Source organism: Dinoponera quadriceps, unplaced genomic scaffold (genome assembly GCF_001313825.1).
Source record: "Dinoponera quadriceps isolate SergipeBrazil2010 unplaced genomic scaffold, ASM131382v1 scaffold71, whole genome shotgun sequence".
NCBI lineage: Eukaryota > Metazoa > Arthropoda > Insecta > Hymenoptera > Formicidae > Dinoponera > Dinoponera quadriceps.
Genome location: NW_014554274.1, coordinates 844577 through 915643, shown reverse-complemented (window position 1 = coordinate 915643; position 71067 = coordinate 844577). Strand labels below are relative to the sequence as shown.

General features: G+C 41.0%; 6 protein-coding genes across 13 annotated transcripts in view; 5 read left to right on the top strand and 1 right to left on the bottom strand.

Annotated features, from left to right (window-relative positions):
* Positions 1-15972: 15972 nt before the first annotated feature.
* On the top strand, positions 15973-26158 carry LOC106741036. The gene is made up of 11 exons (XM_014612599.1): positions 15973-16157; positions 16620-16741; positions 18158-18340; positions 18451-18658; positions 19298-19422; positions 19528-19661; positions 19882-20150; positions 20234-20381; positions 20523-24445; positions 24667-25279; positions 25649-26158. Exons 1-11 carry the CDS (start codon positions 15973-15975, stop codon positions 26156-26158), a joined length of 6420 nt encoding a protein of 2139 aa, XP_014468085.1.
* A 969-nt stretch (positions 26159-27127) lies between these two features.
* Positions 27128-33486, top strand: LOC106741027. Its single transcript, XM_014612588.1, has 3 exons — positions 27128-27237; positions 27734-32916; positions 33215-33486. Exons 1-3 carry the CDS (start codon positions 27128-27130, stop codon positions 33484-33486), a joined length of 5565 nt encoding a protein of 1854 aa, XP_014468074.1.
* A 1479-nt stretch (positions 33487-34965) lies between these two features.
* LOC106741452 (charged multivesicular body protein 3) lies at positions 34966-36315 on the top strand. The gene is made up of 4 exons (XM_014613512.1): positions 34966-35211; positions 35271-35331; positions 35428-35822; positions 36030-36315. Exons 1-4 carry the CDS (start codon positions 35167-35169, stop codon positions 36189-36191), a joined length of 663 nt encoding a protein of 220 aa, XP_014468998.1. The 5' UTR covers positions 34966-35166; the 3' UTR covers positions 36192-36315.
* Positions 36316-36623: 308 nt separating this feature from the next.
* LOC106741446 lies at positions 36624-40537 on the bottom strand. The gene is made up of 3 exons (XM_014613498.1): positions 40241-40537; positions 38298-40135; positions 36624-38198 (listed from the first exon to the last, which is right to left on the bottom strand). Exons 2-3 carry the CDS (start codon positions 39723-39725, stop codon positions 37821-37823), a joined length of 1806 nt encoding a protein of 601 aa, XP_014468984.1. The 5' UTR covers positions 39726-40135; positions 40241-40537; the 3' UTR covers positions 36624-37820.
* A 48-nt stretch (positions 40538-40585) lies between these two features.
* LOC106741439 (vacuolar protein sorting-associated protein 51 homolog) lies at positions 40586-44775 on the top strand. The gene is made up of 11 exons (XM_014613485.1): positions 40586-40693; positions 41061-41156; positions 41272-41406; positions 41557-41778; positions 41878-42470; positions 42603-42816; positions 42940-43164; positions 43293-43627; positions 43711-43888; positions 44295-44407; positions 44500-44775. The coding sequence occupies exons 2-11, from the start codon at positions 41076-41078 to the stop codon at positions 44606-44608; spliced, it is 2205 nt and encodes a 734-aa protein (XP_014468971.1). The 5' UTR covers positions 40586-40693; positions 41061-41075; the 3' UTR covers positions 44609-44775.
* A 9758-nt stretch (positions 44776-54533) lies between these two features.
* Positions 54534-71067, top strand: part of LOC106741311 (histone-lysine N-methyltransferase 2C-like) — a 44563-nt gene continuing 28029 nt past the window's right edge. For 6 of the 8 annotated variants that reach the window (XM_014613189.1, XM_014613198.1, XM_014613179.1 and 3 more), the window contains exons 1-17: positions 54534-55209; positions 55836-56010; positions 56157-56334; positions 56714-56884; positions 57069-57311; positions 57396-57639; positions 57932-58049; positions 58272-58465; positions 58560-58798; positions 59756-60305; positions 60865-61144; positions 62072-62513; positions 62995-64094; positions 64359-64520; positions 64793-64919; positions 65262-65601; positions 71035-71067. The exon at positions 71035-71067 is cut by the window's right edge and continues 100 nt beyond it. In XM_014613189.1, coding sequence (XP_014468675.1) covers positions 55866-56010; positions 56157-56334; positions 56714-56884; positions 57069-57311; positions 57396-57639; positions 57932-58049; positions 58272-58465; positions 58560-58798; positions 59756-60305; positions 60865-61144; positions 62072-62513; positions 62995-64094; positions 64359-64520; positions 64793-64919; positions 65262-65601; positions 71035-71067 — 4566 coding nt within the window. In that variant the 5' untranslated portion in view covers positions 54534-55209; positions 55836-55865. The remainder of the gene's footprint in view (positions 55210-55835; positions 56011-56156; positions 56335-56713; positions 56885-57068; positions 57312-57395; positions 57640-57931; positions 58050-58271; positions 58466-58559; positions 58799-59755; positions 60306-60864; positions 61145-62071; positions 62514-62994; positions 64095-64358; positions 64521-64792; positions 64920-65261; positions 65602-71034) is intronic. The other 2 variants (XM_014613148.1, XM_014613161.1) reach the window with 2 other exon arrangements.

Sequence of the window (71067 nt, the reverse complement as noted above, 5' to 3'; positions counted from 1 at the left end):
CGACCAGAGTGTGATTTTTTTATGTAATTGTTGCAGTTAAAAGTGTGAAATGACGTTGTTTTATAGAATAATTAGGTGTTCTGTAGAATGTTTAAGCGTAGTTATAGTTTGTAACGAATCAATTATCCGGTATAGCGGGTGAGGTATCCACGTGGATACCACGTTATTTTCTATTCATAGTTCGTCTAGGTATTCTACAGTTACGGAGAATTTTTGGCGCAATTTGGTGGTTTGAAAACAACAACAACAAAAACAAAAACAAGAGAATAACTATTGATTATCAGGAACTATATATACACACACGCAAGTATACATGACGGTTCGCTGTTTGATTATTATCGGTATTAAAACGCGATTTCTTTATCTAGGTATTTTACCGGATATCTAGTTATTCTATACCCTCCTCAAGAGCAAAAAATCGATATCACTATTGTCGTACGACCAACCTTCTCGGACGTGCTGATTGATTCTCGGATAGAAAGACGGGGAATCTCCACGGATGTGTCCTCCTCCGCGAGTTTCTCTTTCTTTTTTTTCGGAGGATCATCGAGAGAGACTTCGTGAGTCCCGTGTCCGACAACCAATAACGTCCGGCACGAACACATTCGACAAACTGTCGTACAACAAGCGTAATATCGTCTTTAGGATCAGATGTACTTATTGGCTGTCGAATGGGAAACTTCTGAGACAGTTGGGGAAACTTGGGAAACGCGAAACCTCAAAACTTACCTATTAGATAGCCAATTAACAACTCCGACGAACTCGCCGTATGAAAACTGTATTAGCGTTTTAGACAGTCTGGATTAACTAACGGTTAAACTGGTTCAACTGCTGCCCCTTTCTACACAATTACGGGATCGTCTTTGTAACGTCCTTTTTACTTAAGCGGCAAAAACGTCCGCGGCTTTTGACTATAAAACTACGGATTTGCTAGCTGCGCGCTCACCACCCCTTCGTTACTTTTTTCTCTCACGTGAACACGACGCGTCAGTGCGCGCAATAGACATATCAAAGTCGGATAGACTCGTGAATCTCTAGTGCGTTCGAACCTCATAACTGCTTGATTTTTATATAACGAGTGGCTCGAGTCCGGGTGCCTGACTGACTGGCCGACTGACTGATTGATTGATTCGATCAATACGGCGGGGCAGAGATGGGAATAGTTGCACAACACAACGCGATATGTTACCAGCGAGAAAACGGAAGGGAAAAGGAAAGACGACGAAATTCGCATTGTTACATCACGGCTGAAAGCGGCGCGAAAGCCCGACAATTTTCACGCTAGCGGTCGTTATTTTATAGTTAATGGCTGGGTCCTTTTTCGGGAAATCGAGAATTCAATTACGACGCAGCGTCATCTGGTCGCGCAGCATACCGGCTCTCCGCCGCAAACATCGCTTGCAAATTACCACGTGCTCGAAAACGACGCGCAGAGAGCGAAACGCGCTCGAGTTGCCCCTCTCGCTCGTCACGACGATGAATCTTAATATATATATATATATACATATACACTCACGCATAAGTATATATATAGATAAATAATGTAAGAAAAGACGAAAGAAGCAAAAAAAAAAGGGACATATGTTAGCGCTTGAGTTTTTAGGAACGGGGTTTTTCGAATAGTGAACGTAATAAGAGAAGTAAAAGGTAGCTGAGTTATGTAGTTGATAGAAGTTTGTTCGACGGCTGTTTCAATATTAGGGGCAGGGGATAGAGGGCGATGACGAAAGAGGAGGAAGTTTCTTATTATTGTCGTTAATGTCATTATTATTATTATTATTAACGCGGCATGATTATTAACTATTGAAGGGCAAACGGAATCCGAGAGGATGACCATGACGCGTGAGAGATGGTAATTGGTAGTCCTCGCTCTGCCATTCGTCCATCGTTACAATGTGATAAAACGTTCTACTTCTAATTTAAATCGTCATTACAAAGAGATCAATCTCGTTGTCTGTTCGATCGTTTGGACGCGGGGATTGTTATTCCGTGATTATCGCGTCGGTCTTTCACGCCTAGTCATCGGAGCTGTGAATTGCACGTGTTGCATTTGTTTCATACTCGCGAGTTCTACTTCTAGTTCCTCTCAGGACTTCGCGTCCTTCCCTCTTTGTTGCATTAAATGCGAATGCATGGACAATGGGATAAGCTGAGCAGAGCATTGACTGCTAGTTCAAATCAATGTGTGCGACTTAAGCGTATTTATATATATATATATATTCATGTGATATTCACTCATTGAACGAGGAAACTTTCAACTTGACTTGCACCAATCGATTCCGTTGCTACACGGGGTATTTCGCGAGAGATCGGTTTTCTGATTTTCTACGGTAGCATACATATTATGGAAATGGATACGCAAAACTTTTTAACTTTTTAACATTCGCTGATAATTGGATTTTCCTAGCGAAATTCTCACGCAAGTGAGAATCGGTTTTCGTATTTATCAGAGCGCTGTAATTCTGGAAATGCCCTGTGTTTTACCAGCGCATATATTCGGAATACTTGAAGTTTGTACGAGGCAAGTCGCAAAAAATGGGAGCAGACGTAAAAGCGAATGAAAAAGAGAGAAAAAAAAGACATTTAGTATATAAAACCATTTTTGTACGGGAGACGGAGAAGTAAAATGTATTTTTTTATTTTGGACGAGGTATAAATTCCGATGTAGCGTTGTAGCGTTTTCTTAAACCCTCAAACGGCAGGGTAAAGTGTCGAATAATGGATTAGTAGTGCACTCAATTCGTAAACGAGAAATAATAAATTAACGATAAAGCAAATTCGTTTTCATAACCGACCGAGTGACGTGGGGTGATCTAGCGACAGGAGATTATCGAGCACTTTTCTAATTTTTCTACACTGAGCATCTCGACGGGCGATATTTTTGCGGTAAATTTTTATCTTCCTTTTTTTTAGAACACGATATAAATTCGAGCGGAGCGCAAAAGTCTGTTGTATGATTATCCGGACGAGTCTCTTAGCAGATACGTTAGATTTTTATGAAGTTCAAACGATTCAAGCGGGATGCTTGGAAATATTAAGATAATGACAGCGGATCGCTTGAACGTCACTCGATCAAGGTTACGATTAAACAATCGTTAAAAAATCGTTCTAGAAATATGATTATTGAATCTGTCCACTTTTTTCTGCCTTTCTCCTTAAAACACGGACAATTCTCTGTCTCAGTTCTCGTTTCTTCGCTACGCGATCAACGTTTCTCTCTGCAGACTCGATCTTTTCCGAGCACACAGCCTCTCTATATCGCCAGAAAAGAACCCCGAACCTGTGAGATCCCCAGACTTTTCGTTTCACGGATTTCCAAATTCCTGGTCATTTGCACCGCCGAATCGCGTACAAATCTCGCTCAATGCGAAGATTCAGGAATTTAAAAATCGTGTCGATTTCTTTCCCAGCTCCCCTCCCCCCCTTCCCCCTTCTTATCTTTCTCTCTGTCTCTATCCCTTTTCTTCTCTACCCGTTACTTTCCGCTATCTCTCAAGCTCCTTCTCTGTGAGACGCAATCTAACCCCGATTTATTCCCACTTTCATTTCTCGCGTGTACCGCGATACTAATTGCACCGATATCAGTTGAGGATCCTTTTACAGCTCTTTCCGCACAACACATTGCTAGAAGGAGTGTCAGTGATCTTTCCTCTTTCGCAAGCGTATCGCAAACTGTTGCGTGTTCTGCGTAACTCCGTCGACAAATTACGCGCGAGGCACTTTCGCGTTGCACGTACAATCCACGTCCGTCCGTTTCTTTTGTTGTGGTATTGATTCATCACGCGTGACTTACGCGATTATTATGTTTGCGTAATTGTTACGTTCCAAATTCCCCGAATCTGATATTCCGTATTAATTATCGCTGAGCAAACGGCATTATTCCGCAAACGCAAACAGCGGTCGAGAGTGGGTCGCCTCTCTCTCTCTCTTCGCATTTATTCCCTTGTCGTGAAAAACCGCGAACTTTCTCCTGCACAGGAAACCACGGTAAAGCCCGCCGTTCAAGTTCGGCGGCCGAAAGTTTCGCGAAAACCGCTGACAACGCGCTTCTCTTCCCTCTTTCCTGCCTCGCACGCTCTCAATTTTACTTATTTCTTTTCTGTCCTCTTTCTTCCTTCGCTCTTTTTCTCTCTTTTCTCTCTCTCTCTCTCTCTCTCTTTCTCTCTCTCTCTCTCTCTCTTCTCTGCTCATCTCCCATCCTCCGCTCGATCGGGGAAAGATAACGAGATAAATTAATGGCTTTCGACGGATTGAATTCGCAACACTTACGGGCAGTTGAATAATTTTTCCCTCCTTATAATTATTTTTACGGAGTTACGCAGAAGAACAAGAAAATTATCTCGACTGACAAGCCAATCTCCAACAATCCTCGTACGATAATACGCGAGGAGACGGTCGTCCTATATATATATATATATATATATATATATATCCAGGATGCAAAAAGGACGGAATTATTTTTCACAGCGTTAGGCTATCGATGTGTAACGAACGATGTGTAATAATCTCTTTCGCCTTGTCGATGTGCGTTTCTCCGCTTGTCGTGTCTTCTTCTACGTCGATGTTGCTGGCTTACCGGCTGGTCTTCTTCGTCGCAGCTTAATGATCGTGTATAACTGTCTGGCTGACGATCTTCGAAAATTACCCTGTAACGGGTAATTCGTTACGCGTCTAATCCGAAAAAAACGGCATGGGCGGTGTCTTATCAAAGCTTACCGTGACCTCGACTCAAAGAAGCTGAATTCTGTCGCGCGTGTTTTCACCCCAGAGCGCGAAGTATTCCGCGCGACTCTGCCGCGCGCGCGGGCGCCTTTTGTGTTTCGTCCTTTCAAAATTTTACCAAAAGATAATATGCGACACAACTTGAAGTCTGTTATAAAACGTACAAGATGAATGAACATCAATTATAATTTAAAATTCTAATCTATTACATTGACAATATATTATTTAAGTATATACGCTATTATGCGATTATCATAGTGTAGAACTCTAACGTTAGTTTTACTTTTTTTTTCATAATTGTCGTAATAACGTTTATTCGTTGCAGAATTCGTTTGGAACATTTGTGGCCAGCCTCTCTTAGCTTTAAGGTACGAATTAATATATATATAATTAAAAGAAGAAATATATATATACACATACAAAAAAAGATTATATATATATACACGCATAAAAACATACATATACATATATATATATCTAAATATTTTGTTATCAAAGCTGAAAAGAAGACAAATGAACGACGAGGTCATTTTCGAAGATCAGATCTCGGCCAAAATCTATGCTCTTTTCTCCAAATCGTCTTGCATACTCGATCATGCCCTAATTAAGTCTCGTAACTCTGAGAAAGATTTAGAATCTTTTGTTTTATCGCGTTCAGTCGACGAATTGACAACACCACGCATTGCTATGGTGAAGCCTCCTAATTTCGCGAATACCTCAAAGACTCCGAAAAGAGCTCGCTCTATATTTTTCTATGATTAATATTTCACTGTACTTGTTTCCACTGTGTATTTACGCTACGGCTAATTCGCACACGAAGGTGCCACAGTTACGCTCGACGTGATCCACCAAGTGTGAGAAGAAAGATGATGTAATCGCGAAAGATCGTAGTTGCGCGAAATCCCGGAGTTACGAGCTTTCGAATCAGGGTGTCGACCGTGCAACGACGTCGTCGCTGTATTCTTCGAACATCCTCGCGATGTACCGTTCAAATTATCCGAAGCGATGTTATACTCGAAGTCAATTACTCAATTAACTATGTAAATTGATTAACCGAATGTATATGCGTACCTTTCTCTCGTATAATTTTCGATATATGCCGTATTTACCCGCTGTAGATGTATGAACAAAGGTATATCCATGGAATTGATCCAGAATCGTGCCGGCGGAAGCGTTATCGCCGTTGCTCATTATATCAAAGTTTCACAGAGGGACCTGCACAGATCTCGTCGTAGGGCGTGCTAGTCTAGAGAGAGACAGAGAGAGGGAGAGAGAGAGTCGTCATGATTCTGCATTTGTTTATTAACCCTTGCGATTCTATTTTCCATTCTTTTGCGAGCGACGTGTAACGAACGCAAACTTCGTGAATTTTAGGAGATCCGCAGAATTCAGGGACACAGTAGAGAAGTCCTGACATTCTGGGATTCAACAGCAATCTGTGAAAGGTGACGTATCATAATCCCGTAAGGTTATAACGCTTAGAAATCACGAAGGGAAGTGATACGAGAGGCCTGAGTGGCCAGGCGACTCGAAGGACACCCCGGTGTGTCTGTGACTCGAGAATCAAAATATCCTGGATATCGGAAGATCTGTCGAGCGTATGACGCGATTAACGCTTCCGCCCGCACGAAGCAGACGTGGCAACATTTAAAGGACCAGGAATGTTCCCCGGAACACAAATTAACCGATAATTTACAAAGAGGATAGCAATTAAAATCGACGCCCGATAATTTAGCTCCTCCAGATAAGAAGTAGACAAATTCACAAGGACGACCGAGACGTTATCCTGGTCTACTTAATTGTAACGGCCACTTAATTGCAGCAATTAACAGTGACATAAAAGATTTTGCTTAATCGCTCTCTCTCGTCTCACTTATCGCGACTTGCTCTCCTTTAAACGTAATCACCCTGCATTAATCTCCATATTAATCTCCGTTAACTGTTGTTGCTCTAGAAAACTCTCGATGTGTCTCTCTCTACGTAGTTAGCGCTGAAAGATGTGGAAATCCATGTTGGGGGAGACGTGAAAATCCATTTCCACCTGCGACTTATTGACAACTCTCTTTCTGTTGATTCATTATTGACTTCGTGTTTAGCCGTATTGCGTTTATGAATCTTTTAATGTCTGCCTCGAGCACGACGTGATACGATCTTTTTCTTTTAACTTAACTTTACTTATTATTTATTTTAGGAAACATCTCTCGATCGTGACGAGTGTGAAAATTGAGTCAGCCTCGGAGTAGCTGATGTTAATTGAAAGTTGATAGCTTCTCGAATCTAGATTAAACGAGCCCCGCATGCTGATTCCCACATTTTTTAAAACACTGTGTGTGAAATGCATGCGCTCTTCGTCGTAATGATGTCGTTGTTGCTATCTATAGGATGCGGGGGCGGAGCTGGGCGAAATGCATCGTCACGTCGTCGTACTGGCGACGCGCACGTGTTTCGATACAACTCGCGATGCGAATGCAACGAGTTCATACCCATCTCTCTTGATATTCCTTCCTAAATCGCTTTTCGTTCCATAATAATTGCGTTGGAACTTTGTTTCGAGGAAACAATGCCGTGAAGTTCGGCCGACCAACAGCAGCATTACAGCGATATAAAGCACCGGCGAGAAATACGCACCAACAATTAAACGAGGAAACGGCAATTCTCCTTTCACGTTGAACCGATTCGGCGCATTTTCGCGAAATTGTTCGATACATTCGCCAGTTCTTCCTCGAAGCAATATCGGACCAGAGTTGTTTCCACCCTCGAGATACCATTTCGGCTCTTCCACAAAGAAATTACAGAATCAATAATGAAATGTACAAAAGGCAAGAATATATGAATCAACTTTCGCGCGCGCACGTTCACCGACGAAGAAATCGTCGGATAGAAATGAAGAACAGAGACGTCGTGCAGACACGCCGTGAGTTCCCCAAAACCGGCCGTTTGAGAAATGAAATCTCGAAGGCAGGAACAACTCGCCCGTATCGGAATCTTGCTGTTCAAATAGGGAGCCGTGAGCTTTTTCTCGATTTCGCTAGAAGCGAGACGCGTGCATGTATGTGTGTGTAGTGCATTTTCTCTTTGTCGGGATATTTAGCTCTCTCTCTGTAATTTCTTCGTAGCCACTTACAACGTGTAAAATTACCGTGTGACGCGCGCGCGTCGCACGCGCGTGTTACACCCTACTTCTATTCTATACTTAATCTATACTGTAGCAAGGTGAAAATAATGGAGCAGAAGATAATAGCGCGAAGTAGAAGGGCATCGATGCTCGATGTGTTACCGCTGCTGATGTTACTGCTGATTAATGTCGTGTGTGTCGTTGTTGTTTCTTAATAATCAACATTGACCCTAAACAATATAAGACTGCCATTTCCCGACTTTGACGCGGAGAACATTACATATAAGTTATTGAAGTTATGAATCCAGTATATGAATCAGTTTCATTTTGATTAAATTCGATCGATCTTGATTAAACTTTTGCAAATTTGAGCAGCAGAAGAAAACAGAACTAACTTTGTTGCCAAGACGCGTCTCTCAATACGTTTCGAGAGTTCCGTGATCTTTTGTATTTCCAAGTTGGAAATCCGTCCGCTTGCGAGCGTGAGAAAATCATTTATTTTGAAGAAAAAAAAACGATTATCTACAAAATATTTGAACCGCCTGAGATTTTCACTTGACGTACGTACAATTATATTGTTTAGGGATAATCAACGCTCGTCGCCATGTCGCTAATAAGAGAAGCTCGTCGGGAAATTCCTAATTTCACTCGGGGAATTCTTCGTACGACTGCTTGATATGTCGATTTAACAGCAATGAGAGAACTTCTCGCTCGATCCTGACGCATACGATCACGATTATTATCCTTGAATTTCTCCCTTCATTTCACTGCCTCATCCTTGACGACGCTTAACCGGTTTATTACGGAATCGAAAAGTTTATTACGAGTCGTTCACGACGAATCTGAGATCTACAACTACTAGAAAACTAGGAGGACCGCGCTCACGTTAAAAGAAAAGAAAAACTAGCACCTCGATCACTGCGTTGAAAAACTTGCTGAAAATTCTTCTCATTCACGCGGACAATCCAGTCTCTCTCTCTGTTAGCATAAACTCGATTTAAACTTTTCAACCTTTGACTATCGCGACTATTCGAAATTGGAGAGCTTATTTCCGAATCGCCCTGAATTCCTCGTTACTTCCTTTCCTTTCTCCCTTTTTTTCCTCTTTCCCTCCCCTCGAGGAGGATATCGCACGCTTGTGAAACGGTTCGGAGATAAGCTTATCAGTTGCCCTCAGACCTTACTCGAATCTTCATACTTTGCGTTTGTCTCCCGTGCGTGATGTGTATAGCACACATGTCGTACTCGCGAGTAACACACTCGCTCACCCACACGCACACCCACACACACACACACACACACACATCAAACTTTTCCACATTATAACGTCTCTTACACACTTTCGCTCCTTTTTCCCTTCAGCCACCCTAAGCCAACTTCGCGCGGCACGTGGCACGTGATATATATGTGTAAAAAGAAAAAAAGACAAACAAGTTAAGCCCATTGAAAATCGCGCGTTTCATAGACACGAAGAACGAACGAGCGAACGAACGAACGAACGAACGAACGAACGAGCGAGCGAGCGAGCGAACGGGCGGACGAACGAGCGAAACGTTACGTAACGTGCGTTCCCACATGAACTCGTGGGTCTCGTTCCGCACTTTTCCTCGGCGTACCGCGTTTAACTAATAATAAACGATCAATCTAGTGGCCGACGATCTACCGATGAAGCGAGATTAGTTTCTGACGTCGCCCCGCGCTACATCCCCGAAACGCGCGCGTCGCGCGCTCTCGCGCGAGAGGGTAAGCAAACGCACCAATCGGTTATACGACTAATCCGACGTATTCGGTGATACGGACGTCGCTCATTACGTTTTATACGAACGTGTATTAGCGTCTATGCGAGCGGTGTAGATAGACATAGTGTATCCGAGGGAGGCAGACAGGATACACACAACATACACACATACATACACACACACACACACACACACACATACGCACACACAGTCGTGTCTCTCGCGTCAAGTGCTGCCGACGCTGCGTGAGCCGAGCTGAAGCCGACCGTGTATACGAAATGTCCGATAAGTCGCGCTAAAGAGAGGCCGGTCAAGGGGAGGGTAATACCTCGGTGAGAGGGCGAGTATGGTCGTATCCAGTTGTTTTCTCGCGAGCGATCGCATCCCCGTCGCGTCGTTCTCTATCTCGATTTATCGGACACGTAACGTATTTTACGCGATCTCTAAATTATACGGCTTACACGTGACCCGAGTGGTGGGCGGGCGAGCGAACGCGCCCGCGACGGAACTCCACCGCGCTCTCCTCCTGCCGAGAATTCGGAACGTGGTTTTCAACGTGGTCGCTTCCGCGCTCGCTCGTCTCGCTCACTCGCGTCGCGTGCCGGCGGTGATATTTCGAATTTTCTACCCTGTACTTAGGCTAAGCGCGAATCGCGTGTCCGACACTTGGACTCCCGCACGCACGCCGTTGTCGAAGGGGAAAAAAAAATGAAGAAGAAGATGATGATGATGGGGAAAAAGAGAGGGAGGGAGAGAGAGAGAGAGAAGAAAAGCGCCGCCGAAGTCACAAATTAATTCCTCTTCACCGAGCGTAGACCGCGAAATCTCGTCGATCGCTCGCGATCGTTCCCCCCCGAGCAAATTGTTTTTCCGATACGAAACCGCGCGCTCGGGGAACGCTCGGGCAGCGGCGCATAGATCGACGATCGGAGTGGATAAATCTCAAAATGTGATTGGCCCGTCGTAGGGAAATCAAGTAGGAAGGAGGAATGGAACAACGAATATAAGTTTCCAGAGATTTCAGTCGCGTTAAGAGTTAGTAGTCGAGGTTTGTGCCGAAACACAGTAATCTCTAGGTCTTAGAGCTCAAGGATCGCCGGGATCCCCGGGGTTTCCACTCAACATCGCGAACCTTAACGACAGTTAACGATATGCTGACCGACATTAGTCCGATAGTTGATAGTTGATAAACGACAGCGATAGTTACTCCGATAGTGATTCAATGCGACTGACCCCCCCCCCCCTTTCCCCTCGGCCAAGTCAAAATTCTTCACGCGATCGCTCGGGTGCGTTTGAGTCGCGAATAAGGGAGAAGAACTCACGGGCCGTTCCGTTCCTCCGACTTCTTCGTGCGTCTAATTAACGACTATACTTCGATCCTACTTAACTACTTAATAATCGAGAGAAGAAAACCGCTCTATATACGCACGAAAACGGTGTAATAATTCGTAAAAAAAGAAAAAAAAAAAGAGATAAGAAAGAATGAAAACAAATGAAGCGAAAGAATATCTCGTTAGGTCCCAAATAGCGCCGAAAATTTTGAGGATCAACGCGACAGACGTTACGTTTTCTCCATGTACATAAAAAAAAAATCCTTAGGGACATCTCGACCTACATTTTAACGTTATTGTTTTTACGATAGTTTTAAAAATCGTAAAACCGCACCGAGGGAATACGACAAAGGGAAGTTAACAATACGCTCGGGTTTCCCCGCTTCCTCGAGACGGAGGTTCGGTTCTGCCAAAGTTCCTAGGTAAGATCCTTTAAGTCGTAGTCGAGACCCAGGATATAGAGTCCGAGGATCGGTAAATGTTTTAGATGTTACATAGGTCCCAGCGTACTCGGATCCTCGTATCTTTGGACTCTTAAATTATCACGAGTCCCCCGTCACGCCCCGAATATCGGATCGTTAGGTGCGCGAGTTCTTGGATCTGTGGATTCTCACGTCCTCGGAAGTATAGATTGTTGAAGTCTTAGATATTTGCGCCAACTAGGATTTATAGATCCCCGAATTCTTAGGTCCAAGAATTCCGCGACTCTTAGATCTCGTTTATTTAACGAACCTGATAAACTCTCCTTCAGGATGATTTATCCTTACTTTCCTTTTATTCGTCATCCACTTGTTATATAAAGATATTTTCAGGATTTTTTAAATTCGACATATGATTAACCGTTATAAATAACTCACGGAAAGGGACGAAGTAATTTTTAGGGCTAGAACGACCAATCTTTATATTATAGATCCGTCGGCAGAATTTTACTTCCGTACTCGAATTTGATCGTTCGTACGTACATACGTTTCCGGGATTGCCGGCTCTACCGCGTTTATCGGGCTGTGCGGTAATCCCACGTTGGAGAAAATTCGTTCGTTCAAACAAACCCACTCGTTGTTAATGAAGTCTCGAGGGAACGCGCCGGGAAATCCACGAAAACCGACTTGGCTTTTCAGAGACAACGACACAACGCATTATAAAGTAATAATGATAACTTAACGTTAATCGATTATTATTACAATAACTCACATCGCGAGAGGTGATGACGATGATAATGATCATTCTGTACTAGGCTGTCCACGAATTATCGCATTTCCCCTTGAGCACGACTTGCGGAAGGTCAAATGGGAACAATAACGGACGCTCGAGTGTCACGGTAACTCTTGACTTTGACGAACGAATTTAAAAAAAAGTCGATGTACAATATTTCATTATTATTTTTTTTTTATTATTTTATTTTACTATCCAAATCTCTCAGATATACCGAGACCGAACCAACGGTTTTAAGCGTATAACTCGATCGTGAAATTTATCTTTACTTGTACGACATTCTAGATTTGCAATTTGCGGCATTATTCGTGCGATCGTCATTGTTGTCTCGACGCTCGAACGCAAATTATTGTGTTTCCCTTTCGGAATATCGACGAGGGGAGGCGCGGGGACATCCTGCGAGTACATCCGTAGCTAGAATTGTACAAGAAGTTAGGGCGTTAAGAAGGTATATCATTAAGAATGAAGTTAATAAACAAACAATGTGGTTACATAGATAGACTTTTAGCTTTATACATACGACAAAAGAAAAAAGAGAATTGCAAAATATTCATGAAAATTCGAGAGAAAGACGGAGAGAGAGAGAGAGGGAGAGAGTGAGAGAGAGAGAGAGAGAGTGTGAGAGTGAGAGGGAGAGAAAGAGAGAGAGAGAGAGAGAGAAAAAGCTTTGCCGATTGCCTGAGAATCGCGAAAGGAAGAGCGTTAAAAAAAGGACTCCGCATTTTCGACGTTATTCGACAGGACGTCTGTTATTCGACAGGAGCGATTCAAACCAGCATGTCCGAGCGAACTTGTGCGATGTTTGTGGGAACGAGTTTCATTCGTCGCTGTCACCGAATTTCCGTATCGTCACGAAGCGTTACACTTATTATATAATTCGCCTGTGTTACTATACTGAATGTACGTTATAATTTATATATGTTGTCACCTACTAAATCGATATTAAAATGCGTGAAATTATACTAAACGAAGGTTTCGTAACGAAACTGTATGAAAAAAGAAAGAAGAAAAAGGAAAAAAAATGACTCTCGAGAAGAGTACTTTGTAGATCGTAGGAGGATGAAAATACATCACTGATATCCGATATAGGTTAAAGATCAACGTGGGAAAATTTCTCGATGGTTTAGATAGAGTCCTTCTGTCCTATTTGGTGTCGACGTTCGTCATATTTGTTCTTGACGACAGCGTGCGTTCGATATTGTTGCGGACCAGACTCTTCGTGATTTCGTTAAACCGAGAAGCAATACTGTTGATGCCTATAATTACTATTATCGAGCGAAAGCTTAAATAAATGACGATTAAACCAATCCCGGAACCCTAATGCGAAGTCATTGACCCCAACACTAGTCTACACTACACTAGTCTTATAATTGCCAAGCAATTCGGTGTTCCGCTAAAATTAAGAGAACGCGTTATTATTTACGGCTGCGGCTGTAATTTGTTTATTAATAAATATTTCAACGTGATATAGATGGAAACGCGACGGGGTGTCTCGAATTATACTCGTTACCGTGAAGCGTAATTCTCCAGGGTTATTCTCTTAGGGTTCTGGGGTCGACGGTGAGAAATCTGAAAAAAATACTTTTGCGACAGCTTTTCGCAGATATGAAACGTCTCCGCACAAAAGACCAATGTTTCGACAGATGTCGCGATCAAATGATTTGTCGGGGGAATTAATTATGGGAAGTCGGGCGAGTCAAGTTCGGGTTGAAGCGTAACTTCAAGAGCTCGACCTGAGCTTACTTGGACTTTATTGACAAGGTATCTGCGAGGAGGTGTCCTTAAATTAGAGTGATTTAGAGTAAAATACATTCGAGGAACTTAGCAACACGAAGCAGGAGTGAGGAAACGCGTACGAGAATCGCACGAAGCTTGCTCGGAAAATGGATGGAAAGTCGCGGGTTCAATATCGACCTTGAACCTTCGAAAACTGCGCGTGAATTCTTTCGTTCTTAGATATCCTGGGATCGACGGATCCTTGAATCTCCGAGTCGCAGAATCCACAGTCCCTAGGATTCTTAAATCAATGAATCCAGAAACACATCGAGGTCAGCGATAAAGTAATAAAACTGATTCGAAAAAATATAAACATATAAAGGATGCCCTACTTCTAACACATTATTTTATAATAGCAAATTTTTTAGACAATTTAAAAATGATTTTATTCCAACGAAAATGCAGAAGTTAATCACTTTTTTTTTGCAATTCTCGAATTTTCATCATCGTAGTCTTAAATAAGTCTCAAATTAAAATTTCATTCAAGCAAATTCTACTCTGCTTTTAAAATTAGTTAACGTAGCCTTCTATCTCAGACGTTCATGCTTTGAAAATTGTCGATGCGTCGACATTTTTATTAAAAAAACCTCGACCTCAAATTGGTCAAAGAATTTGACATTAAAAAGCAATGTAATAAAAATGGGACATCTGTATATATAAAAGACGCATTCTCCGAAACTTCACTAGGAGCAGTGGAAGGATATTGCCGATATGTGCAATCTCAAGGGACATATTTCGAAAGTAATCGCATTATATATATCCAATCAATGAAAAAAATATATTTCTTTTCTAAAGATCTCATTACTCTAGAATCTTATTACTTTATCACCGTACCTCATATGACTCCTTGGTGTGTTTAGCTACATTGCACTTCGATTTTCGACCTTAAGATCTCGTATATCCGAATCTCCAATATTAAATATCCATTCTTAAATCAAGCAACCGTGAACATATTGAATTCGTACGTATTCCCTTTGCTCTTTGAAAATCCGGGATTTTCGCGTCCTCAAGTCTCGGAGGACCACTTTGTGGCGGATGGAGGAAACGCTAGAGAAAGAAACAGTGGAAGCTCGCGTGAACAAAGAAAGCGTAAACGGGACAGATGGCGGAGGAATAAAACTCTTGTATAAAGTAGCGTGCGTAGAACAATTAACCTAATCGATAAAGGAACACGAACGAGTTTATTGTTGAATATAATAATAATGTATTATGTAACATTAAAACAAAGAATAAAAAAAAAAGAGGAGGACGAGGTGGAGGAGCAGGAGACGGTGAAGTTGAAACGGGCGATGATGCTGATATTATATATATTGTTGTTAGATATATATATATATTATATATATATTATATATAAAAAATAACCTAGGTATATATTAAGCGATCACCTAATCACCGACACAAGTATACACTCTCGCAGGATATACAGGGTGTCTCGAAGAAAAATGTATTCCAGTAGGAGACGCTTACTGCTCGAGTAATTTGCGTTCGTTTTTTTTCTAGCGACGACTTAATCTGAGATATTTGTTGAAGATTAATAAAATGCGAAAACAATCCGAGCGTGTTTCATTCTCTTGTCATTCCCTCAAGCGGGATCTGGTTGAATTTAAGCCGCTGCTGCGACACACGTACAGGAAAGATCCGCGCTCGCGAAAATTCCAGAATTTCATTCATTGACTCGAAGAAACGCGTCGAAACGCACCGATTCGCGCCACATTTCTGCTGTGCATGCGTATTTCAAGTTCGTCGGGGCGAGCACGAGCCTCTTTACGCAACCAAATTCCAATTTCGAAAGTCATGCGAGCGCCGTTAAGCAATTTTCGTCGTCGCTTGACACGATTACTCGAGCGCGCATTTCAATGCGTGAGAAGCCTCAGTACTCGCGAAAAGCTCTCTCGCATTGCTCCGCCGATTTTCGCGCGAATAGACGATCGAATTCACCGTCGAGTCGAGAGAAATCGCGCATCCACTCCTTCGGTCACCTCGATGTTGACGATACGCAAGATAAAATGTGAGACTCGTACTCAAGTATAAGAGAGGAAAGGAACGAAACGCGAACGGAGGAAACATTTCCGCCAAGATGGAGTACCGCCGACGACAATATCTCCACTTGCTTCTTCAGGTGATCCTGCTTACCGCGAATTGCCTCGCGGAAAATCTGACCCTTACTGTAAACTTCAAGAGGCGAATCTGCGTGACCGACAACGCGTTTCTCAGTCTCACCCTGGATCCGGCGACGTTAACAAGCACCACCGACGTTCTCATGTAGGTATTAAAAATGCCAGGGAAATGATCAAGTAAGAGTTTTGCGGAAATTCAAACAAGACACTCCAATACGCTCATATAGATGTGCAATTTCTCAAGAGACATCGCTTGGACGGGAAATTGCTAAATCTAAAATTAGAAGTCAGATTATAGGATTCATTGTAGTTTCCTTGAAATACCTTCCCGGTAAATACCAGCTAATAGTAACGTCAATCTTATGATTCCCTCAACACCGTAACTGTTACATAACACAGGCGTTATATTGCATTTACATTGTTGAATGGAAAATTATAACATTGATGTTATGTTACTGTTAGTTAATGTTTACTGGGTTTGTAATTGGCTCCAACTATTGGATTTGACATCGGATTTATACGCGAGCGTAGCTTAGGGAGAACGCGTCGTACGATAACGTTGCGCCCGATTGAACGTGCATTATTACAACCCGTATTAATTTCTCAGCAAGAACATTGAGAGATACACGAACATGGTGCGAGGCTTGGCACCCGCCTATGTCCGTTTTGGTGGGCCAGGAAGTAACTCCTACGACGGAGTCGACGTTGATCCAAACGGCATGCTTTTCGGTAAGAAATTACTTCTTCATCAAAGAGAAAAATCCAATCAATTTTTAAACAATCGATCAAATGAATTTAGTCCATCCGACAAATATCAATGTAATTCTCCAATACACGTCGCGTGCATTCTCGATTCCCACTGACGTGTTAACGTTTAATTCTTACTTAACGCAACGTTAAATTCTTATTTATCAGGCTGATTGCCGCGTAGATTTCCGATTATTATACAAAAGCTTAATTGACGATTGAATAATACGGCAAATAAACGTAATTCGAGACGCATCTCGCTGGCTCTCTATTGGCCGTACAACCGAGTCTCCAAATACAATTAATTATTCTCTATATGTAACTTAATGAGCCGCGGTATCATAGTGCCGGTCATCGGTAGCCATCACGGTACTGGATGTATTAACTAATGAGCGCTCAAACGCCGAGCGTTCTCGCGATTTTGGAATTTCGTACAAAGGGATCGATTTCACGTGAACGTCCGTACAGAGGAAAGTGTCGGTATAACGATATCTCTTGGAGAAGTTCAATCCGGCGTGGATAGTGATCGGCCATCGACGCGCGCTGCTAATTAAAATGCCATGTCGGCGAATTTTCATAGCTTTCGCAACTCGACCCGGGCTATTATCTCAGCGTAGCTTGTCGACGTTGCATTATGACACCCGCCGCGCCAATGGAACGTACGGACGCACTCGCTATCAAGGCTAATGGACGCGCCATATAACCGCCAGCCGCAACAAAATGAATTAACGACGTTAGCGTTACGTCATCGCGCGCCACCGTCATGCATTGACATCGTCCTTGCTATCCTTTCAGAGGACGTGGCCTCTCTCGTCGCACGACCAGGAAATTCGGAAATTGCCGTATCCATTAGAGACGTGCCGTTAACAATCAAACTAAAGCGTTTCCGGACCTCTGTCCGCCGTTTGAGAAGTCCAATCGCGTCGAAATTTCCGCTCGTGTCGCCGGTTTTCCCTCCCTTTTTCAGCACGGCTGCCATAGCAGCGTTAGCGATGACCGAGGCTATGATTTTGTCGCGTCTCATCGATTCACGGGTGAAACGTGGATGATTGGACTTAGGGAATGCGAGAATCGAACGTGTGCGATTGATAAGGGACTGGTGAAATTAGCTAGTATATTAATAATATTAATATTAGATATAAATATTAGATAATGAATACGTATGGAGCAGGGAATTGTGCGCACTTAATGCGACCCGTTGATTATGTAAGCTTCAGTCAAGCTTTGGAACAATTCACAGAGATCGACATGGTGATGCGCGTGAATATTTAACATTAACGTTTCACCGTATAATGATACGCAGATATCAGCGAACGCGCATGCGAAAATTCGTGTCCCTCTCGTCTCTCCAGCAATATCCTACGGATCTCCTGATATTTTTTCTCGCGACTTTTGCAGAGACTCACTCGATATTGATACATCGGTGGGCGGAAGACGCCGGATTGGACATAATCGCGTGCATCTCCCCGAGCTACGTCGCGGACAAGTCGGGAACATATTCGTGGGAGTCGACGAACCTGGCGCAACTGCTTTCCTTCAACGATCGTATGGGTCACAACGCCAGTTGGCAATTGGGTTACGGTAAGGTTGTCGGGAACTGAATTCTCGCGTTGAGGCGAGAAAATAATGAACAAAATTAGACTGCGACGCGTGTTGCGAAATCCGTGCGAAGTGCCGCATTCGTTTCGCAGAATGCCAAACGAGATGCGATCTGTCGGGCGGTAATCTGGGACGATACGTCGCGAATCTACGCGAAACGCTGAAAACCTATCCGAGGTATTCCGACAGTCTGATCACGGGCCCGGATATCGTGGAGTACAGGACGGCACGGCAACGGGAATACCTTCGGGATTACCTGAGCACGGCGGGCGACGCTCTCTCGGCGATCACGTGGCATCCGTAAGTATTTTATTTATCTTAATACATGTGTGAATTTTACTTCTTGTAGATAAACGCGAGGATAAGGCGTGCATTTTCTCAGTCCGATATTTATTTATAGTCGTTGCTCGAAACTTGTTCTCGCGAAATTCGCGAGACTTACTCGGATATGAATTTAAGCCGGTATTCATAATCGGATCTTATACTTAATCTCTTATATTTATATTATTCATAGTTGGATTCTTATATTCAAATTCATCTTCAGATACTGTACGACTCATTTCGTCGGCTACAAAGTATCTGGTGATAAATTTAAGACGGCTTTAAATATAAGATTATAAATATTGGCCTTAGAGAATTAGATGTGAATTTTACAATTGAATCACGATTACAAATATGTCATGCATATCATGTAATTCTCGACTAAATAACTTGGTTCTAACTCGAAATTTCCGATCCGAGTATCTCACATGGGACAAGTTTCAAGTAACAACTATTAATACGAAGCCTAGAATCGGATCTAAATTTTTCAGTTGAATCGTGATCGCAAATATAACGTTACATTTCGCTAAACTTCAAAAAAGTTTCAAAGTTTGGGGAGTATCGCGCTCATTTGCATACGATATGCTGCTCGTTATCGAAACTTTCCGATCATTTCAGCGACTTCGCCAGCGTCACTGTAAACGGTAACGACATTTCCGTGCATCCTGACAATATCGCCGCTGAAAAGGACGAGTTGTACAAAGTCATCGGTCATATTGCGGGAGACAAGCCGCTGTGGATCGGTAAGAGGAGCAGCTCGAACTCACGCGTGATAATCTCGGAGATATCGCTTGTTTTGCGTCTCTTAATTTATCATTAATTCAATATACATTTTTCGTCGTTAAAAGCGGAATCAAAGCCGGAAGAATGCAAGCATAAATATATGGGAGCACTTACATGGACGAGGAGACTCGGGAATGCCGCGAAGCTCGGTGTACAAGTTGTGATGAGGCAATTCCTGGAATTTAGTAGAGCGACTCCCGTAAGACAAATTATAATATAAATTGAATCTGAAGAGAAAAAAATTTAGAAACTTAAAGATTATTCAGCTTAGAAACTTAAAGATTATTTCAAAGCTTAGAAGTTTAAGGATTTAGAAGTTTAATGATTTGGAGGGGAGACAAGAAGAATATTTATTTTCGTAATGAGACAAGAATAAGAGATCATAAGATATGCATTAATAATATCGTTCCTTTGATCAGGACTACTGGGTGTCTTTATTGCATAAGGCTCTTGTGGGACCCGAAGTTTTGGAGGCGAAAATTCAATCCGACGACGAGAGCCACGCGCACTTCTACAGCCAATGCACGAGACCGTCCGCGCTATACGAGAAAGGCGCACTCACCATTTTCGGGGTGAACTTAATGCCGAGAGAAATGACCGTCGGTCTGAAGGATTTCAAGATCAAAACTCTCCACAAATATATTCTGTCACCGGACATGTCTGCGACAGGCAATAAAATGTTTGCAGAGTAAGTTACGTCCGCGATACATCAAATCTTATGGGAGATACTTTTTCCTTTGAGTTTTGAGAAAGGTATTATTACTTTTGCAGGAACGTCTTATTGAACGGAAAACTGCTCGGCTTAATGGACGGCATGAAGCTGCCCGATTTAAATCCAGATATCGATACCAACCCTGACGGTCTCAGACTAAAGCTCGCTCCTGGTAATATAGGTTTTTGGGTCATACCCAATGCGAAGGTACGTATTATATAATTACCAGTACTTTATAAATTGCGGTATAAAATATTTGTCCCGGGATAAAATATTTATCCCGTAAATTTAACAATGCAAATCGTTTGTTAAATGCGCTACTAACTGTGATGGTATTGATCGAACAAGGTAAAAGCTTGCACACACGAAGAAGAGGAGACAACCGAGGACATTGCGGCGAAAAAATTGTCGAAACGACATGCAAACGTCATTCGACAAATCAACAAAGAGGAAGCACAGGAGGAAGAAAATATAAATCCATCTAATTTAGAAAACCAAGAGCTTCACGCGGAGCAAGAAACAACAAAACGGAGAAACGACAGAACTGATGTTCGAAGGAAGATCTTGAAAGCTAAATTATATAGGAGAATTAAAAGACTTTTGCCGAAGAGAATACAACAGCAGAAAGAGAATGACGAAATTGCGAATTTGCAAAGACCGTTCACGATTATTTTCGCGAGAGAACGAAATAATTCACCGGAACAGACAGAAAGACAACATAATTTAGACAATGGGCATTTCGAAGAAACGGAAAAATCTGACGACAAAGCGGAAATTAACCAAGAGGATATTCAAGACACATTGAAAAGATATAAACACGGTCTGCTGAAAAGAAAAACTCGAACCGAAGCGGAACACTTTTTCAGACCGAAAATGCGGGATGTTAACAAAGCTGCAGAGCTGATATCAAAGATCGAAGCCTTGCTTCAACATGAGAAGGAAGTCACGAACAGGAAAAGATACCGAAGAGATCTGAACAAGAGATCAGAGGATCCAAGAAAGGATGTACTTGTGAGGCACTCGAGAACGGACGATTTAAAAGATCGTATTAAACGAAAAATGAGGCGAAGGATTGATGACAGGAAGGAGACGTCACTAATCACGTCCGATCTGAGGAATTTTGACGACAGCAAGAGTAACCTTCACGGTTTGCTTCGACGTCCTTTGAGAAGATTCCTCCGAGGCAACGGCCATCGTGGCGACCCTCAGCACTCAGCGTCCAGCATTCAGGAACACGGAAGAGCGACAAGAGACGTGAACAGGATATTAACCGAGATAGGTCCGGGGAGGCACGCTATCCTCAGGAAGCGTTCGAGGATCGTCGATGTGAGAGATCACATGAACGAGAGGAAGTCAAAGCGGAAGGACGACTTCAAACGGGAAGGATTGTTGAGCTCGCTTAATCCGAGGATTACAGACAGCGGCGAGAGCGGATTCTACGGCTTCCTCCGACGAGATCCTATCAGGGGATTCCCCGAAGGCGACGTTTTTGTCACCATAGGTGACTCAGGCGAACAAAGTAGCCAAGATTACGACTACGTGGAGGAGGACGAGGATGACTCGAGGAGGAAAGACGACCAACAGCACGAACCAGAATCGACGGTCGATGACGTGTCTTGGATGAAGATCGACGATGATCAACGCGATTACACGCCGAACGAATTCTTCGAGATTGTCAATCTGCGGAGCGCGAAGATCTTCGAGGGCGCGAAGAACTATGACGACCTGTGCGAGGCGGAGTTTGTCCTTGGCGAACAAGAAAATAACGAGGATAACGACAATGGCTCGACCGTTGCAGGTATTGCACAACTTGATGAGGGGGATAAGAGAGTTCAAGAGAGAAGCATGCAACAACCAATGAACTATCACGGCAATCCCGAAGAGGAGGAATACAATCAGGATGTTAATTACGAAGCACCTGGATCTCATTCGGGACCGTCGACGCCTCTTCATCAACTGACTGAAATTCCACGAAATACGAAATACGATTTCACTAATTATCGAGCGTCAGACGCCAGCATCGAAGTCACCAAACAGAAGCTGGAGTCAGAACCGGGGTTTTCGAGCTTCTTTTACCAACCTGCTCTGGTCTCCCCTGCGAAACACGATTACAACAATTTCCAAGCTACAAACGTAAAACCTGATTTTGAGTATATAGCACATCCTAACAACGATAGAGTTGTTGTCTACCATAGAAGAGACAAGAGAAGCGACACGAAGGAGCTGCAAGGGCTGTTCTCCGAAGAGATGATCAAGGAGGACGCAAACAACACCAAGGATTGCCAGTGCAGAGTTACCCGAGCTCCTAAAAAGGAAGCTGCAGACGCGGAGGCAGAAGCGAGCCCGGACTTTGCGCGACCCTCGAGAAACATGCCGCGTCCTATAATGAAAGAGAAGTTTGACAGAATCATGACGGGGGAGATGCTTTCGAGCACGAGCGAGACTGACTCCGATTACGACAAACGTGATGCGGAAACCGTAACCGTAGGATCGAACCGATCGCATCGCAGATTCACTGAAGCGATGCGGACGATGGACGAAGCCAAGTCGTCAGCGACGCCTGCTTCGGGAACGAGCGATCTCTCCGCGCAACGAATCACGGAGGAGCAAACGTTTTTTCGTGCCCAATCATCAACCGCGCCGACGGAAATCGAGGAAGCGACGTATGATCCTGAGGCTGCTCTTGAGGTTCCTTCACGCAATAAGGAGAATCGGCAACAACTTGCTACATCCGAGGCTACACGGCAAACATCAACCTATCTTTACGAGGAGACACAATTCAAGGAGGGGACCCGACAGAAATTAACTGATGCCGTCACCAAGGGCGAGAAAGCGAAAAGAAAAAGATCCGACGACCGTGAAGGCAGCTCGAAGCCAGAAGAAGAAATGACGAAAAGGATCGCCGAAGAGAGCACGACGGAAACGTCGAAGCTGGGAGCGCACAAAACGACCGACTCGAAAGCGAACAGATCCAAATCCAGAAAATTACCCAAGGAGTCCGGACAAGACGAGGACGGTCCGAGTCCGAGCGAAAAATGTGAAGATCGAGCACGGGCTAAGGAAAAGAACGACCTGAAGAGAGTAACGTCCCAAATACAGAACATGCCGAAGTCACGGTTGAGAGACATCGTTAGATACGAGGAATACCTGGTGAGACGCGCCGAACAGGCCCGAAAGCTGAAGGAGAGGCTGAAGGCGAGACGAGAGAGGCGTCGCAACGACCCGGCGAGGATCGCCGAAGAACAGACGCGGAATCTCAGGAGGAGAGAGGTGTGGGAGAAATTTTGCGAGAACGACGACTTCTGTCGGCTGTTCGACCAAGGGAAGCCACTTCGCTTTCTAAAGGACGAAGTCGAGGCCCGCGTAGATGTCGACGACGACGACAACGATGGTGATTATGACGTTAAACACGAGGAGGACGGGCTCGTTAATTCGCATTACCGCTTCCTCCGGCATCCAAAAGTCATCGGGATCGAACGGGAACCTGCAACATCGTCCACACCTTCGAGTCGCAGGATATTCGCGATGGATCCTTCGACGTATCACGGCGACGAGCCGGTTTTGGAGCTGCACAAGGAATACCTGGACCTTCCTCCTCCGAAATACTCGTCGAAGACCAAATCCGAGACTCAGGCTCCGAAATGGACGCTGAAAGACTTTTATCAAACTCTACCAAAGGTTTACGGGAACCAGCAGAGTACTTCCAAGCCCTACGACAATTATTACCGTCGAGATTACGCGAGGAAATCGCAGGTTAAGGACGCTCACGAGCGAGGAAACGCAGTCGTCCTTTACGTTCTGGATAAGCACCGACAATATGACACGGCGGAAGAACTCGCAGATTCACTCTCGCGAATCTACCTGAGCGCTCTTAACCGGCGAGATATCAATCGAGCTGCGAAAGGTGAGACGACGAGCGACTTGAACAGATTCGGCGATTCGGCATCCGCGCTTAAAACAGCCAGAAAAGTCAGTCTGTCAAAGAAGATTAACGAAGAAGACACGGGGACCGAAAGATACGCACAACATGAGGAAGTTGACAGTCGCTATGATGAAAACGTTGGAGAGGAAAATAATAGATCCAACGAGATGAACGATGAGGTTGAAGACGATACAGATGTGTCTAATACGAAAGCCCGAAATGTTGAAGAAGAAATTGTCGACGGCGGCGGTTCTGAGGCAAGCGGACTTCTCGATACTTCGAACATATCTCCTCGTAGTCGAAGGAACACCGAAGAACAAACGGCCGACAAGCATCTACAGCGAACACGGTATATACTCCGTGTCATATTTTCTTTTGTTCAACTCTCTGTGCAATTGATTTCTAAAATCCTCGAATTCATTCCGATTATTAACGATAGTTTAAAACTTTTAGATTTTTCAAATTTGAAGCTTTGAAGGTTAAATCTCAAAAAGATCTCATTGATATAAAATAAATAATTTTAAGACCGACATTTCGGTTAACGCAAAATACTGCTTTCCTTGTGCGCAGACTAAGCAGAGCAGATGCGAAAACCGAATCCGATCGAAATAGGTATATCTGCATGGAGGAAGAGGATTCCGAGGAGATATCCAGCGAACAGTCGATACCGCTTTATCAGTTGACGAGACTTTCGTCGGATGCGGTTCTGTCTCGCAAATCGAAGAACTACGCGACTTCCTCAAATAGAAACTCTGATCAGGAAGAGGAACGACAGGGAGAGGAACGGTCGCCGAGATATGTGATTCTTATGCCCGATAAAATCAAAGACGTTCGTTCGTATGAGACGTTAGGAGCGAAGAATCCGGAAAGATTCTCGGAACGTTTCGGGGTTTCGAGTTGGCTCGATCGATATCTACCGAGAAGAATAACAAACGCGATGATCAGATATTTGAATGATGTATCTTCGGACGAACCCGATTACGAGGATCCCTTGGATTTGCCGAGCGGAAGTGCCGAGGAGACCTCGGACGAAGACATTTCGTATTCATCGGATTATTCGGGTGTAAGCAGTGAGAGCAGGCGGAAAGTTCCCAGAAATGTCGCGGACGAGGTCGATCACGAATCGAAAGAAGAAGATCAACAGAAAACGAAAAGACAACGAAGACAAGCCGAAATCGATACGGTAAAATGTCGAAATAATTAACAATAAAGTTTTCAGTCACGCAGATTTCATATATATTTATCATTTTATCTTTTAGTTATTTATCTTATATAACCGTATTTTTATAATTTTATAATTTCTTTGCATTTATATAAAAATAGACGTTTCAGAATTTGTGTATAGAGAAAGCGAACTTTAGATTTCCGCTTTGAAAGCGCTTCGATGATCAACATCTAATATTAAAAAAATATATATATAATGTTCTTTAGAAATCTACTGTTTTCTTGTACTATTGTTAGGACTATACTAAACAAATAGCTCTTTGTGATTTGTATGATCCTGTCTCACGTGAGATCTTTCTTTCTCAAAGTTAACTTCACTTCTCCACAGCTGGAGACAAGCGAATCCGTTCTGACTGAAGGCGCGGCTAAAAATGAAAACGACAAGTATTATTTACAACGAAACAGTATGAATGAAAAGGGTACGACGAAAACGGATCATCTGCACTCCGAAAAGGACGGAAAAATTTACGGTGACTTTCTCGAGGATTTAGTGAAATCCCAGAAGAAATATATTATTTCCACGGAAGATAAAGGGAACAATGAAAGTTTAGAAAATGGCATTACGAAGAGCGACAAGAAGTTGCCGTCTTTCATGGAAGAAACGATTCCGAAATTACAAGGCGTTATTATTGATGGTTTAGAAAAGGCAAAAGATCTCACCGATTCTGTAGAACAATTTGTCAATAATTTCGAGGAGAACTTCAATGAGACTTCGGTAGCGGACGAAGAGACAAGTTCGACAAATAAAATTTCTGAGAGTACCGACAATCCTTTCCATCTTGCGATTATGAATATAAAGAAATTGTTTACGCTTTTCACAGGAATCCTGCATGCATAAATATTTTTAAAAATTTGATATAATTTATGGTATTTTTATATAATAAAAGTTCTGATTTTAATGCGTAACATAATATGAATTTAATCAATATTCGTAATATATTAATATAATGATACCTAAAATATTTTTTAAATAATACTTTATATTCTTTATATTTATATATTATTATTGTAAACACGCATGTTATTTATATATGCTTATGTATATTTGTAAAATAATTATTTAATGAAATAAAGTGTATCTTTCGTGAAAAAAGGAATTATTACAATGTAAAATTTTATATAATTTATTACAATATGAAATAAAATTGCGAAATTGAGAAAATTAAAAATTAAAAGAAAATGTTAGAGAGATTAATAAAAGTAGTATTGTTTTTAATAATGTTTAAAAAATCGAAAATATGCAGATTTTCGAATACATTCGCTAATTAGTGAGTTCATTGAAATCATAAAACCAATCTTGCTGATATTACCTCACGAAAGTCGAGACATAGCCTTGTAACTATACCCCGATTGTAATCAATTAAGAAAATTAATATTCGTGGAACTGCAGTGAATATCATAATAGCGATCGATTTTTAGGGAATTAGGTCACGGTATCGCTGCTCCTGAATATTGATTATAATCAAGGTTGTGTATATATATACGTTGATTACGACATAATCTCGACCGACAAGCAAAATTTCATAACAATATGATGACAAAACATATGTGTAATCACTGTGCTGAATTATTCAGTGCACCTTCGATGATGATTGAGTTCACTTCGGCTTTCGAGACATCAGTGGAGAATAAATTTCGTTACGAATTCATTTATTACTACTTATATGAGGATATTATCACACCGTCGTAACTGTTATCTCTTATACACATTAACAAAAGACGAGTTTTGTGCGTAAAATCAAAGAGCATGGTAACGTCAATCACTGACGATCGTAAAATCAGTGTGCAGCAGTGAATGTGATCGGCGATGTACGAGAAAATCGCTTTGATTGTTTTGGCATTGCTCGCGGTTGCCCACTCGGAGGAAGTTCCTCCCACCAGAACAGAAGTGAAGGATGCGGATTTCTCCGATTCAAGGCAAGTGACAATTCGCTCTGACTGAATAAAAATTCTGAATTTGCCGAAGTCCCCCTTATTTCAAGATCCCTTGCAAATTAATGGGAAAATAAAAGTCGCTATTTCAGAGTACTTTTAATTTCGATCGGCTCGATTTGTAATACGAATCCGATTTTTAAAACTGCGCTCAAATCTCGTAACAACATTAAAATTGTGTTATGCGTCATTGCACCATTGTTTGCGTGAGCGATTTTCGCATTGCGCTTCATACACGCTGAGTTAAGAACTTTGTGTCTAGAGTTGCTAAATTTTCTGACGTCATGGTTGATCTTAAGTTATATAATATCAATATTATGTTAAATTAATATTACATTGTAACATTATACATTATACTAATTACTAACATTATACTAACATTAATTAAATAATAAATACTAAATAAGGTTCTCATAAAATCAAATAAGTGTAACTAATCTCTATTATTAATTTTGTCATTAATTATAACGTTAAATAATAGGTTGTCGAAAATACTTCCCCTCCCACCATCATTGTGCAATGACCAACACCTCACGAAGGCCGGGGCAAGCCGAAAATCGATCTCGTTATTAACGCCACTGTCGCAGATGCGATTTGTACAACGTCGACCGAGGGAATCGATGCGGAAAACGAAACGCAACGGCGCGCATCTTCGAAAGAGCAGGCTTTCCTCATCCTCTGCGAAAGATCTCGCCAAGACGGGAACCAACGATTCAAATGTGAATGTCCACGTGGAGACTTCTAAAGATATCCCTTATGTTTCGACGAGAAACGCAAAGTACTCGTCCGAAAACTTCGCGACCACAAGCAGAATGGAAATGAAGACGCGCGACGAGAACAAAACGCTTCTGCGCGCCCTCCGAGATAGCTTGAAAGACACGCAGGACGTGGACTACAGTGAGGAGACGAAGAGATGCAACACGTTCGTCTGTTACTGCAAAGAGCAGGACTGCGAGCGGAAATCGTCGAGGACCAGCTCGTCGCGGATATTGGGATCCTCCAGGAGGGTGAAGTCCGGAAGAGTGAGCCATCGAATACCGGCCGGACAGGAAAACGCAGGTAGGATTCTCGACTCGAGTGTTCCGCGTCCAGGGTCGCCGACGTGGTACCACGAACCGCGCGTTCTCGGTCTGATCAACTCCGTCCCGATGCGACCTCACCAAGCAATGACGCACCCTGCCTTTTTCGCGCCGCTTCTGCACGGAGTGCCGCTCGTCCCGCCTCAAATCATCGGGAAAGACGGGAAAACGATCAACGCCGCTTTCCCATACGCCCCCTTCGAGGGCAGACCCGACTTTACCGTTGGAGCCAATGTACAGCATCAACGTCGACCGATTTACCGCCAAGATTCGCAGGAATGCCGCTACTTGTCTGAAGAAAATCGATTCGATGCCATCACCGTGTCGACTGCTTCAGCTTGGACCAGCAACACTGAAGCGATGGTCACCTTGAACGAAGAAAGCATCACCAGGGACTTTTCTACTCCGCACGAAACGATCACCGTGAATTACCTCGACGGATTAGTCAATCCCGTGGCAGAAAATAATGTCGCATTGAAAGATACCGCCGAGAGCACTGAAATAAGCGAAGAAACCCTGCCAAGATTAAGCGCGACGGTCTCGACGGATCACGTCGCTTCGGTGACTGAAGCGAACGATAATTTTGAACCCTACTCTTCGAGCGGAACGTTTAGAATGGTAGGCCAGGAACTTCCTACGTTCATCACGACGTCGGAGAGCTACGTAAACGTGAGAACTGATTCGAGCACGGGGAACAATCTCAATCCGTATTACTCTGAGACAACTGCGGACCGATCGGAGTCGTCCACGGATCTTTTCAGGGAAACTACGTTATCCTGGACGGATAGGCCGAATTTGGGAAAAGAAAATAATGTTGATCAGAGAATGGACGATTTCGCATCAACGGGCACCGAATCGTACGAATACACGAGGCCTCCGCTGACCGAGTTTAATCGATACGTTGGGACTACCGAGCGAACGTACGAGCCAAATGACGACGCGCCATATTCGGGTGGAAAATCATCTGACATGACGGGCAAGCGTATGCCGATGAAGAAACTGACGAAGCAAACGATCGACGAGATCGAAGAGGACACGAGAGGGGAATTGCTAGGGAAGAGTAAAAGTCACGCGACAAAAATGCTGTTGGGTTCGAACTACGAAGAGGAATCGATCACGGTGAATTCACCGGCGGGTGAGAAGTTCTTCTACTCTACGATCTCGTACGAATCTAACGAGCACGCGAACGAATTTGCGACGACAGACGCGACCCGCGGGAATTCGTGGACGAGTACTCTTCCGTGTAGTCGAGGAGTCTACGGGGAAGAAACGACGACTCCCTATTACGATTTTAGGACCGACCGTGATTTCAAGGAAGGGACCACAAACATCCTGACGGAATCGATAGCCGAATCCTATCCTCAGAGAACGACTCTTCAAGATCAACTTACGACAACGCAGCACTCGGCTCGTGAAGAAACGAACGACGATGATGAAGAAGGCTTGGATTCCACCGAGAGTCTCGTGGCAATCACCGATTCATCGGTGAGGAGAAGATTACCATTCTGCGACAAATCTCTGCTGCTGAGCTCCATCAGGAGAGTCATCAACAACTTCGTGTCGAGCGGCGACTTGACGAAGACGCAAGGTCTCGACGAGGTCGCACTTCAGACGTCAGGCAAAAGTTTGCTGCCGGAAATCCTGCAGATCCCGAATCTGAGGGACATCCTGTTGTCCTCACGAATAGAGGACACGATCGTGCAGAAAGTGAAAGGCGTCCTCTCCAACATCGCGAACCGCGATTTGCCGCACGGTGTTATCAGGAAAGCGCTGCGCAACCTGATGGGTTTCCACGGTGATCATCATGAAAGAAAACTCCCGCCGATGACGGTGGAGGAGCACCAGTTCGGCCACGGTCAATGGTACACCAAACTGGTGACTTTGGCGCCCATTCACGGCAAGGATTCAGGCAAGCTATCGATGACGCCGGGACGTTTGCGGGAAGGCATCAGGGACCTCCTGGGAATCCCGGCGATCGCCTCGCAAGCGAATCAGCAGATCGTGCGGAACATGATCCTGCAAAGTCTAAGGAATAGCTTGGGCAACAAAGCGGAAGACGAAGGCGACGGTCCGAAAATAGGAGACTCGGTAATCCTCGAAGCGTTGAACGACGCGCTGCAGGCGTTGAGAGGATCGCTGAACCCGAAAGTTGAGTCCGTTAACGACGAAGGGGACACGGATGTTTCGCAGGAGATGTCGACGTGTTACGAGGGTGACTACAAGACGGAAGGAAAGCAATTCGAGAAGAATACGCAGATAGACGGGACACAGGCGACGAGTTACCAGAAAGCTAAGAAACCGGACGACAATTTGCAAGTATCGATCACCGCCGAGCCTCCGGATTTCGTGAGACCTGGGAAACTGCGTGAAGAAGAAGGTACAAGCCCGATCGCGAATGTATTTGAAGGAAAAACGATTATTTCATCGACGGATGCTGAAGCTCTCCGAGAAGGAACAGAGAATGTCCTGAATTCGATGTTGACGACAGGACGCGTTGAAGTACAGCGAAGCAACGAAGAAGCCCGAAACGGTGAATCTTTGGAGCGTACGACGACTTATCAGCAACCTTCCAAAATATATATCCTGCAGGAAACAGCGGGACGCGAGAAAAATATTTACACGACGGAGGGAACCGCTCGAGGCAGCGTTTTGGGTGAAACGAAGCACGTTGAACGGTATGACGAAACCGAAGAGCCACCGGGAACAACGGTCTCTGCGTCTCTGAGAAAATCCAGTCAGTCCTCGTTCTCGAACTCGGAAATCTCCTCCTTCACGGCAGTAACCAAATGGAACGAAGTTCCATTTGAATCCAATCTAGGATCCAAATTCTTAATTGCCGACGAAGCATCCGAAAAAACACTCGCTGCCACTGCTGTCACACCGAATTCAATGTCATCATCGACCGACGGCGAGACGCGAATCGACACGACAGCATTTTACAACGTAAGCCATCTCGATGAAGAAAACGTCGTTGAAACGACGCAAGACAACGCGATGAACCGGATGGAGGAATGCTGTCCTAAGTACGACGGGATGGATCCATCGATGATGCGCGCGACGAACAACATCGACGCGCCGCCGATAAATTATTATTCGCCGAATGATCGGATCTTGGATTACACGAAGAATCATCGCGTCGATAACGAAGATAGGCCAGCAACGACGGCAATCGTGAACTCCATGCGGAAATCGTCGTCCGATTACGCGCGGTTATCGGACGATGTTACCTTGAAGAATACGGCGGCTGCTGCGAATGCGAAGAACAAAATACAGTATGTGTTAAATGAAGGCGTATCTTCGCCCAGCGAGAAAACAGCTAAAATAGCATCGGCGGACGCGGACTCTTTGACGTCGCAACAACGGGAATTCCAAACGGGAGATGTGATTAAAATTCACGAGGTCACCACGGAAGTGCAGAAGACTCACGCGAAAACGGTGTACTTTCAACCGCGAGCGTTCAGCCCCGAAGACGACTCGAGGACCAATTCGCCTGCGATCGTTCACGAAGTTACGAACGTGGCAGGCAGCGACGATAATTTCAGCGGGAACAGCACCATCAACGACAGCAACAACGATTCAAGTGATAAGAAAATCGACAACGTTGATAATGTTGTCACAGAAGCGAACAAGAACATCGTCTCCGCTACCGGACTGCCTTCGGACGATGTTTCTAACACTCTTCAGCTATTTCCTTCTTCCGAGGAGAGCATCGCGCAGCTCCAGAGATCGCAGCTTTACTACGTCAACGACGGCGTGAAGCTACCGCTGGAAGTAAGAAGGTTGAAAGACGGTACTTACGGGTTGTCGATCTCCAAGGACATATGCGAGCAGATCCTGAAGATAAATTGCTGCGTACCGTTGCAAGGACACGTGGTTCAAACGTCGAGGCCAGATACGCGCGGAAATGACGCCGAGGAAGAGTATCAGTCGGCCATTCAACCGTCAAGTTCAACAACCACTCGAAGAAACACACTGTGGAAGTTGGAAGAGGAGGCGGAGGAAGAATTAAATATGCATCGTCTTTTGAACAGTCGTTGGAAGCGGGATTTAATGGAGGACGATTCGATGGCGATCCTTTCGATGCCAGTTCTCGATTTCGCGAGAAAGTACAACCTGTCGCTCGACTTCAACGAGGAAGAAATGGCATTGAGCGAACTTAGGTCGCGCGAGAGGATCCGAAACATCGGTGACTCGTTGAAACAGTTAGCTGAGGAATCCGAGCACAATCAATTGAAAGGAAATGATCTTGATAGTTATTCCGGGAGAGAACTGGAGAGGGATGGACTGCAAAATAAAGAGGAAGGTAAGATCGATGGACTTCAGGATTCGGCAAATAATCGAGACAAATATATTTTGGGAGAAAATATCGAGAATTTGACAGAAGCTAGGTTGCGCAAGTCTCATGCAAATGAGAGTCGATCGAGAAAAGTCAAGACTTCAAGGCTATATAAATTAGAAGGAGAAAACGATAATCAGCGAAGTGTGAACGTCAGGCAGATAATGGGTACCGGCAACCAAGCGAGAAATTCGATTTCAAAAGGAACTGACATTTTCGAAGGAGAGACAAAATTCGAGATGAAATGGGGTGAGTTATCGAATATTAAAGAGAATAATTATTACGTTTACTAGAGCTGAATATTTTTGTAAGTATTTGCTTATTCATACGTTTGTATTTTTTGTAATGTGTAATAAACAATTTTTAAAGTCTTCCTTACCTTGAGAAATAGAAAATAGCCGGTTTAATTGAAGATTCATAAGTCCCAGGACAGAATAACCTGCAACCAAGCAAAATAAATTTATTTTTCTCTCGATAAGCAAATACTTATGAACAATAGCGTAAGCGTTGCTACAAAAATGATAAGGGACATATAATTTTTTTTTAGGAGACTTTGAAATCTTCGTTAAGAAAAGGGGAGAGATACCTGAAGAGATGAAGTTAATTAAACTAAACAAATATAAAGAAAATAGGCAGCATGTGGATAATAATGAAGAAAATAAACCTAAGCTTTCAGAGATTAAAGTTCTCAAAGATATGAAAGGAAGGCCGTACAGATATCAAAGAAATACGAACGATGGCCCAAATAAAGGGACAGAAGTAGTGAAAATTTTTCTCCATTGGCTGAAGAGCCTTTTCTTAAGCACAAATGAATCGTAACTAATAAATTAAAAACTATCTCCTTTCCTCTTTCTTTTTACATGTTAAATATTTAATGATATTACATGTATGCATATATATGTATAATTTGTATTACAGATATCTAGTAAAAAATGATTTATTTCAAAGAATAGATTGGAAAGATTATGTGATACCTATTGTTAAGTACGTAGAATTTAAAAATAAAATATTTTACTCATTCATTTTGTAAGTCGTATTAAAAATGAAAGGTCTGATTCATCGTAGGGTCATACTATTTGAAAATTAAAAATCCGACTGTCGTTGAATCGTATTATTACATTTGCAATAATAGCGAACTTTTAAATGTATAAAATAAAGAACTAACCACTGAACTGTAATAATAATAAAACACGCCATTTTATATAACCTTTGTACAAAGACTTTGCATCGAAAATGAAAGAGAGAAGGGGGAGGGGGAGGGGTATTTGCTTTGTTCTTTTTAACTGAATTGGCTGTATTAATGCAAAAAATTTACGTACACTGAAGCGTGAGAATCTCGTAGTACACTTTATATGCTTCAATATGTATGTACATTTCTTAAATTAGTGCAGCCAGTTCAGTTAAAAAAAACATATCAATTATAATTGTTGTCTCTTTCTTTCACAGTGTAACCATCTTATATGATCGCTATCGAAGATATAATCAATCCCAGATATCTTGAAAAAGCCTTATATCCCGGTTTTGGATATTCTGCTGTCTAGGATGTTATTCAATGAACTCTATAATATATTTAAAAAACCCACCAAAAAGCAATAAACTTGTTTAGATAAAATATAAAGAATTGCAACATAAATAATCGGACGAAAATTACTATGTACCATCCTAAATCATACTTTAATCACTAAACAGATGTTCATTAATTAAGTAATGTACATTCAACTCGGCTATGCTATCATAATCACCAAAAGGTTTACTGTTAAAACTAATTGTTTCAATAAACGATATAAAATAATATTTTTCTTCCTCTTTCTCTTCTGTGAGAAAGTGAGATAGACAAATCTAGGTTGAGAACCGCTATCGAACCACCTTCCCTCTTTCATCATAGATGTAACAGAACTAATCTTATATTCTTATATAAATGTAATCATTGTTAAATATATGTAACTCACTTTTTTAGTTTCGCAGTCTCCGCTATAAATTGCAATCGTCGTTAACAAAAACTTCCAATCGAAGTACAGCCGACGGTTGTAGGCCATTTTCTTATTATGCGCTCTCACAATGTTCAAATTATATGACTATGTTGACGCAGAACTGTTTTATTGGCTGTACATTATCTTCAGAATCTAAAGATAATATGCAGCCAATGGAATGGCCGGTGACATACCAACATTATTCGTACAGATGAGTACCCATAACGCATTTGTGCGGCAACATTCATAGGAATCTGTGTTTTAAAATTATTTCATCGAACAGATCGGATAAAATTTTATCTGTCTGTAGAACGACCAAATGTAGAAATTAGTTGAATTTAAAAATATTAATAAAGTAATTGAATTTTTGTCAAGAAATGGAATCGAATATCGATTTATCGATCGATCCTTATTTATCCCTACCATGACATAACCTTGAAGAATCAAAATCAGATAAAGAACAATTTGGAGGTTATGTGTTATTCAAGGACTGAATGTTTTGACGTTTCGTTGTCAACGTGATTCGGTCATGGGTTTGTTTGGGAAATCACAGGAAAAGAACCCCAAGGAAATGGTGAGTTTCGCTAACAACACATTGTCATATCTGAATAGTGACATTTAATGATTTCGCAGGTTCAAGAATGGACCCACAAATTGAGGAAGGAAGGTTATCAGCTAGATAGGCAAGTAAGAGGTGAGTCATGAGAAAGAATTATGTGGAGAACATAAGAGATATGATCATTCAAATGATAAGAGATTCCCTACTTACAAAAATTATGCTTTTCCTCAGCGATTCAGAGGGAGGAAGAAAAAGTAAAACGTTCTCTGAAAGATGCAGCGAAGAAGGGTGACAGAGATGTATGTAAAATATTGGCAAAAGAAATTATCAGGGCTCGTAAGGCCTGCAATAAGATCTATACATCCAAGGCACATCTGAATTCGGTATCCCTACAAATGAAGAACCAGCTGGCGACAATCAGAGTAGCTGGTTCAGTTTCTAAGTCCACAGAAGTGATGCAGGCTATGCAGTCATTAATACGAGTGCCAGAGGTAGCTGCGACTATGAGAGAAATGTCAAAGGAGATGATGAAAGCAGGAATCATTGAGGAAATGCTGGATGAAACAATGGATTCTATTGAAGATTCTGAGGATATGGAAGATGAGGCTGATGAAGAGCTTGATAAAGTAAGTAATTTCCGTCATAACATTCTATTAATATAGTAAAATAAACAGGAAATAATACAATAAGTGAAAAATAATAGAGTGAAAAAAATTTCTTTAACAATTAAAACATTGAATGAAAATTAAATGTGTGCCATCACTAAGATATATTGAAAATCAATAGAAAATTATCACAATTAGTACAAATAATGCATAATTTAACCTTAATAGATCTTATGGGAGGTGACAGCTGGTCAGTTAGGTACAGCGCCAGCAGTTGTGACAGAAAATCCAGGATCAATTGCCACTTCTACTGCTGCAGAAGAGGAGACAGAAGATGATGATAAGGAACTTGAAGAAATGAAAAACAGACTTCAAAGTTTACGCAGTTAGATGAAGAATATAGTGATCAAAAATCAATCGCACCAAATTTATCAGGGATAAAAGTATTTTCTCGTGATAACAGTTCTGAATAATGAATAACAGAAAGTTTAAAAAATATAAATATGTATGTATATGCTGATGTATTGCTAATTTTCTCGCGTACTAATTTATATTCAGAATTTGAATTTATTTACATAGTCTGCCTATTAATCGTTTTTGCTCTAATATGATACCGAGGTATCCTTAAATTGAGATGTGGTAATTCATAGCAAAATAGAAACATTCTTATTAGACAATAAAATATTGAGAACCGTGAAATTAGTACATAATAATACTAAATAAAACAAAGGTGATTTAATTATTTCGAAAAAATACAAATTTGTGCTAAAGAAATAAAGTTTAAATTAACGATATTTTCCTCATTATTTAAAAATNTTATTTAATGTAAATACTGTAGGTATTTTTGCTTCATAGAGTACTTAAGCACTGTATATCTATCTACAATTACAGCTAAATGGAAAGTATCCTTATTTTTAGTTCTTTAAGCCCTGTATTCGCAACTTTTAACTCTATAGATATAATAAAAAAGGATACGTGTATAATATATATTATATAATTTCATTCTTCTCTCATCTTCAATTCTTTAACTCAAGCTGCTACTGAATTAAGGCATTAGATGGAAATGCAGCTTAAAAAGAGTGATTTTGTGAGTATTGATATTACGATATTTATTATTATTATCATCATCTGTACTCCTTTTTATAAATATATATAGTAAAAATAACATTCTTTTCAATTATGAACATACATAGAGATAACGGTTGATTTTTGCATTTTTATAAACAATGATTTGCAAGATCAACGTATTGCTAACTTAACTGTCTCTCTCTGTAATTGAGCTCATCTATCAAGTAAATTGCTTCCTTTAATTTTAATATTCGAAACTCTATGACCCATATTTTGTGAACTCCTTTATCGATTATTTATATATATATATATATTATCAATAAAGAAAAGTTCACACAGAATACGGACCTATGGCTGCATTTCTGTATTTGCTGCCAATACTGAGAATTTTCTCAAAGAACATCGAGATGTCTTAAGAACGTAAAGATGTCTTTGAGAAAACAGAACGTGTAAAAAACGTCTCTGAGACATCTTTTAGACATACGTTTGTGGGTATATGTAATATACCCATTTTAACCCTTTGGAGACGAGTGTCGGCATATAGCCGCCCATGCCATTTTACCGTTCCGGACGCGTGTCGGCATATAGCCGCCCATGCCGTTTTACCGTTTATGAAAAATTTTTCTTGTGTTAAATAGAGCCTTAGTTTTTATAACGTTCAACGTATTTATTTTCTTTACTGCGCACTCCAATACCTCTCGTCCTCAGCGACGCTCGCCCGTCGAGCGGCTCCGTCCCCAAAGGGTTAATTTGTTGGTATATGTAATATGAACTGTAAATTTTCAATACTGACAGTAAATACCGAAACGCAGCCTATGTCTGTTCATAATCAATGTCACATTTTTGTCTACATTTTTTTTTAAGATCCCTTGAAGACTGTCCTGTAGATAGATGAATAAAGCTACAAGCTTCAAGGACGCTCAAAGTAGCACCACCGTATTCTTCATGGCTTTAGAGGTGATCGATAACCATATTGACGATAGAGAGCTTCATCTGTGCCCTGGCCCTCTTCGGTAATCGATGCATCAGCGGTGTCAGCTTCCTCAGAAAGCTCTTAACTTCGCACGTGATGGGAAATAATGTTCTCTTCGTGGTACCTGTCATCTTCCTTCGTTTTACTTTCTTTTTCTTCATATTGGTGGTTTTCATTACTCCGAAATATTGTTCCTCTTTTGCCTCCGTATTGTTTTTCTTCATCAGCTCCAGAGAGTGCGGGAGTATCGCTTCCCCTTGTCCCTCAAATTCATCGGAATTCGTGGTTTCCTCTGTTGTCTCCGGACATATCGACAACAGTTGCATGAAGTTTTTATCCACTTTCGGTTTGGTCTCCTGCAACAGAAAAAAATGTCAAGATTTGAACCCAACCAAAGACATCTAGCCGCTATTCCTCAACCAGGTCTGTTCGTTAAAAATACTCTTGTTCGTTACCTTTTTCTGTTTCTTAGTCGTCGCCTTCTTTTTTTGCTGTTCCTGATTTGGTAAATTGATCTTTATCAACAGTCCCGGTGGCATGCTGGACAGGCTGTTCACTGGTATCGGCGCGCCTAAGTTCGATATATCCCACGTAATCGGCATGATGACTTTCCTGAGTCCATCCGCTTGAGGATTGGACGTTGTCACATTGGACATGGCGTTGTTCATGGCCACCGACTGCAACTGTTCGCCCACATGGATCTTCCAGTTCACCGGAGGAGGTAACGGTAGCTTCCTGATAAATCGGCTATCCACATTGATGGAATCTGGCTTGGGGATGTTGATAGAAATCGGTCGCCGGGATTTCCCGCGTTTCTTGGCCAACGGAGCAGGTTTGTTCTCCACCTTGGGTTTCTTGCTGGACACCAGTGGCCTAGAGAAACGTTTTGTATCTTTAGTCTCTTTAGTCTCCTCGCTGATGTCCTGTTCGTCGTTTTTTTCAGGGACCACGGTTATCAAGGGCTCGGAGATGTTTTTAATGGTTGGCACCGCGTCGCATGGACCTATTTTGTTAAAGTTCTGACCAGCCTCAAAGTGACGGGAGCACAGCACAAGCTTGCGTATCTGGTTGGGCGACATAGTGAGCAGATCCTCGCGGTCTAAGAACTGACACCAACGTAGGCATCGGCCGATCTCGTACGCCGGGAACGGATGAAATTTGTAACGTTCCGATTTGTTACGCGGATCCGACTTTAAGCGACCACAAGCCGCGCAAGCTTGGCTCTCCAGTACTTCGACGGGTAAGAGCTCCAGCTTCTTGTTCTTCTCTGGCGTATCAAAGAGTTTCGGCTCCTCCGTTGGCTCAGTGATTTTCGGCTCCTGGTCGTTCCTTCTCACGGAATCACGGATATTCGGCACCGCATTTTCCACCAGTCTCCCTTTGTAACCCGGAACGAATTGTAAACGATCAAAATGTTTCGAGCAGATATAGCAAAAGAGAATCTCTTTCCTGGTTAGTCTGTAATAAGACTCGACTCCAACGAAATCCAGCCATTTGAGGCAACGGAACTCCTCACCGGGGAAATGATGAAACGTAGTGCCGTCGTAATCGAGCTCTGGCGGATCTTTTCGGCTTCTGTTGCAGAGAACACAGGTGATATTGTAGAGGCTCTGTTTGGGATCGTAGATCGACGGTATCGCGTTAGAGTTGAGACGGTCGAGGCACTCGGTAAGAAAATCTTGCGGCCGGAAATGTTTGGAGCAGACCATGCGTTGCAGCAGCTGCTTCTTCGAGAGTTTGTACAGGTCCTCGCGGCTGCAGAACTCGAGCCAACGGCGGCAGCGTGCCTCATCGTTAACCGGGAAACTAAAGAACATATACTCCTCCTCGCGGTTGTTGGGATTCATGCGAGAACGGCCGCATACCACACATGGGTGTGGCATGGTTGTGTTTGCTTAATTTCCAAAAGTCAAGTAGAAATGCCCTTCCTCATAGTTCACTATTGCAACTCTGACTCTTGAAGATCAAACGATCTTCAGGTTTTCTTATTTATCGTAACTTGAGATTAATAGCTCACAGTTTATGATTCATAGATTATGATCAAACTTTAATGATCACTCTTTAGTGATCGATCTTTATGTATGTATCGCTGCTTCTCATAAATTACGATACAGCATATAGTTCCAAGAGATTAACGAATTAATAAATTTATCAATTTTATAATTCACAATAAACCATAGAATAATAAATTAAACTTTGTAACCCTTCTTCTTCATAATTTATAATTTATGTGAGAATTATTAAATTTCTGCACGTTAAGGAAAAGTCTCGTTTGGACATTCTTCTGCTGCAACTGAAAAATAAATAAGAAGTTAAGTTTCTTGGGAAATTAAAAAGAATATACTAGCAAAATAGCAAGCAGGTTAAGTTAGGTTTGACTTAAAAGCAATTACATTACCTTCCTCGTAATTTTACCAAATATATGGTATTATTCTTTCCTTCACTTTTTTTATAAGATTTTATTTATTTAATTTGGTAATTTTTTTCATACGAATTTTGAAGCTTTTCATCAATAAACACAATTTGTTGGTAAGCACTTCATCTCACGCATTTCGACAAATTCACAAAAATGTTTTAAAAATTCGTTTTGCCGAATTATTCGGTAAATCTATGAATTTCTACAGAATCAATATAATGTTGAAATTATTAAAAATATTTGATGTACTTGTTGCGCTTTCAAGCGAAGAGCAAGGTTATGTCGCATCAATAGCTTTCGAAGATCTAACCTCGTTAACCTCCAAACGTCATGAAGACACCTTAGCAACTTGATCGATGCCTACCACAAAGAATCAACAATAAAATAGAAATACAATTAAGGGGACAATATTATTATATTAATGTTAAAATTGAGGTATATTGTGCTTAGAAAACGAATTTAATTTAATATTGAGATTCATATCTTCGTTAAAAACACAAAGTTTGATATGTCATGTTGACGGTTTACGACAGCTCATTGTAATTTAAGGAAATTACAGTAAATTGCGTCACACCTCGCTATTAGCGAAGAATTTAAATAATTAACAATAGAAACCAATAAGAAACCAAAATTTTTTTTTAAATCGAAAGAAAGTTATAAAAATCCAAAATCCTGAGAATATAATTTAATGTCGAAAAGTTGAAAATCTAATAATTAATTATAAATTAAGAATAATAAGTGTAATATATATATAGAAAATAAAAAGCACACAAATTTTTTCAAAATCCATTCATTGGTAAAGAAAGAAATATACAGGATGGCAGAAAATACAAATAATTCGTATGACATTAACGGACAGCATTTCAATTCGGATATGTACTTTCAAAAGTTATTAAAAGTAAGTTAAATGTTCTCAAAAATATATCAAATTAATTTTTAGATCGTTTTTAATAATTTAAGCATATATATTTCATTTGTTAACTATACATTTTTATATATGTTATTCTCAACAGGAATGCACACTGAAGCAAATTATGGATCACGAAGCTGAGATTATAAGGAATACTCAAACTTTGCATTCGGACATGCAGACTTTAGTATATGAGAATTATAATAAATTTATATCTGCCACTGATACTATTCGCAAGGTAAGTTATTTCTAAAAACTATAAACAGATTAAATGTTATAAATGAATATCAGATCTACCTTTTCACTTTTGAGTATAATTTTAAGTACATGTGAATTATTTTAATATATTTCTAATTTATAAAATACTATAATACTTGTAATTCTCCAGATGAAAACAGATTTCAAGGAAATGGAGGACAGCATGGACTCATTGGCAAAAAATATGGACAGTATCACTTCCTTTTCAGAACAGATCTCTTCGACCTTGCATGGAACCAGACAACAAATTGCCAAACTATCTTCTGTACATACTCTATTAAAGAAACTTCAGTTTCTCTTCAAGTTGCCTGGCAATCTCAAAGAGAGAATGAACGAGGGGAATTATGCACAGGTATGTATTAAATTACTAATGAAAGAAACATGGTGAAAGTTTATAAAAACATTGGGTTCTTTTCAGGATTTCATACAACTGTTTGATTGATTTTTTCAGGCGGTTAAGGATTATGTCCATGCACAGAGAGTACTGAACCAATATGGCAATATGCCATCGTTCCAAGGCATTCAGAAAGATTGCGAGGACATTTTGGAGGAGCTGAAATCCAAATTGAGACAACAATTTCACAAGAGGGACGCCTCCACTAAATCTTTAGCAGAGAACGTCGATCTGCTGTTGCGACTGAAGGAACCAGTCGACTCTCTGTGCACCGAGTTCCTCGTGCACGCTGAAGGAAGATTGACAGAACAGTTGGAAATATTGAAGGATATGTGCGAGAAAGACATCATTGAGTTCATAGATATGGCGAATTCGGGATTTCTCAACGACTTGTGTCTCATTGTATCTTCTTACAATGACATGTTTATAAATCGATCGCTAGATGATAACGATTTGGCCGATGATTTTGACACAAAGGCTATTAGTCATGTGAACAATTTTGTCGTGAGGAATATGACGAAATATTTTGATCTGGTGGGCAAAAGGGTGGAAGATGTAGCGGATACAGCGATCTTGGTGAGGGCCCTTGATCGTTTCCATCGAAAGCTACAGGCAATGAATATGTTGTGCAAGGATATGGATTTTTCCAAGTAAGCAGAAAAAAGAGAAGAATAATGCGATCGTAAAAACTCATGTTGGAAGTCAAAAACGCGAACTTTTATTGTTGTACAAACTTATAAATATATGTAGAAGTTATATTAATATAGTTATTTATATTATAGAATTGGCACTGATATCGTCGTGAGTGCCGGTCGGAAGCAATGTCGTAGCCACTTGCACTGTCTGAAGCAACACTTGAGCGAGACATTGGCCAAGGTCAGGCAGACCTTGGCTACTAAAGTCATGCAGGACAACGACGGTGGTCTGGCAGAGCTGCAGGCTATGCTCATCATGCCTACCATAGAAAAAGTCAAAGGGGTTCTGCAAGATTTATTGGTTCATATTTTTATTCCCACTAAAATATTAGAGGAAAAATTTTTATTCAAGAGTGAAATTCAAATTATTAAATAGGAATAAGCAGTATTTCTTAAATTATAACGACGAATTTGACTTTTTCAGGTCTTCCTGGAGTCCGACTTATCGTTCGGCCTGAAGACTCAGTTCCTACAGAGCTTCTGCGTGGACGAAGTGAGAGAGGGATTGGTCGTAGGTTTTCTACATCATCTCACGGTTACGGCTGCTGGATTCTGCAATGGATCCGACGTGCCGAAATTTCCGCCTACTCTTCTGCTTCTGCTCAGTAAAATGTGCATCGAATACAAAGAGAGCAACGTGCGATACTTGGTACTAAAAAAGAAGGAAATATTTCATCCTCCCTTCTTTATTAGAGAACCTCTTATATATAATATTTAAAAAATTTATATATATGCATATATATATATATATAATAAATGGTGTCTTTATTCACACAGCTCGCGACAACGGACGAACTCTTCAGCATCGAAGAATACACGTCGTCGGAAAACATCGTCACTACGGGATCGGAGATGTGCGACTGCTTTCAGGATGCGGCGCAGAGTTTGCTGAACCACTACGTGCGAATTCAGGGTCTGACAGTGTCGCAAATGTTGAGGAAGTCCGTGGAAACGAGGGATTGGTTGCACACGATCGAGCCCAGAACCGTGAGAGCCGTGATGAAGAGGGTGGTCGAGGACGTGACGGCGATCGATTCGCAGGTCGCCGCCTTGTATGACGATAATGAGGGTCAAGTTGACAGGAGCAGCGACAGCAGCAGGAAAACTCACAGGTAGCGTATTTGCTTCGACTCGTTGATCCTCGAATTTTCCAGCTCGAATTTGAGACAACGAAGATTTGCGCGTTCTTTCTCAGTGTCAGCGTGTCGAGGCACCACTACAGATCCAACTGGTCATCGTACACGCCCAGCCACATCGATTCCTCGCTGGTGACGAACATCCACAAACTATTCTCCGAACGGATCGAGATCTTCTCATCCGTGCAATTCAACAAGGCGTCCATTTTGACCGGTATCATCAAGATAAGCCTAAAGGTGGGTATAAAAATTACCGTAAGCTGTTACCGAACGTGAACGATACTTTTGGCGGACGATGTACCACGTCGCGCAATAATCGCTCAGGTGCTGCAGAGTGGTCGCAATGACAAAATAGCACCACCATTATCCACTTTGCCGAGCCGACTTATCTTCCCGCTTGTACAGCACAAACTCCGCTATCGCTCGCTACGCAATACGCTTCGTGCTTTTGCCACTGTGCTTGCAACGAGAATCGATTTTATTCTTGGATTTGTTGTTAAATTAATAACGTCTCCCGATCGATCTATTCTGCACGATTACAACGAATGTTATATGTTATAATTGTAACATAATACGTTATCATCTTATAAATTCTTTACGTATTTGATAATAATAGTGATTCTTTTACTATTTTTTTACATAGACTTTTCTCGAATGTGTGAGGCTACGAACGTTCAGCAAGTACGGTTTGCAGCAGATCCAGGTGGACACACATTATCTGCAGCTTTACCTGTGGAGATTTGTTTCCGACGAGAAGTGAGAACTTGGCTCTCGTTAACTCATCGCAGATGAGCAAGCCAATGAAAGAAAATTAAAATTGTTATTGATGTTGCTTTTGTTATTTGCAGTGTGGTGCACTTTCTGCTGGATGAGATTCTGAGCAGTGCGGTACACCGATGCCTGGAACCGGTTCTAATGGAGCCCAGTGTAGTGGATATTATTTGCGAAGGAGGCTAAATTATTATATGTATGATCATTATAAATAATTTTGTAATTATTATTTTTTTATGAATAATTAACTTTTAAACTGATATAAGATTATTATAAGCAAATTCGGAATTATTACTTACTATAAATAAGACAAATGTTTTTGTGCAATAAAATAAATATTAGCATTATCAAACATTAACGGCACAGTTAACAATAAATTAATACTCGTTAACGTTCATTGGTGAGACGCATGAAAATCAATGCTATTTGCAATTTATATTTCTGCCTTTCTTGTTTTTGTACATATTTCAATTCTTTATTTCTTTTTTTACTATTTCTAAGTTCATTAATTTTTCTCTGTCTCTGTTTTCTTCGCTTCGATTTTTATTTCCACTCTTTTTTTTTTTTATCGTTTCCCCTTTCACTTCGATTTTTTCCGTTTACGACGAAAATTGTTATTCACCGTCAGTCCGCTTCAAATTACCGCAATAAAAGATCTCGATTTCACACGCTACGGTCCGTCCTTTTTCATCCTCCTCCTCCGTCGTTCGTCGTCTCGTTCTTTCCTCCGATAGTTCCCACCTATCCGTCTCGCTCGAAGTATAAAGCCATATTAGGTTTAGTGCGATGTAAGAGACAGGGTCAAACGATTTTAATAAGTCTTAATTCTTCGCCACATATTCTGCACTTTCGAACTTTTTCGAGCTCGCTTTATTTAATTTTCCCTGACGCGCGTCATCTAATTGTCTCCTTTTATTCATCGCAGATTTTTACTCACTTTCTTTTTATCCTATATGCTTTGTCCGTTTAAATCTCAACAAAAAATAAACAACTATACATATAATTATTGTGACGACACCGCAATGCGCGATGGTATATTTATATCCCCCTTAATTTGTCGAAATGCGATTGATTGCGATGCTGAGAAGCGACAAAAGCGGGAGAGAGAGAGAGGGGAGGATCGCGAGATGAGTTGAGCGCGAGTTTACACGAGAGCGAGAAAGATAGAAAACTCATAGCCGTTTGACAGTGGCTCGCTCGACTTAATTCGAACTTCCTCTCTCGGGATGAGATTCATTCGGCGAGTATCCGGCGTACGGGCCCACGCAGCGCATTCTACCCAATTTAATCGACTCCTCTCGGAATCGCTCGTTGCTCGCTGGGGTCTGCCGAGTGTTTTCTCCGTCCCGAGCTTTCCTGAAAAATACAACCTTTTTCTGCTACAACGTACAACCCGTTCGTGTACATGAGAAGAAAATTTTTAAAGTTCCGAGAAGAATAAAGTAGCCGGTGAACACCAATTAACAGCCAACATAACATCAACGTTACAAATTTCCCGCTCAGCAATATAAATATAATATAACACGTGTGTTATACAACAGTTCCATTGTTGAGTGACAAATTATATTGATGTTATTGTTAATCGGTGTTCACTGGGAGATCTACCGAAAGGCGTTGCTGAGATTCCCTCGTGGCGATTTTGCATAATTAGATATCCAAATATATCTAATGCTCGCAAAGACATTCTACAGGACGATGACGACGCTAAAATTTATAACAACTCGAGCATGCATAATGGAACATTATAGTAGAAGATTCGCGAGAAACCCGGCAGTAGCTCGATATACGCGCACAGTCGAGATCTGAAGCGAACAAAAAGGCGATATCGAAGACGAGCAGACGAGGCGTAGCAGACACACATGTGGCCGGCACACGTGATACGCCAGAAACACCTGTGCATGTGTAACTTCGTCGGCAATTTCCCCTGGCATTCCACTTGAAACCGTTGTGCCACATAGATACGATGACGTGTCGAAGAGAATCGTTAGTAATGTGAAGCATTCATACGTCGCGCGAACCGGAATTCTGTAATTATTTTGATAATACCGCCGCGGATGGATTTCAATTGGAGAGCAACTCGGTCAATAATATCGGAGCGTATTTGCATGACACTATTGTAAATTGTACGCACGTGAGGTACATGATAACATTTTCCAAAGAGTGCGAATGTCTCGGAATCTTTAACGATTACGAGTTAATTAATCCCGCCTTTCGTCGGAGGCCTCGCAAAATAACGTAAGTGCATCAATTTACCAATTATTATTACTCAAGGGGAGGCTCGCAGCAGCTTCGAAGAAAAGAATATGGTGCTCGGTTATGTTTCGCGAGAGACAATGCGTGAAAAAGGGAGAGGGAGAGAAAACGAATCGACATTGTGCATCAATTTCGTCTAATTTCAGTAAAATAGACCCGCATGGGAATGCCGCGATGCTCGACGAGCTCATCATAAAATCGCCATGGAGTTCCGATGTGTTCAAGGATAAAGGCGTTGCTTTTGTTTCTACTTGTACAACCCTCTTGCATGATTCTTATTTCAGAGAGACGAACAGTATGTTTGTGGAAATTCATTGTCAATTCTTCAACCACTTGTCTTCTTAATGCTATTTTTCCCCCCCGTTTTGCATTATTTCAATTTCAATTTTTCTCATCTTACCGCTATGTTTGTAGTCGATTTTAATCTAAATAGAATATTATTCCTTCCACCCGCGTGTGAATAAAAGAATACTGGTCCTCTGGTAAAATTCCCAATAAACAAGAAATCATTAACACAACGTTATTACAATATTTTTTATAACATATAACGTTCTCAAATACGTATATAGTTCTTAATTTTGCATACAATATCATTGTTAACAGTATTTGACTCAAACATTAAAAGTAAGATTTCCACACAATAATTTTAATATTTAGAAATATTATATTATCATGTAACAATTTTAAAATACTTAAAAAATATTATGTCAAAATGTTTGTAAAATCCACATGGAATCAAGAGATCGACTTAATGTTTCTTGCTTACTGAATTAGTTGTATCAATACGAAAAAGATGATTGGGGTTCCGAGGAACCTCCGTTACTGTGCGACGAGCCGTGTCTGAGCGCGCGAATTTTTGACAGTTCGATTGGTCGTCTGTAAATACCTTCCATTCGAAAACCATGACAGCTCCGACAGTTTCTTATTCTCTCTGAAAACGTTATTTATCTGTTACTCGTCCGTTTATCACAGTTTTGTTTCAGATTTCGGAAATGCTATATCTCGACTCTGCGGTACAAAGGAGATTACAGTTTAGAGATATTTCGGTTTGTGACCGTAACAATGGGCGAAGATTGCGCACGCTCGTTGCTGCGTTCACGAATCTAACTATCCCTTTCACGTCTGCCAATTTCGCGACTGTGCAACGGGACCGACGTGCATTCGATGAAGCGGTCCGTCGAGGAAATTCAAACGAAAGGGCATCCGCAGAGATTGGCTCATCTGCGCGTTAAGTAGTTGCGCCGAAGGCGATGATCGAGAAAATTCACCTCGGTGCGCTACTTGTCACGTGGTTCGAGTGCGCTCGCCGATGCGTGAAGTTGCCGGCGTTTCAATCGTTGATATTTTCACGACGAAATACGCTTTACGGAGGGAAACCTCCCACTAAATATCTCAGTTCAATTCCCAGCACGGATACTTTGGTCTAACTTCCGCTTTTTTCTCGATGCAGCTTCGACAGCTCATCGCCAGATGAGGTGCATCATGGGATCGTGCGAGAGCGCGCAATCTCGTCGCGGGACACGCACGAGAGCCTCGCCGGGCCCGGTGAATAGTTTGATAACGGTGAGGGAGGTGCGAGGACCGCAAAAGAGAGCGGTAGCGAGGGAAGAGAGTAGGATCATCATTCGTCGTCGGTTGGCGGACCATTCAGTGCCGCGACCGACACTGATTTCAATTGGTAAATTGACTCGCAACGAGGGAGAGGAAAAAATGGCGGCACGGTGACTGGCGATGACGTCGCGGATGGAGGGGAAAGCTGATGAGTGGAGGGGCGGGAGGGAGGGGAAAAGGATGACTGGGGGTCCAGCGTCCAGAGAATGACGGAAAGAGAGAGGTCGCGGAAAAAAAAAACTCTGGCGGCGAGAACGAAGGAAAGGGTGGGTCCTGCGTGGATGAAACGTCATTCGCGACGTAAAGGGAAAGGAAAGGGAAAAGTCAAATTCGTATCGACGGAAATTTGTCTGAACTTATGTGAAGAAAAATAGAAGAGCCGAGTAATTTGGGGAAAGAGGAAGGTAGGTGAGAGAGTTGAAAGAGTCGCGCCACGTCCCAATTCATAGTAGCAAAAGAAGAAGAAGAAGAATGAGGGAGCACCGACAACGGCGGCGGTGGATCTCTTCTCTCTCGACAACGGGCTGCGGTTAATAGGCAGTGAACGCCGTTTGAATGCTTAATGCGGCGCGCTTCTAGGATTAAATTGACCAATCATTTCCCGCGCGACGCCGCGCACCGCGGCGGCCAATTGCGCCGCGCGCGCCCCACTATATCAAGGCAATCAAGAGCATTTAGCGCTCAGTCGTTGCCGCGCCGCCGCGCTGTGCGTTTCGGAGTTTCTTCAGTCGGTTTTCTATTCTTCGCGCTCGTGCGGAGTCGCAAAACGCGCGCGCGGAAACGCAGCTACGATGCGCAATCAGTGTACGAAAGGACAGAGTGAAGGAATGCACGTGAGAAGTTAATTGTAACGACGACGACGGTATCGGTGAGAGAAAACAAGGGAGAGACTTCCGGTCGATATATCTCTGCGGAATTTTGTTAAATGTCTGTCTAAAATCCCTGACTGATTTGGCGTCTCTCTCTCTTTCTCTCGATGACGGATCGTCGAATTTCAAAATCGTGAGATCGTCTTGAAACCTACGAATAACCCGTTTCAGGGTCAAAAAAAGTTATTCCACGATCATAAAATGTACTACTGTAGAAATTTAAGAAATTGTACACGTGTGTATGGATAAAATTTCGATAAACATGGAGGTTTTGTATAATTTAATCACGAAGACGAATTTTGACATTGGCTAATATAAAATATCGGTATCCGCCAAAGGGTTAAAGGTTACGTGACTTCCTGCGATTGTCCCGTCGAGAAAAGTCCCGTAGGGAAATTGTTACACATAATATAGAATAATGTTTTCGATGTTTGATGATAATTGAATACAAAAAAGCGACGATTGTATTCCTTACTAAAATTTAAAAATTTTTAATTTAAAACACTAACGATTTGATATTTCTTCTTACTCATTATTTATTATTTATTACTTTAACATATAATTTGTTATATTATACGATATCTGTGGGATAAAATTATAAGATCAGTGAAAAATTATATTAAACAAAGATCGTGAATTTTATTCGCACTGGATACGTGATTAACTTTACCAATATAAAAAATTGATGTTATGCAATTTATATAATGGATGCAATAACCGTATTATTAAAGAGAAATTCCTTCTCGCTAACTGTACTCAGGAGTTATTTTTTATTTCAGAAAAGATTTTCGTTTGTCTCGCTCGAGTTATTCCATTCCGGCTACAGTACGCTTTTGTAATCGTAAGAGATGCTTCGTTATTCTGGAAATTTATACATAACGCGTTCTGCTCTTAGCACCAGAGCACTATTTATCACAATGACTCCTTGACCTCGCACGAACGATAGTATAATGTATAGGACATGAGAAAGAAGAAAGAGATACGGACGACTAGGGTCAAAATACCAGTAATACATTCAGACTGTAACCCGCGAAAAGTAGGTGAGTCAGGAGGAAATTCATTAACAAACATTTCTCTGTTGCATTTCAGATAAACTCTATGGGTGTAACATAAAGCAAGACCCATAATTTTACTTACGTAAACGCATTTTACACACAAAATATGTTTGAAATACGAGTTCAGTATTTGATAAAATGTGTGCAGCAGATAAAAAGTTTAATACTTAATGGATGAAATTATAATCGTTTCAGGAAGCATTTTAATCTTAAAAAATGTGAATAAGTAAATAACGTGGAATTCTAATTCTTGAACAAGTAAAAATGTTACGAAACATCATTTAAGTGATTTATTATTAGAAAATTAACTCAGCAGTCGATTAACAGAAAGCAAGGTCATAATTTTCCAGAATTACGTTATTATTCTCGACATTATTATTGTAAATTTATTTATTGTAAATTTCTTATTTCTTTACTTCGAATCTGATATGCGCACCACTGGCACATCATTAAATATACCCGCAGACGAGTCATTTTCGAATCGAGGGGAACAGTGTTTGACGAAGAGGGACCGGCGACATTAACGAGAATTAACGTTAATTGACATCCCTCCCCCTTATCTTATCCCACGACTGGCTCTCCCTCTTTTTGCCGTCTCTCGTTTTTTCGCGTCTTTGCTACCACCAACGCCGAAAGAGCCAGCCATCCCGTTTACAGGGTGTCCTCTTATAAAATGGCTAATAAACGGAAAATAAACTTTAGAAACCTTTTTTTCAAGAATTGCAAAATGCTATATTTGGACCATTTTATGTGTATGAAGGAAGGAGGGTCAGATGTATTTGCGCGTGTTGCGCGCGTGCGCGCACACGTGTGTGTATGTGTGTGCGCGTACGTGTGTGTGTGTGTGTGCGTGAATGTTCGACGACATTTCTAATCCTTTCTGGCGAGTGATTAAAACTTAATCCGTGCGACGTTAAAAAATAATAATGAACGACACAACATGCACTGCTGTATTAATCCGTTCACTGTCATCAGTAAAAATTAAAACTACAAAGAGAACACAAATATTTATATTTGCTTCATAATCTGTATAGTTTGTATATTTTCTCGTAATTTGTATATTGTTTGTATATTTTTTCGTAATTTTTTTAATCTTCTAATCTTTTGATTCTTTCTCGTAATAATATTATTATATCACACATTAGTCTTACTACATATTTTTTTATTTCAGTTATGCGTGTATATGGGAATTATAAGTTCCATTAGGTCACCTATATTCTATCGTTTTTATCAATAATTTTTAATTTCAACTTCTTCATTCCTGCATTTTTAGACAATCTATGCAGCTTTAATACATAATCCAGTTGCTGTTTCGTTCTTATGTTAAACTGTGAATGAATAGACCGTTAGAAATGAGAAATGCATGCCGAACAGAGTGAGAGAAGAAGAGAGAGAAAGAGACGCAGAGAAATCAAAGATTCGATTGTACCTTCTCTCTCTTCACTCTCTTCCAGCTTTCGTCTTTGCAATATTATTCGGGTTCCGAGCTTGTTCTACTTTTTTTTACGTCGTACGGCAACGTATAATGCTCACATACATGTAGAAAATTTTAAATCTTATTCCGAACACTTATCATTGTTTATCATGTTAGATAATTTTAATAATTCAATAACACAAAACAAAATTCAATAACACAAAAAACCAGGAATAAAATTGAAACTATAAATTATTATTCGGATTATGCTCTCATTGTGAAACAAATTAATATTAACAATTCACTTAACAATTTAATTAACAATTTATCCTTATATTTTATATATAAATATACATGTATTTATGTGATATATTTATATTAAAGATAGTATGAAACATCAAGTTAATAAGATAATGTGATAGTCACAATGATAACGTGATAACGCGCAACAGGTCCGACATCTCTGAAAGCAGATCGGTAAGGGTGAAAGAGAAAAAGAAGAATGACGGACGAAGAAAAGGGGACGCGGGAGAGCAGTGAATGTAAGGGGATTTGTGCGATACAGTGGGCGACTTTAATGATTTCTCGAGGTTGTTTCAATAGAGTACGACTGTCCGCCGTTGCATCACCGCTATGTACCGGGTGTACAGGATTATTCTAATTATACTTTTTTTTCATTAATAAATAAGCTATTGTTTTTCGTGCTCTTCACGAATACGATCCTAATTTTTTTTTTCATTATTCTTTTACATCTTGTTTCATAAATCTTGTGCTTTTTAAACTTTATATATATATATATATATTTCTTTTTATCCTGTTTTTATCCTATTGGTTTTTATATAATATATTTCATTTCATTTTTTTATACTTTGTTTATAAAATTATGTTTTATCTTATATTTTATTTGCAGAAGGAACACTTATTAAGGAATGATCCTTCCATGAATGCATTAGGAGAAGAATCGAGAATGTCCTGTCCTGTTCCTAAGTACTAGTGCCGCAGGAGTGATTAGGCTGGGCAAGACGTTACCGTATCTCCTGCTGCTCAAGTGCTTATCAACGGGTCTGGACGGCTGTCAACTTATTCCTATTTCGGAGATCACGATTTCGAAAGAGATAAAAGCTTCAGAAATGCGTCTTTTGTTTCGTTTTAATTTTATATAAGAAGCACTGTAAAATATATTTAATAAAACGCATGTAATTTTTTTCACACATTTTATAGCATTTTTTAGTACAATAATATAATATAATATAATAAAAATTATAAATGTTACAACGATCTATCTATAGGTAGAAATAGTTAAATTTATTTTAGAAATGTTTTTAATTAAAAAAATCTGCAAACATATTTTTTGAGTATGGTGAAGATAAAAATAAATGTATTATTATTTATGTTGCGTACTTTTGTTATAAGAATATGTTTTATGACGATAATTATTTTATCTGTGGCAAGTAAAATTGATATTATGATTAATAAATTACCTTCAATTTACACCAGTCAAACTTGAGTTTAGCATTATACTAACAATAAATTTTCTATATTTCTTTATATTGTTTATAACGTCTATTGTAGTTCTTATGACGTTTCGCATATAATTGGACACGATATGAAAATATATACTTCGCAACTGTTGTAAAATTCATAAATCTGATAGGTGTATGCTCTTAATCTTGGTTAAATCTAATTATAGAGCATATACCAATCAGATTCACGAATTTTGCAAAACTGCTTTCTCTGTTGAACGTAGTCAATAAGTCAAGAAGGTTGTGACACTTTTTTTTCCAAGTTTTAGAACGCATCCAGTGTCTAATAAAAGAATTCGATTTTTAGTAATTCTCAGGATATACATTTTCCTATTGGATATGAGATGCGTTGCGAAACTCGTTGAAGAAAAGTGTCGCAACCGTTTATGAGTGATTGATATAGTGGATAGGAAGGTCGTGTCATTTTCGTTTTGATAAGTTTCGGAGTGAATCCCAAATGGAGAAGTGTCCAATAAGAGAATTTGTTTCTTTATTATTATCAGGATATACATTTTTTCATCGAATATGAGACCAGTTGTGAAATTCATAAAAAGAAGTGTTACAACTTTCCTGTTCACGACTTATCATAGGTCGGTATTCATAATCGGATCGTAAATATAAAGGCGTAATCACAATACGGGTTAGAATTGAAGTTGGATAAAAAATTGACCAATCACAACAAAGTTTACTAAACTCAAGTTTAATCTCTAGTGTAATAACTCCTTAAACCGTATTAAGTTTATTTCCAGATACTATCAGCTCATTTTATTGGCTACGAAGCATCTAAAGATGCAATGAATTTAAGACAACTTAAATATAAGATCTGACTGTAAATATCGGCCACAGGCAAGGGATCGATCGTGTATCTTGAAACGAGATGAAAATTGCAAAGTGAAAAGAGTCACATAGATGTTGACCAATGAATTTGTAAATATTCTAGTAAATTTGCTCAATTTTATAAAATCTGTTTTCTGTTTCTGCACTGGCTGCATTAGTTGTCTTTTCATCTCTTGGTCTGTTCTTTTTAGCTGCACTGTTGAACTGGTGCAATAAGTTAGAGAAAGATAAAATCTACTTATCTCACTCTAACTTATTGCACCAATTTAGTAGTTTGCAACTAAAAAGAACAGATCATCTTTCTTGAGATTTAATGGAAAAAAAGGAAAATAAAACTAGTGCAAACCAATGCAGGAATAAATAAAAAAACTTACATAATAGAACATATATTAAGAATAAAGATAAATATTAAATATTGGGAATAGGAATTAGGAATTATTCTCATACAACGGAATAAAATGAACGACTGTATGATACAATTGCTATATTTTCTGTCACTACCTGTGGTTTTTCATTGTGCACAGGCCTTTAGACATACGTATTGTTTTGGGACGCCTTTCATGTTCCAGTTCCCCTTCAAAAATTTCCCTCCACGGTTACGTACGTTTCGTACGCATGCGCGAACGAGAGAGAACGCAAGGCACAGAACAGAGTGCATTCCTTTCTACGTGCACCTCGATCTCCACTCTTCGACGCTCGTTCCAGATATATCACGTCTACGGTTCACTCATTACGCGCGCACTTTCCTCTCTCCGTCCGCCAATCCCACTGCTCGAGTCGCTTCTAGAGGAAATCGGTGGCACAGATGGCGCCCGCGTTAGTTACCGCGACGGAGGAAATTGGGCGGCGCTGAGTCGTGTGTGTGTGTGGCGGACGCGGGGCACACACATCCGGGGATGCTCCGTGAACGCAGCGTTGGTGGCGTCGTATACTCTTCCGTTCGCCCAGAGACCTGCATGCCTGTCTGCCTGGTGCCTGGATTATCTGTGTGTGTGACATTTTTTTCTTCGGAAGTGCCGACTGACTGACCACCGAGTTCGCTACCATCAACGTGCAGGATGTTTACCCGGCTGGCTGGCCGCCGTCACCACCGCGCCCAGCAGCAGCCCGTCGTCACCGCCGCCGTCGTCGTCGTCGCTGACTCTGCTGCCGCGCGCGCGCCCGCCATGAGAATCGTCGCGTCGCTGCTGCCTTATCACTGACTTGTCGTTGCCGCCGTCGTTAGGTACGTGGCCCGCGCGCAACCCCCAAAACCGCGCGCTCCGGCCTTCGTGCGTCTGTTTACGTGTCATAGCGAGTGTACGTTCTACCCTTCAACGTCGTCCTGATCGTCGCCGTCGGCGATATCGTCCCTCCCCCCTTCCTATCTCTCGCGCTTTTCTCTCCCCGAAGAGGCCTATGGGTCCTCTGACTCTCCTCAACGTCGTCTCTCCTTCCTCCGAGGGAAGGGATTGTTCTAGAACTTCCAAATAATTGTGATTGGTCCTTATCTGATTCCTAATATGATTTCAAAGGAGATTAGGGATCTGTTTCTGGACTGGACCTTCCAGACTCTCTTGTATCTAAGTAGGACTTTTTGCATTGACTATATGAGCCGTCGTGGAAAATATCGTGTGATTAGTGTGTTACACAGCTCAGAGTCGGTTTAGTGTCTCAGTTCCAGAGAAATATACTTTATGTTTAGAACATTGTATAGTTCAGATTGGTTCGGCAAAGTTTCTTGTATCTGTCTAGAAGTATGTCTCATGACTGAAACAGTGCGGTTCAATTAATTTGACGATTTAATTTTTATAAGTGCCAGGATTTTGCTTTAACACTGTTGTATCAAATGACATTTGCATCATATTTCAGCAGGTCAAACCGATTCGTCCGAAAAGTGCCATGGATGATGAAGAGCGCCTCGAAGGTGAGGAGGAAATGGAACTGGACGAAGCTTCCGATGGCGAGGACGAGGACGAGGAGACCACGGGCATTCCTGTGTCACCAGCTAATTCCGAACAATTGCTGGGACAAACTCCAACTCCTGGTAATAATTAATAATTTTATTCAAAATTATCATTGTTATTGTTTGGAAAAATAATAGGTAGAGCAAAGTCCTATATCATATAATTATAAAAATGATAAAAATAATTTAAATTAGAGGAATTAATTAATTATTTTTTTCCTTTCTAGTCACACCAGAAGAAGGTTTTCCCGATCCACTACGGTACCAGAAATTTCCTTTAACTGGGGGCAAACCTCTAAACATCCGACGTGGGCCTGGGAGGCCTAGAAAAGAACGTCCTCTGGGGATCACTCGCGGAGGTGGCACGAGAAGATCTTTCGGCAGAGGTGGCGCGAGAGGCAAAGGGTTAGTTTACTACTTTTTATAATAATACTTCTTACAATATATGAATTTATGTACATATACAATAATATGCAATATAAATTATACAAAAGAAATAACGTTATTAAGTTATAATTTAGAAGTTCATTAGTTTTAATATCATATCAATATTAAAAGTAAAAGAGAACAATGATTGTGTGTTAGGATGTGTGTGCGTATGTGAAAATTTTAGTTCTTCTTTTTCGCAAATTTTCCTTTTTTTTTTTATAGTCGAAAAATTAAAATTTTTGCACACGTCTAATGTCCTGTTTTCGTTTATGAAAGCGTATATTTTGAGAATTTATATTAAAGAATCCAACAAATATACACCTAATATATTCTACTATCATTTCATCTTGTACAGATTGGGCTATGCAAGAGGCGTGCCGCGTCGTACTAAAAGTAAGGATGAGGATACACATTCAGAATCACCGAGCCCTCTACGCACCGGGGACGATGCTGCCCCTGATGGCGAGTCGAGCGCCGAAAGATCAATGCCGGCTCCTGAAGAACTTCCATACTTTTCTGAACAATGGTATATTCCTCCTATAGAATCAAATATATTAATAATTTATGATACAATACAGCAAAATTATACTAGTACTAGCAATGAAAGGTTCATCACGAAGGGATAAAATAAACTCTCAAAGTCTCACATTAATATACATAAGTAAGAAGAAAAAAGGGAAATAAAGAGAAAAACTATTTTTCATCTATAGGCCAGGGAAAGTTTGCGCGTTGTGCAACCTGGGCGAAAGAAGTCAATTGGGACAAGGGGAGTTTCTACGGTTATCGTGTCCGCCAGGCTTTACGCCGGAGAAACCAGCGAATCGAGAGGAGAGCACCGCTGCTGAACTTCATCTTACGGACATCGCCGCTGCTGGAGACAAGAGTCCGCGCGCTGCCACTGCCGGAGCTGGAGCCGTTACGTGTCGCCGGCAGAAGAGTTTAGCTAAGTGCAGGTACATGTTACTTTTATTATCACATATTGTTCCATAGGTCTCTTCCGAGATACACGTATCTATCTATTGCTCTGCTTATTTCAGGAATACTAGTCTGTCGAATTTTTCGGAGCCAGTGGAGGAACTAACGATCGTAGGCTACTCGGAAGAACCGGAGCTGGGTGCACTTTTCGAGACGACGGGTCACTACTACGTTCACCAGTCGTGCATGGTCTGGTCCAGCAACAGTCAAGACCTGGCGTCAGAATTGACCAGCCGTGCCGTCGTGACGGCTTCGTCACGACGTTGCGCTTATTGCTCTCACTACGGCGCCGGAATCCCTTGCAAAGTAAGTCACATTCAAGCAATTCTCTTTTGAATTAAGAATTCTTTATAATACATATTTATTGTTGCATATCATTTTTTTATTTATCACTTATTCGTGAATATGTAGTGTTTATCATTATTATTCTGATTCTGCGTGAAAATAGAGAAATCACTATAGATAAATTATTGAGAAGACATCGCTGGTTGATCAGAACGATCAGATTATACTTTCCTTTATACTTATTGTGATAATTTTATGCGCATTCCTGAATAATAAGGGACCCAGTCGTAAAATAAATGACGATATTCAACAGGTGGCATCGTGCAATCGTTATTTTCATTTCCCGTGTGCCGCAGCCTCCAGTTGCTTTCAGGACACCAAGAGCTTGTCTCTTTTCTGCGGTCAGCATCTAGGCCAAGTTCCGCTTTTGCGTAAGTTTTACAGTTTTAAAATTTCTCGATGTTAATTTTGTGTTGTAGAATCCAAAATTCCTGTACAAAATTATAATATGCGACTAAAATTGAGAGAGAATGCTGAACTTGATGATTGCTTAAAGTATTTCTAATATGATAACGACAAATGTCTGAAGAAGTTGCGAGTCTTTCGAACCTGTCAGACTCGCACTGAGGAAACTATCACACTTGACTGTGCAGTGAACGGGGATGTAACTTGCGTGCAATGCTATGGAATGGGCGACGTGTCGAATCTGGTCATGTGTTCCATCTGCGGCCAACATTATCACGGCAGTTGCGTGGGACTGGCATTGTTACCCGGAGTGCGCGCCGGTTGGCAGTGCGTTACCTGTCGCGTGTGTCAAATGTGTAGACAACCCGAGGACGTCTCCAAGGTCAGAGAAATCCTTTCGTCCACGGATGACGCGATTTCCTTCTCTCGTTTCCAATATAAGTTGAAACTTCTAACAATCTTATTCGCGACGACAGGTGATGTTGTGTGAGCGCTGCGACAAAGCTTACCATCCCGGCTGCTTGCGTCCAGCTGTAACGTCCATTCCGAAGTATGGCTGGAAGTGTAAGTGTTGTCGCGTGTGCACCGACTGCGGTTCTCGCACTCCTGGCGCGGGTCTCTCCTCCAGGTGGCATTCTCACTATACGGTGTGTGACTCGTGTTACCAACAACGAAACAAAGGCTTCTCCTGCCCGCTCTGCAGAAAAGCGTACAGGTAACGAAGACGACGTTCAGCGCGTTACGCTTATAATTACAATCACTCGGAGTTGCCACAGATCGGGAAAACCGGAAAAAAATCGTGGAAATTTATAAATTGATCAAGGAAAACCTGGAAAAGTCAGGGGAAAATATAAGAGTCTGGAATTTTGAATTTTGTTTATAATTCTCTTAAATGTTCTTATTTTAAAGAGTATTCTTATATATTATTTTTATTTTATAGTTTAACATTTACAGTAAAGAATTGCGTTCAAAACTCGTGCACTTTACACTTTTTACGTGTTAAGGCCGTGATACGTAGAAAAACTTAAGCTCTAGGCGTAAACAGTAAGAAAAGTGACCAGTCACAGTCGGTTATTTTTTGGTTGTAAAAAGAATAATCGAATGTGACTGATCAATTTTATTCAACGTTTTTATTCAATCGTCATTTTCCGTCATAATTACATTCTTTTTTCCAATACTCATTCATTTTTTGTTGACCTGAATTTGCATTCAAGATTTCTACCTTGCAATCTGTGCCTCTAAATATTAAAGTTTAAATTTACATATTGGTCATAAAAAAAATCTCCACTTGTCTGGAAAAGTCGGGGAATTTAAAGATTAATTTTCTGTGATAACTTTGATCATTCTATCACGATACCAACATAGAGATAATAGTCTTGAATCAATGATAGATATTCTCACATATCAAGAATATTTTAATATTCCCGGAAGAATTTTAATGCTAATCTTGAATTAAGTGTGAGTAATACTTGCATCGATACAAATTCAGGCAAATCAAGACTTCTAAGAAGATCTTCTAAGAAGATTATAACATTCTTGCTCACTTATACGGGAACATTTATTCTTGATTTAATACCAATTTCTTTTTCTTTTCTGTATATTAAAAAAATATCATATGTTATTATTATTATACAACATAATTTCACACTCAAACATAATATTATTACCGCAGGGCCGCGGCATATCGCGAGATGGTGCAGTGCAACATATGTAAGAAATTCGTGCACGGTACGTGCGACTCGGAGGCCGACCCGGCCGTGTACCAACAGCGCAAGGAGGCTAAGCCGGACTACGAGTACGTGTGTCTGCATTGTAAGAAGAGCGTGGCGGCCTTCGTGCGTCGCAAAGACAGCATGGACGAATGTGGCGGCGCCGTCGTCGGCAGTGACCAAAGCACTTCGCAGGATAATCTCTTTTACGGAGGTGCTCCTCGCAGTCCACGGAGCGAGAGCTCGGAGCTCGACTGCCAAGGCGGTGGCGCCGACGAAGCGCTCTACTCGGTCGGTCTCGGAAAGGGCAAACCTTATTACGCTAACAAAATCGCCAAGAAGAGACTGGGCCTCGGTTTGGGACTGGGAGGCAGCGGCGGCTGTGTCGGTAGGCCCAAGGGCGTCGGCAAGCTTGGTTACCAAAAGCGCCAAAAAATGACCGAATTTGGGAGGAAGAGGGGACCCAAAGCGAAGATGAGGGGCATTTTTGGCGTTCCTGGAGTCGGTTTGCAAGTAAGTTTTTATGTAATGTCTTGATAGATTTTTTGCCGATTACACCGAGCTATATTCGATCGATAACTGATCTCAGTTCACTTTTTTTTTTATTTAAACAGGAAGTTTACCATTTGGTTTATAAATAAATATAAAAAACGGAGAAAAAGAAAGAAATACGGAAAAAAATCGATAAAAATTTAGGCTTCGATATAAAGAATAAATAAGTAGTCGCAGAAAAGAAATTTAATCAATGAAATTCAAAATGAGAGGGCATAAGTCAGGCAATGTCTGGAGGCACTGATCAAGTTACGAAACATGGAATGCGAAAACTCATTAACTAACATGCAAATCCGGTTAATTTAGTTGAAATTTTCGTAATTTGTGCGGCGATATTCAATGTAAGAGACATTGCCTGAACGGGTCACTCTAGATAGCACATGTGAATAGAAAGCTTGAAGAATTTCGGGACAAATTATTTTATGATTAGTCGCACTAAATATAAAAAAATAATAATATAAAAAGCAAAGGGAAAACTTACTAATTGTATAAACCAATTGCTAATTTCGAAATAAATTAGCAAATATTTTCACTATTTCAGCGTCCGATGTCGGACTCTTTCTCGAAGGAGGACGAGCCCGGGGTGGAGAACCGTTTGGTCCTCTGTTCGGCCAAAGACAAGTTCGTGTTGACGCAGGACATATGCGTGATGTGCGGCGCGATTGGCACCGATCAGGAGGGTTGTCTGATCGCGTGTGCACAATGCGGTCAATGCTACCATCCATACTGCGCCAATGTTAAGGTCACGAAAGTGATCCTGCAGAAGGGCTGGCGTTGCCTCGATTGTACCGTTTGCGAAGGTGCTTCTTTGATAAATAAATCTGTCCCTTTAGGATGGCTTTACAATAGATGTGATAACACAATATCTAAAATTGAGACACAAGACGTCTCAAAGTTATCTTTAAGATGTTTTAAAAATGTTTTGAAGACGTCTCGTGTGTCGTAATTTTAGACATTTTACTGGGCAAAAGCCTTTAGTTCTAGATAGTGAATCGTAATTTCCAGCATTATCAGACGTCATCGTAATTCCGAAAATTTAAGACTCGTCCACAATGTGGTCGCTGGCAGATCGTAAAATCATAAAATCACCAACTTTCATGTCGGTATATTTTCAATTTCAGCGACTGGATTGGCCGTAGTCGTTGGAATTGGAAGCGAACCGACTAGAACGACTGCGGCTGCATTGTAGATAAGCCTTCAAGCGTTATTATGACTTTTGACAGCGCGGGAAACGAATTTTTGTCGGAAATTATGTCACATTTTATTACTTAGAGCAAAAGACTAAAGGCTTACTACATCTAACTTAGATCCGAACTTATACAAATTATATATTAAATTAACCATTAATTTATTTTAATATAATTAATCTTTTAATTAAATTATTTTAATTTATTTATTCCACTTAGCTTTCTTTAAAATTGCAAAGTTGTGTTGCTTTAAAAAGTAATATGCTTGTTCTAATTTTCTTATCTCCTATGATAGGAACTGAAGAAATAAAATTACTAAGGAATAAATTACTAGTATTAAAATTAAAATAAGATTTAAATATCAGTCTGTATTTTTTTTTCGATCACACTCAGTAGTATTCTCAGTAGTATACGTTACTTTTTATGCATTGCGAATCATTACATTAGTATGTGTGGAAAGCTTCGTACGGATCAATTTTTCTGCAAACCGTACGAATCTTTCGATGTGCTCGACAAATTACGATCTCTTTTCTCACGCAGGTTGCGGAGAACGAAACGACGAGGCACGGCTGATTCTGTGCGACGACTGTGACATCAGCTACCATATCTACTGCATGGATCCACCGTTGGAATACGTGCCCCACGGGAACTGGAAGTGCAAATGGTGTGCCCAGTGCCAGACGTGCGGTTCCAACGATCCAGGTTTCAACAGTTCCTGGCAGAAGAGCTACACCCAATGCGGTCCATGCGCCTCTCATAGTGCGTGCGTTGCCTGCCAGGAGGCTTACCAGGAGGGCGACCTTATCATTCAGTGCGTGCAGTGCGAGCGCTGGTTACACTGCGTCTGCGATTCCATCAAGAGCGAAGCGGAAGCCGAACGATGCGCCGAAGAGGGATACATCTGTCTCCTCTGCCGTCCGAGAGACGTGCCGCCGCCTCACATTCTCTGTGCACAGCCTAAGATCCAGCCAAAGTATACCAGGTCTGGAGAAAGAAAACTATTTCATTGTAACATCTTCGATTTTATATTTATTAATTATGTATAAGTTCAGTTTCTGTCAATTTGAGTCGTGAACCACCGTTGATACCAAGGTTAATAGTAATAGTTGTTACCTGAAACTTTTCTGACATGAAATACTCGTATCTGAATTTAGAGTTAGATTTGAACCTCTCATTTGAATCGTAACACGTTACATTTGCAATTGCGATTCGACTGAAGAACTCACATTTAATTTTAAGCTCTCAAGCCTTAATATCTCACTTGAAGCATGTTTTAAATAACAATTATCAATAAGTCCTAAAAGATACCTTTTGAAATAGATTACTCCCGAAGTCTCATCAATTTCATATTGAAAAATGATAATAAAATTACGTCCTTATGTTTAATTTAGTTTTTTTTTTTTTTTTATGATCGAGTTTAAAACATATATTTTATATACGTGTATATATTATGTATATATCAGATCCTCTCCGCCACCCGCAACTCAAAGTCCGGAGCTCTTCAAACCCTCCACTCAGCCGCATTTGGTCGACGGAGTCTATCTCTCCGACGCTGGGATGAATCACATTAAATCCCTGACGTCGGAACATCAGCAAACGCGAAAGAAAAGAAGGAAATTGTTGCCATTAGTAGACAAAGAGGCCGACATCATGGCGACAATCGAATCCGTCGTTGCTGGGGGTAGTCTGGACAATTCTTTAGAGGGAGAGGGTGGCAAATTGGAACTAGTGGACGTAAAAGATGAGCCCGCCGAAGTGAAAGAAGGCACCGTGTGGACCGCTGACCAGCCACCTCCGGAAGGCTTCAGCGTCTGCACATCGGAAGCGGGTCTCCCGGTATTGCGGCGGAAGCGTCAACGGAACTTGCAAAAGTTGGGTATTGGGGGTTTCAACGCGCGTTTCCGCACCCGGAAGGACAAAGAGGAAGAGGGCGTCGACCTCGAAAAGCAAGGGGAGGCCTGGATTCTTATTCTCAGATCGGGAGAATCGGAGAAACCAGGCGGCCCGGTGCTAGAATCCTCGATTGTTGGAGGAGTGGGCGACGACAAACCCCGCCGGAAGCCCCAACGTCGGAAACCGAAACCCAAGTTAGCCGAATGCTTCCCTCTTTATATGCAGGAGGCCTTCTTCGGCAAGGATCTAATGGACACCACGAAAGACAAAGAACTGGAGAGCAGCAGTGAGTCCGAGAGCGAGCGTAATGTTCCTGGAAACGCTGATACCATTCAATTATCTCAGGACGAGCTCAAGGCGATGGAGCAAGTGAAAGCCAAGCAGGAGAAGGAGGACGACCAGAAGGTGGTGGTCCCCGAGCAAATTAAGAGAGAAGAGATCATGGAGGATGAAGGAAGTGACACAGAAGCGCTCGGGGATATTTTGCCGATATCGGGAGACCTGCTGGATAGCGACCTGGTGAATACCATCATGAACGAGCCGGATGAGGATTTGGCCAAGGCTAGCGAGGCGTTGGACGAGTTGGATGACGCGCAAGCGCCCAGCAAGGACGAGCTGACGGATATTCTGAGTCCGCATTTCACTCTGGAATCGATGGTCAGGGACACCGGTAAGTCTTTCTGAACGAGTATTTCTGAGAGAGTACACGACGGGGTCACTCCATCTTGAGTACGATTATGAATTTTCTGGTGTTACTCGACCATATAAAATGATTTAATTCTACGTGGGTCTCAAATTTGAATTTTTTTTACAGCTTAGTATCGTATAAACCCTGACTTTAGACAAAAATTAAATCTTTCATAATTAGACGTTTGGTTTGAATATTAATCGATTTCATGAAACTGGATATTCCAATCGATTATTTTTCTTTCAGGACTGCCAAACATGGACAGCAAAGACATCGAGGAGATCTTTAAAGGTGTGTTAACAGACGAGTCCCAAGAGTCCCAAGAGTCATCAGTGTTTTCCGTTCAGGCTCAGGCCTCGCATCCTTCGTCGTCCACCACTCCGTTGGTGTCACCATCTCCTCATCCTGGTGAGTGCAAATTATATTTTTCCTCTTGATTATGTTCACGCGTATTTTATCGTTTCATGTGGTATTTTTGTGAAACAAGACATACAAACGCTGCGACAATTATTCACCACAATGTAAATCGCAATTACCATTTAACAAAGCAATTTTCCATCATGTTATAATCTCAGTTTCAATTTCCAATACGTAGTCTATTGTTTCAAAAAATTATGATCTTTGGACCATAATAATGAATTTAGAAAAAGATATTTTTTTAATAATACTCTTACGTATAGGTATTCCAACGGCAATGCCTTTGGTAAGACCCCAAGTGCCTGGTACTTTATCCTCTGTAGGACAATCAAATCTTAATTCGCCCATGAGTTTCCCACCGCCTTCTCCGTATCATTCTGAATATAGCAAGTAAGTACCGACATTATAATCAATCGAAAGTACAATAAAAATCCAATTTAAAATTTCTATTAAAATCTCTATAATTAATACGCAAAATGCTCACTGCAACTTAAATCGAAACTTTTAATAGAATTTTACAATTGCCTCATGGTGGCTCGGATTTATTTATCATTCTTAAAAGTATTGTTAAAAGTAAGATCTATATAATTAATAGTAATATATTAAATAAAAAATATCTAATAATCGGTAATAATTATATTTAATATATTTGTCTTAAATGTTAATTTTTATGTTTGAAATTATGTCCTTAGTATAGTTATCTTTAAAATCATTCATGTGGCGTTTTCGTAGTAGTCCACAATTCAGTCCTGCGTTTTCCGAACCGCCCAGTCCGTGGGTGAATCCCGAGGATGAAGGCAATGGTCCTGCGAGCAATGCTACTATCTCGTATAACCAAAGAAGCAACCTGAAGTTGGAAGCCGACGAGGCGTTGGGCGCAAACGCAACTATATCATCCGTGCTCTACGCCAATCTCAATCATCCCGAGTGGAAAACCGAGTATCCCGCCTGGTCCGAGAGGTGTAAGCAGATCTTGAAGAAGTGGCGAGCTCTACCAACTGACAAAAAGGCTCCATACCTTACTCAGGCTCGCGATAATCGTGCTGCTATCCGCATGAAGAAAACGCAACAGGTAATCAGACTGTCTTACGAAGTAGTAGAAAAAGACAAAAAGAAATGTGCGGACTAGGTGTATACAAAGTGTCTCGAAACTGTCGCACTTCCATTCTCATGTCAAGTCTGAAGTTGTCGTCGTATTTTAAAACAGAAAGAACATTGTATGTAGATGCTAAATAATCCTATGTAATTTTTTCGCGACTTTCTTCCTTTTTTTCTTATATTTTTAAGATTGTGAGAAAACAAATTGAAAAGTGAAAAGTGCGACGTTCGGGACATTTTCGTATCTCCAGAGACGTTCATGGGGTTTCGTCCTCGATCGTGTCTTGTGCTAACACGTAAGTGAGACTAACAGCTCGACCTCTGTGTGTCGCAAATCACGTACCCATTGTGAACTTCAGGCTATTTTTACAGTGATCGAGAGAGAAAAAATTTATTATCAAATTTAAAAAATTCGAAGTTTATTCAAAAATTATTACTAACACATTCATCATTAATTACTCATACAAATTTGACGTTCGTTTAAATTAGCTAAGCGGCAGTAAAGCTGTACCATTTTATTTTAATTATTTATTATAATGCAATAATTAATTTAAAATGTGTGTGATATCTTCACGTGATGTCTTTCGCGAAGATAGTTTAAACGAAATGTTTGTGTGGCAGAATTATTATCACAGTTAGGATTTTATAGTAGATCCGAATTGTATCTGAATGCGAGGGAAAATAATTTTAAATATATGTATATAAACACAATATTATAATGAGTTGAATATATAAATAGTTCCGTCGCCCATTTCACTTCTATCAGATTTACAAGTACGAATTGCACTGTACATGGACGATGAAATCTGTTGTTTATAATGCCAGAAATATTTGCACTCACGAGCGAGAATAAGTAAAAGTCCCACAGTTGGAAATTTTTGATCGCATCTCTCATATAAATTTTATTGTAAGCTAGTAATATTGTAATTAGTAGTATAATAAGTCCTATTCAAGCTCAAATTTATACAAGATTGAGCGTGAATGGGCCTTTCATATAGTGGGTCTAAATGAGGTGAAGAGGGACGGTTCACATGGACTCACTCTACATTCCCGATCTTTAGAAAAAAAAAGAGTAGTTGAATTTATAGAATTTGTCATAAAAAGATTCATAGATACGTGTGTTTAAAGAAGGAAGTAATCACACAAATCTCATTTGTAAGTCTAATCTTCATGAATCAGATACATAGACCCGTATCATCTATCGCTTTTTTTCAATTATATTTATGATTTTTTTTATTAATCCAGTTCAATTTAAAATGAATTGTGAGGACTTCTGTGAGGAATTGTGAGGATTTTTTTTAATTCATAGAGAAATGTAAACAATGCATAAATTTATAGATTCGTAAATGTATAAACGGACCCCCTCCCCCGCTACTTTCTCTGACTTCTTTTTCTCAAATCAGCCTTACGTGTGTACAGTAATTAAAAACATATCTACATGAAGCATCTAGAGTACACAAAGTAGACCCACAGATTTGCGAGTCCGTAGACCCGTACGAATATCCATATAGATCCCATCTTTATATTTTACGTCTCTCTCTCTCTCTCTCTCTCTCTCTCTCTCTCTCTCTCTCTCTTTCTCACAATTACGTGGAACTGAATGTATCACATGTGTGTGCTAACGATCGACTCATCGTTTCTCAATGCGCGTCCCGTCTCGCCTCATTCGGGCCCATTATACCATTCTTCGCGTACAGGGTGTTTCTCGTGAAGTTACCCGACCCGGTGCACATCAAAAGGACGCGCATTACATTACATTTGTATTCTCGCTGATAAGCAATTATATCGAGTCTTTGTCAAAAAGAGGGAGGAGAGAACGACGTCTAGTCGTACGAGAGGCACCCTGTACGAACCGCGTCGTGTGAACGAGGACCACCACCAGCGGCCGCTGTTAACCCGACAGTTCTCCAAGGACATTTCACCGAGCACCACCACCACCACCACCACCACCACCACTACCACCAACATGACCACCACCACCACCACCACCACCACTACCACCACCACCACCACCACCACCACCACCACCATCACCACCACTACCACCACCAACAACCCCGCGACCGCATCCGGCGCCGCCAGCATCATGATGAGCAAACCCGTGGGCTCCCTGGGCCTCGCGAGACCTTTGCTAACGGCGCCCCTGCAGGAGAAGCAACAGCCGGCCGGGGTAGGGATGCTGATGACCAGCACGACACCGACGTCGTCGTCGGGGATGCCCAGCGGTAGTCAGCAACATCAGCAACATCAACAACATCAGGAGGTGTGTGGGGTGCAGGGAGCAGCGTCGAGGCAGCTAACAACTCCCACCCCCCCTTGCCCGTCGCCGCCAGAGAGCGCGAGACAGGCCCAGTCGTCGTCGACCTCTTCACCTCCGTCCCGTTCCTCCTCCTCTCATTGTAGAGACCCAGGTGAAGGGCAGCCACCACAACCACCGCCACCTCCACCTCCACCTCCACCGCCTCCTCAACATCAGCAACAACGTTCGGTAGCGGTGCCCGCCGCGATTGTTAACGCTGGTGACCAGCAGATCCGAGTGCTCACCCCGTCCGAGATCATGCGCACTCTCCCGTCCCTCAGCCAAGAGCATTATGACCCGCCGTTGCCGCCACCCCCACCGCCCACCGCGATTGTTCACACTGTCGTTGTACCACCGCCCCTCACCCCCGTACACCATCACCACCACCACCACCACCACCACCATCACCACCAACACCACCACCCGAGTAACGCCATGGTGAGAGCCAACTTTTGCCCGCCGAACTCTGTTAGTGTCTTCTTCTACTTCGTTCTGCCTCTTTCTGTGCCCGATGATGTCTGATCGAGACTTAGTATTCCTCCTGTATGTCGACGGCAACAATGACAAACTGTCGTGGTAACTTCGTTTTTTTTTTTTTTTTCAGTCTACTTCTCGTTTTTTCGAGCTATATTCTACGTTGTCGTTCTAGTAGTGTGCGCGCCGATAGAGTATCGGCGATCCTAATAACAGCTGTAACTGCAGCAGCAATAACGATNACGATATATGTATATATATTTTTTTTTTTTTTTTTTTTTTTTTTTATCACTTTGTTTCTCTGTTACAATTATCTGTGAGAAACGAGGAAACCCAGCGGGAAGGAAATACGCAAACACGGTTTGCCGGAAAGTTACGGTTTTGCAATTACGATACTTTTTATTGGCGCCGTTGATATGTACAGGATGCCTCGCTGTATTAGCGCATCGACGCTCGATGGCAAATATCTGATTTTTATACGTTTTAATTTCTTCTATATAAATATTTTATTATCATTCAAGTCAGTATGTATTGAGTATTCATAGTAGAGAATATATTTGAGTACCCTTTATTTAAATTAGTAGAATTGATATTGTTGATTCTAATTCCAGTCTCTCTCTCTCTTTCTCTCTCAATTTGAATTAGCGCGAATGATTTTGTTTGGAATGATCAGACATTTTTGTATCTCTTCGTCTTCCTCGATTTTAATTTATTTGAATATAAAATATATTATTTTTACCTTCTGTGCGTTAGATCGCCTCTGTGACGGAAATTATTGTGGTAGCATTATATATATATATATATATATATATTTTTTTTTTTTAACTTAAACATTTCCATGGCATGTTCAAGGATGGTAGCACATCTTCTTTTACTTCCGTCATTTCTTCTGGTCCCTCATGATCCTAAATTATAAATCATTTTGTCCTTTGTCCTCTGGATCCGCCCGATATTGCTTACGATTGATTTATTTATCGTTGTTGTGGGTGATTGGTAGATTTGTATCGCAATATATATATATATATATATATATATATATATATATATACATATATATATCGTTGTATAGTGGTCATGCGCTAGTTTAGTACTAATATCATCATCGTTTTACTTTCCCTGCAAGAGAAAGGCAATTTTCTCTGCGCAATAATTGCATTTTACGAGTTACTGATACAATCGTTATATTTTCGTCAAGTTACTTATATCAATCATATGATCATTTATATTTATATATGCATTTATTATTTGATATTTATTCATATTTATTTTAATATCATTATATCCTTGTTATCGCTTCAATATTTATCTAATTCTTATATTGTTCTTAATATATTTATATCTTTCTATTGTAAATGAATAGACACGATATTATTTTTCGGACTTTTTTCTCGGAAATCAAATCAAGTCTCGTATATATTGCTTGCCTGTTTTACAGACAATGGTGTTTAAGTTTTAACATACCTCTTACTATTTATATTTATATGATTATAATTGTAATTTCTGTTACGTAATTGTTGGGATTATATTAACACTTTGACACATGCATGGGTGTGAGATTGTCGCATTAATCCCTCCGACGAACAGGTGTTTGTGGTGTTTTGTGTCATTTGTGTTGCGAACGAGAACTTTTTCAGGCGAGTGGAATATATTTATACACAATTATACTAATATTATTAATTGACTATTATTATCTTTCTACTATATCTAGATGGTGGCTGGTATTCATTGCTCCCAGTGTGTTTGCACATTCGAGATCTGCCAAATCTCGCTGATCATGATTAATTTAGCAGCGTGTTGTTACTTTTACGAGTGTTTATGCAAAATATACCCATTGTGCGCCATAAATCTAAAATCATATAATCGTATAAAAATGCAAAGATCACGAAAAGTTGAGATTTCAAACTACAGGTGACATTTTTAATATGTTTAAAATATTAATTCAGTCGTAAAAATTGGAAAGTTCACGGTATATATTTCGCAAAAATTACAAGAGAAAAATTACGTGCACTAGAGTTCATTAAAGACACCTGAAGAGAACTAGAAAATAAAGATAATTAAGATCGTTTAGATCGTCGTCGTTACAGACTGTAATATTACTGTAATCGTTACAGACTGTATAATTTTAGTATTCAGTCCCCGGTTTCTCATGCAACAAAGTTTATGTTTCTGTAACTACGAAACTATATAAACAATAAACGTCTAGATATGTTCCTATTTTTGTCGAGCTATCTCCAACACTTGGCCCACCTTGTGTACATGAGCATTCTTTATTGGCTGATTGTAATTATTGCCTCGTGTTGAACAGTGCTTTACGAAAAAAAAGGTCATTACATTTCACCAATGTTATTCACTCGTGTAACAATCATTTACCGTATAAAATATTTTCGTGAATTCTGGATATTAAATTTTGAGTTTCCCAGTTGAACTGAAACTTAACGGAAATAATAAAACTAATGAAAATAATGAAGTAATCTCTCGATCGAAATTGCGACAAAGTTTGGATGTGACTTAAAATTGAAAGTTAAAATTAACAATTAGTGACACAATTTATCAAAATTAGTTGGTCGCGTCGAGAAATGTAGTGACTTTTCCTAATAACTGTTTCGGGGCCTATACCGACTTGATCTTTAACAGGAGCAGGACAGGCTGTCGAACAGAGATCGGAGC

Bases quoted from the DNA above. Each gene is read 5' to 3' on its own strand.
- LOC106741452 (XM_014613512.1), top strand. From the start codon at position 35,167: ATGGGTTTGTTTGGGAAATCACAGGAAAAGAACCCCAAGGAAATG. The intron at 35,212-35,270 runs GTGAGTTTCGCT...ATGATTTCGCAG, and splicing joins AAAAGAACCCCAAGGAAATG to GTTCAAGAATGGACCCACAA. The intron at 35,823-36,029 runs GTAAGTAATTTC...TAACCTTAATAG, and splicing joins CTGATGAAGAGCTTGATAAA to ATCTTATGGGAGGTGACAGC.
- LOC106741439 (XM_014613485.1), top strand. From the start codon at position 41,076: ATGGCAGAAAATACAAATAATTCGTATGACATTAACGGACAGCATTTC. The intron at 42,817-42,939 runs GTTCATATTTTT...TGACTTTTTCAG, and splicing joins GGGTTCTGCAAGATTTATTG to GTCTTCCTGGAGTCCGACTT. The intron at 43,889-44,294 runs GTGGGTATAAAA...TTTTTTACATAG, and splicing joins TCATCAAGATAAGCCTAAAG to ACTTTTCTCGAATGTGTGAG.
- LOC106741027 (XM_014612588.1), top strand. From the start codon at position 27,128: ATGTACGAGAAAATCGCTTTGATTGTTTTGGCATTGCTCGCGGTTGCC. The intron at 27,238-27,733 runs GCAAGTGACAAT...GTTAAATAATAG, and splicing joins GCGGATTTCTCCGATTCAAG to GTTGTCGAAAATACTTCCCC. The intron at 32,917-33,214 runs GTGAGTTATCGA...ATTTTTTTTTAG, and splicing joins AAAATTCGAGATGAAATGGG to GAGACTTTGAAATCTTCGTT.
- LOC106741446 (XM_014613498.1), bottom strand. From the start codon at position 39,725: ATGCCACACCCATGTGTGGTATGCGGCCGTTCTCGCATGAATCCCAAC. The intron at 38,199-38,297 runs GTAACGAACAAG...TTTCTGTTGCAG, and splicing joins CGACTAAGAAACAGAAAAAG to GAGACCAAACCGAAAGTGGA.
- LOC106741036 (XM_014612599.1), top strand. From the start codon at position 15,973: ATGGAGTACCGCCGACGACAATATCTCCACTTGCTTCTTCAGGTGATC. The intron at 18,341-18,450 runs GTAAGGTTGTCG...TTCGTTTCGCAG, and splicing joins CAGTTGGCAATTGGGTTACG to AATGCCAAACGAGATGCGAT. The intron at 20,151-20,233 runs GTAAGTTACGTC...TTACTTTTGCAG, and splicing joins GGCAATAAAATGTTTGCAGA to GAACGTCTTATTGAACGGAA.